The 71,850-nt window shown below is 45.6% G+C and overlaps 1 protein-coding gene and 1 long non-coding RNA gene across 4 annotated transcripts; one reads left to right on the top strand and one right to left on the bottom strand.

Moving 5' to 3' along the window:
* Positions 1 to 33,158: 33,158 nt before the first annotated feature.
* Positions 33,159 to 42,440, bottom strand: LOC118090308 (uncharacterized). The gene is made up of 3 exons (XR_004693235.2): positions 42,160 to 42,440; positions 38,286 to 38,447; positions 33,159 to 34,547 (listed from the first exon to the last, which is right to left on the bottom strand). It is a non-coding gene; the product is annotated as an uncharacterized LOC118090308 (long non-coding RNA).
* IRX4 (iroquois homeobox 4) lies at positions 42,233 to 61,211 on the top strand. Of its 3 annotated transcripts, none has more exons than XM_035125902.2 (6): positions 42,233 to 42,736; positions 51,686 to 51,851; positions 53,528 to 53,779; positions 55,446 to 55,552; positions 58,527 to 58,840; positions 59,790 to 61,211. In XM_035125902.2, the coding sequence occupies exons 2-6, from the start codon at positions 51,807 to 51,809 to the stop codon at positions 60,554 to 60,556; spliced, it is 1,485 nt and encodes a 494-aa protein (XP_034981793.1). In that variant the 5' UTR covers positions 42,233 to 42,736; positions 51,686 to 51,806; the 3' UTR covers positions 60,557 to 61,211. The 3 variants fall into 3 exon arrangements, with proteins under 3 accessions (XP_034981793.1, XP_034981796.1, XP_034981794.1); XM_035125905.2 differs by lacking the exon at positions 42,233 to 42,736 and adding an exon at positions 52,895 to 53,002 and having other exon boundaries at positions 51,692 to 51,851; XM_035125903.2 differs by lacking the exon at positions 42,233 to 42,736 and having other exon boundaries at positions 51,692 to 53,002.
* Positions 61,212 to 71,850: the final 10,639 nt, after the last annotated feature.

Raw genomic sequence — 71,850 nt, 5'->3', positions numbered from 1 at the left:
AGAAAGGGAAAGGAACAAAGAGAAAATTTTAAATAAAATAAAAGAGAGGGGAAAAACAGATGATTAGGAAACCTGAAGACCCAAAATTAAAACAATCGCTTAAATTGCTGCAAACACAATTTGCCACGATTATAAATCAAGAAGTGGAGTGGAAAATTAAATGATTAAGACAACAAAATTTTGAATCTGCAAATAAGACCAGGAAATGGCTGGGTTTGCAATTAAGGAAAAAACAAAGCCAGAATATTATAAATAAAATAAAAGACAATAATGAAACAATAGAAAGACCCAAAGAAATAAGGAAGGACTTCTACAAATTTTACAAAGAAGATAAGGATAAGATAATAAGCTATTTAGAGGAACATAAGTTAAAGGATATCTCACAAGAAGAACAGCACAATTAGAAAGAGGAAGGAAAAAATTATAGAAGCAATCATACAAGGGACAAATGGGAAGGCCACAGGGCCGGACGGCATACCAATAAAATACTACAAGAAACTAAGTCAACAAATAGTTCTTCCACTGAGGGATGTAATGAACAACATAATGAAGAAAGGACAGATCCCAAAGACATGGGAAGAAGCATATATCACGTTAATACCAAAACAAGGAACGGAGTTTACAAATGTAAAGAACTATAGACCGATATCCTTGTTGAATAACGACTATAAATTATTCGCAAATATACTGGCCCAGAGGCTAAAAAAGATTATGGCCTTGCAAATCCACTCAGACCAGGCAGTCTTTCTGCCAGGACGTCACTTAAAAGACAATATGTGCAACATACTGAATATAATTGAATATTTAGAAACCAAGCTGCATTCATTTTCAAAGACGCGGAGAAGGCGTTTGATAATGTGTCTTGGTTCTTTATGAAAAAGAATTTAGAAGCAATGGGTTTAGGTACAGTGGTACCTCGGGTTAAGAACTTAATTCGTTCTGGAGGTCCGTTCTTAATCTGAAACTGTTCTTAACTTCAGGTACTACTTTAGCTAATGGGGCCTCCCACTGCCACCACACCGCCGCTGTGCGATTTCTGTTCTCATCCTGAAGCAAAGTTCTTAACCCGAGGTCCTATTTCTGGGTTAGCGGAGTCTGTAACCTGAAGCGTCTGTAACATGAAGCATCTGTAACCTGAGGTGCGGCAAAAAGGTGTATAAATCAAAGGCTGGATGATGCGGAGCTATACCAAAATTTCTTAGCTGGTGGTGGAGTATGCTCGCCGTTAAATTTCGGCATAACCCCTATCTACCGTGCTCCGTCCTATTTAACATCGCTTACGGCCGCGTCTCACCGATATGCCTTCATTAAAGCTAGGTTTAATGTTTTTCCAACAAACGTGCTGAGACATAGATTTACTCAGGGCCAAGTCTCTTCAATGTGTGCTTGTGAAATTAAAACATCTGAATCTCTACATCATGTTATGTTTATCTGCCCTATGTACAGTTCGGCTCGTGCTAGTATACTAAATTCCATAATCCAGCCTATGGCTGACAAACCAGTTGACCTACAGCTTGCCTGGGTTCTTCAAGATGTGGATCCTTATATTACTCTACAGGTTGCTAAATTCCTAACAGCCGTCCTCTCGTACAAGAGACGGAATGGAATGTTAGCAGATTATTAATAGTTATAAGAATTTTCTATAATGACATCTGATATTGATTTTAGCGTAGTGCCTAAATTTTTAATCATTATCTTAAACTGTTCTTTTTAATTGTTAATATTTGCCCTTGTGAACTGTGAATTGTGTTTTATTATTTGTGGCTTGAACGAGTCCGCTGTTTTATTTGATTTATTTTGTTGTGTTGTGTTTTATGATGGGCGTAAAGCCGAATAAACTTCCTGATTGATTGATACCACTGTATAAACTTTATGAGGAGTATAGAAGCAATATATAAAGACCAAAATGTGAAACTTATAGTAAACAATGGATTAACAGAGAGTTTCCAAATCACAAAGGGCACAAGACAGGGGTGCCCATTGTCGCCTTAATTGTTTATATCAACACGTGAAGTATTGCTTCAAAAATAAGAGAGACAGAAAATATTATAGGATTAAAACGGGGAGTAAAAGAATACAAAGTGAAAGCTTTCGTTGATGATATACTCCTAACATTACAGGAGCCACAATTCTCAACAGTGGAAGCGTTAAAAGTTATTGAAGAGTTTGGATCAATGGCAGGACTTAAAATTAACAAAAATAAAACAAAAATGATGGTAAAAATTTTGAATGCAGAACAATCAGATCAGTTACAAAGGGAAACAGGAATAGCAGCGTTAAAGAAAATAAAATATTTGGGTGTCTGGCTGTCACCGAAAAACACCACTTTATTTAAGGACAATTATGCAACAACATGGAAGGAAGTAAAAACAAATTTGGAAGTATGGAATAGATTGAAGTTATCTTTCCAGGGGAGGATAGCTGCTATTAAGATGAGTGTCTTACCTAAGATGCTGTTTTTATTCCAAACCATCCTGATTATTACTGGACTGGGCCAATTCAGAGAATGGCAAAAAATAATTTCTAGGTTTGTGTGGCAGGGGAAGAAGCCCAGATTAAAATTTAAACTCTTGACGGACAAAAAGGAAAGGGGTGGCATCTCATTGCCGGACCTCAAAATATACTACAAAGCAACATGTGTAACATGGCTGAAAGAATAGTTCAGACTGGATAACACAGAAATATTAGATTTGGAGGGGTTCAGAAATAGATATGAGTGGCATGCATACTTTTGGTATGACAAGGTCAGAGTACATCAAGACTTTTTAAACCATACTATAAAAAGATCATTATATGAAGTATGGATTGGTTTGAAAGGAAAACTCCATGGTGGCTGTCACCCCAGGAAGCCTTTTCAGTGAAAAAATTAAATATGAAGGGACAATGGTTAAAGTTAGAGACATGCTGTTGGAAGAAAATAACGCAATCAAGATTATGCCATATGAAGAATTAAATGACAAATTATCAGGGTGGATGGGATACCACCAATTGAATTATATATTTTTAAAAGACAAAAAAAAAGATCAATATTAGAAACTGCAGTACTACAAAGTAATATAAAAACATTGTCTAAAATCTATGAATTTTTACTCAAATGGCACACAAAAGGTGCAGAAATTAAGAGTGTTATGACCAAATGGGCAATGGATGTTGGCCACAATATTAAATATGAAAAATGGTCAAAACTATGGAACACAGGGTTAAAATTTACAGCATGTACATTGTTAAAAGAAAATCTGCTAAAAATGATGTACAGGTGGTACCTTACTCCAACCAAACTAACAAGAATGTATAAAACAGGAAATAAAAATTGTTGGAAATGTGGGGTGAAAGAAGGTAGTTTCTTTCACATATGGTGGCTATGCAAAAAGGTGCAAACCTATTGGGAAAGTATATACAATGAATTAAAGAAGATCTTTAGATTCACGTTCCAGAAAAAAACGGAAACATTCTTGGTGGGAATGGTTGGAGATGACATTGCAAAAAACAATCAGAAATTGTTCCTATATACAACAACAGCAGCGAGATTATTGTTAGTGCAGGTTTGGAAACAACAGCAAATGCCAACAGTGGAAGATTGACAACAGAAAGTAATGGGGTATATGGAAACAGCCAAATTAACAGGGGAAATTCAACAACAAGGCATCGAGACATTTCAAAAAGAATGGAAAAAAATTATGGTGTACATAGGGAAGATCTGTTGAAATAGAAAAACCAGTAGAATCAAAACTAACCTCATAATGTATAATTTAAATATTTTTATTGGAATAAGAATAATATGAAGTATAATGTAATCAAATTAAACAATTGAAATTTGTATATAGATAGACAATAAGAATTGTTTACATAGAAAGGTTTGCTTATATATAGACAATTCAGAAATAAGTGTGTAAATAGAATAACAATATACAGAATGGATAAAGACAATGCGAAAAATTAAGAATTGACATAAAGACAGAAGAAAGAAGGGAAGTCAGCTCCTAGGAGCAAACGAAAATTCAAAATGTAATATAGTACCGGTATGTATATGAAGTATGAAGTTTGGACAACCAATAAAGATTATATTTAACACACACACACACACACACACACACACACACACACACATATCAACATCTACATGCCTGGATAGGCTTGCCTAAACAAAAGTTTTAAGCAGTTACAGAAAAGAATGCAATGAAGGTGACTGCCTGATGTCAATATGCAGGAAGTTCCAAAGATCAATTTCTTACAGCTGCAGAATAATGAGTATCATGTGGCACTTGAAAAAGTACCAGCTCCACAGATCAAAGCAGTAGAATTGGCAGATATGGAGTAAGCAATTGCAGAAGCAGACAGCTCCTAAGCTGATCAGGGCTTTATATCCTAATAGTAATAGCTTGAACCGGACATGCTAGCCAATGGACAAGCAGTGCAGATCTCTGAGGAGGGGTGTGATATGCAGACAGGGTCTCACTCCTGTCAGCAGCCAAGCTGCAGCACTCTTTACTAATTCCAGCTTTCGGATCAAGCAGTCAACAGTGGTCAACGGTATCAAAAGCCACAGAGAGGATCAAGAATCTCTGCCCTTAGTGGAAAGTACCCTAGTCTTAAATCTACCATATTTTTCGCTTCATAAGACGCACTTTTTTTCCTCCTAAAAAGTAAGGGGAAATGTCTGTGTGTCTTATGGAGCGAATGTGTGGTCCCTGGAGCTGACTTGCCCAGGGACTAAAGGCAGATCGTGCTTTTTTTTTTTAGAAAGAGCTAAAGGCTAACAAGAGGGAAAGAAGAAGCCGCTCAGCAGCTGATTGCAAGAGATCGGGGAGGGAGATAAGGGAAGCTAGCTCCCTTCCACCCCGTCCTCCATTGTTGAATGTTCTGCAGAGGGAGGCTGTTTGTTTCCTCAGCAACATGTGACTGGCTGATTGGATTATCTGGCTGATTAGTTTATCAGAAGCTGCAGAACTGTGAATTGAACAGGATTTTTTCCCTTTGCAAAGTAAACTCAACAACTTTGCACTGATCCTTTAAAAGGGGGGGGCTTTTCCTCTTTGCGAAAGAAGCTGCACAACTGTGAGCTGATCCCAAAAAAATGGGGCTTCCCCCTTTCCTCCTCTGAAAACTAAGTGCGTCTTATGGTCAGATGTGTCTTATGGAGCGAAAAAATGTGGTATTTCTGTTCCATGTTACTTTTTGCTTCATTTATTTCTTAAATTTATATCCCGCCAAAGGAGCACAAAGAGGCAAACAACAAGTGATAAAACAATAAAAAATATATTCAACAAGCACACGTTGATTCGTCAATGCATCCCTCCCATTTCTACATTCATCTGTGACTTTAAAAGAAAGGTCGTACAAAAATATGTATTTTTCTCTCCGATATGCATTTCAAAATATACATTTGTAAGTGCAGCTTTGTTTTGTTTGGAACAGAGAATTGCTCCACAAAATTCAGAGACATAAGAAATTTGAGGAGTATCTACATTCCAACCCACACATTAACCCCAGAGGTGCAGATCAGGTTAGGTCATGTCAGAATTCAGAAATAATGGCTTCCTCGAGCATCCGCTGCTCTAGGGCACATCCTGAAAGTATACCCTAGGGCAGGTATCTTCAACCTTTCCAGACCCAGGATCCACTTTTTAACCCAAACATGCTTTGGGGAATGTATTTCTTAACCTTTTACCATATATTTGCAGGGTGGTGTCAGGGTCCATGTTGAGTAGGGTAGCGCTGAGGAAGAATGGTGGGAGCCACCCCCTCCCCCTGATCCTGATCCTGAATCTTCCCAGGGCAGCATAGATTTGGAACATTGGTTTGCAGAGGGGCATAGTTCAGAAGGCAGAAGCTGGGAAATACTGGATGGGGAAGAGCTAGCAGAAGAAACACTAGAAAAGAGTTAACAGATTCACAGCCTCTGGATAGCACCCACCCACCCCTTCTCCAAAGTCACAGAGAGCTCAGAAAGTGTCAGAAAGCACAGGTGGTGCCAGCTAAGATAACAAGACATAGGAGTGGTGTAGATTAATAGGGATGGAGGGGGAAGTGTCCCTTAATTGGGAGCACCGTTGTGATTATAAAAGATTCTAACTGGTAAGGCATTCCTTTCATTTGATCTCTTATCTACTGCCACAAGGGGAGGAAGCCTTACAAGTGGTAGTGCTTCTGTTGCAACCCGCCTTGGATCTGGCTGCAGCCCACAAATGGGTCCCAACCAACCAGTTGAAAGACAGTGCCTTAGGGTAGCTGTGGATCTTCAGGGGTCCTTGGATTCCAATTCCCATCAGTCCCACCCAGCATGGCCAACTGATCACAGCTTATATAAATTGTAGCCCAACAATATCTGGAGAGCCACACATGCCTCTTACCGCTGCTGCCCTAAAAGAGGCCCACTCTCCTAGATCTGTTCATTACCAGAGGATACCATCTGCAGTGGGAAACCTTTCTTTCAGGGCTTGGTCTACTGCTGCTGATCTTCTCACTGAAGAACTCTCTCAAGCGTCCAATGAACCTTACACACACACACACACACACACACCTTCTTCACATTTCAAAGGCCACCGATCTATATACCTACACATGGTCCAGCAAACACTGATCTATATTAACACCGCAGCTTAGCTTTGAAAACAAAAGCAGCACAGATAACAAAAATGCAGCCTTTAAAATATATTTTTTTCTTCCCTAAATGTTGACATTTCAAGGAGGCTGAGCACCTTCTCTGCAAAACCGAAATTCTCAAAGTGAGAGAAATTCCCGAAGAGTGAAGAAGAAGGCTTTTCCATGACAGATGGGTCTGGCGAGTTCTTTGTGGAATAATAAAAATAAATATGTCAGCTTGTCATTAAAAGAAATGGGTTGTCATTCTTTTTTATTAGCGTTGCCGGTGACCCAGGGTTACCTATTCTGTATAAATAGGCTTGACAGATATCTTGATTTCTTCTTTCTTTGCCAGGGGGTGGGGGAGGCAGTATTGTCTCATTTATAACATTGTGAATGGATTAAGGTTTGCTTTCCCACTGTTAAATGGCTTTAGATTCCGTACAATGCAAATGGAACATAACTGACCAAGCCTGATATTTACTACAGAACTGTCGTTCCCAACTTGGTGCCCTCCCAATTCTCACCAGACCTGGCCAGGATGGCAAATGTAGTCCAAAACATCTGAAAGGAACAAGGTTAGGAAAAGCTGTTACAGAATATAACAATGTTTGTGGGGGGAAATAAAGTACAGTGGACGCTCGGGTTGTGAATGTGATCCATGCAGGAGGCATGTTCACAACCCACAGTGTTCGCAACCCACAGCGCCGCATCTACGCACGCGCAAACCGCAAATCAGTGATTCTGCGCATGCGCAAAGCACAATTTAGCACTTCTGCACATGTGTGAGCGCCAAAACCCAGAAGTAACCCATTCAGGTACTTCTGGGTTCAGCACAGGACGCAACCTAAAAAGACGCAACCAGAAGCGTCTGTAACCCAAGGTATGACTATATTTAGCTTCTAAAAACTAGTGAGCAATGCCATGCAAAATAGGGGGGGCTGGTATTCCATATCATTGAGTACCATCACAAAGTTCTGCTTAGAATCATAGAAACTTAGAGTTGGAAGGGACCCCCAAGAGTCATCTAGTCCAATCCCCTGCAATGCAGGAATCTCAACTAAAGCATCCATGACAGTTGGCCATCCAACCTCTGCTTTCAAACCTCAAATGAAGTAGAGTCCACAACCTCCCAAGGGAGACTGTTCCGCAGTCAGAAAGTTTTTTTTTCTTCTACCTAAAGCAGGCATGGCCAAACGTGTCCCTCCAGCTGTTTTGGGCAACAACTCCCATCATCTCTAGCTAACAGGACCAGTGGTGAGGGATGATGGGAATTGTAGTCCCAAAACAGCTGGAGGGACAAGTTTGGTCATTCCTGACCTAAAGAGAAAGAAGGACCTATCAGGTCATTCCAGATAAATACTGTCATACCTCGTGTTGTGTCCGGTGCGGGTTGCGTTTTACCGTGTTGTGAACGTGGCGGACCTGGAAGTCCCAAGTCCCGTTATGCTAGATTTGAGGGAACATGTGGAGGATACCAGCCTGGAAAGCGCAGTGGGTTAGAGCATGGCGCTGATAACACCAAGGTTTCAGGTTCAATCCCCATATGGAACAGCTGCCTATTCCTGCATTGTAGGGGGTTGGGCTACATGATCCTCAGGGTCCCTTCCAGATCTACAATTCTATGACTTTGTGGCCTGTGCTTTTCCTTCGAGCCTATTTCAGGAACACTGAATTCAAATTCTGTTTGCAGGGTATTTCTTTCCCAGCTCATCATCTGTACTTTTAATCTACACAAAACGAAAAAAAGGAGGTGTGCAAGGTTGTGAGTGCTTTCCTTCTCTTGTGTGCTGGGACTTCATAACCGCATTGCGTTCTTTCTGATTACCACATACAACTAATCCTAACAGAGACGCTGCGGCTGAAGAAAGAAGATACTGTGTTCAGTTTCCAGGACAGAAACAGGAGAGAGAGAGAGAGAGAGAGAGAGAGAGAGAGAGAGAGAGAGAGAGAGAGAGAGAGAGAGAGAGAGAGAGAGACCCTACCGTGAAAGTCCTGAAAGGTGTTTATTTTTGGACACCATTTCCCAACCCTGGTGCTCCTGTCCCCGGTGAGCGCACCGTGTGAAAAGGCACAGTGCAGCTTTCAGACTGCGCCAGTACCGTCTAGTGTGTGAGAAGAAGGTAGATTTTGATGCCTGATTGACCTGAACTCCTTCCAAGTAGTTTGCTAAATTCCCACCGGTTGAGAAACTGCAGAGCTAGGAGGGCAGAAGATGAAAACCACAGGCCACGATAATTGTACCGAAGCCTGCTGAGATTTTCTTAACCACTTCCAGTAAAAGGAAAACGTCCCCTAGTAACAGGGGCAAGTCCCACAAGAAGGACTGAAACACTATGTTCACTCATATATGAATAACACTTATTTTATCACATGAAGTTATGGATCCAGGTGCCCTAATGGAAATATGTTGGGGGTTTTTTAAAAAGGATTAAGCAAATGCTTTGCTGGGTAGAGAATTTCCACTTTCCTACTAAAAATCCTTCATGTGATGTTTGTGAGGGTGCCGGCTTCACATTAGAGACTGGTTTTGCTACGGCATTGATACTGCTAAATAAATTACAGGAGGGGGCAGTCCCCACCCTACCTGTGGCCAGCAACAATGTTGCTTTTATGAGCATTGAAAGCAAAGTATTTTTTGCCCAGGAGGAAATGCAGAGTTTTTTTTTCTGTATCCTGTGTATCAGCACAAGAAATGTTATAATTATTATAAAACACTCAAGCTGACGGTTGTGGCCTGGCACGTCCATGGCCCATAGCTGCCAAGTTTTCGCTTTTCTCGCGAGGAAGCCTATTCAGCATAAGGGAAAATCCCTGTAAAAAAGGGATAACTTGGCAGCTATGCCATGGCCGTTTGGGGGCGATAGCCATTAGATGATGTCAAACCCCCTGAAGAGGTGGGTTCCCACAAGGCAAGACACAGTGCTAACAGCAAGAACCTTTATTGAACTACATAACTGGACAACAGGGGCAAAACAATTGCTTATACAGTATACATTTCTGGAGGCCTGGGACACTCCCACTCCCAACGTGATTGGCTCTCTAAACTTCCAAGCTGCGAATCATATGTTAGAATTTAGGGGCGAATTTAGAGGCCCACATGGTCTGCGATTGGATATCATGTATCCACAGGGGCTCAGAATCCTTAGTCCAGCTCAGGCAAACACAGACCACTGAATACATAACACCCCTTAAGCAGCCATGTTGGCCCCTGGGAGCCTTGAATTGGCCAATCGCAGGCAGGCTGGGAGGTGCGACCTGGCTGGTGGACCTGGGTGACCTAGGCATCACTCAGGTCCGCCACCCACACATATAAAGCAGCCACGTCTGTGGCAATTTACAGCAGTTTCGAAGAAGGCCATGCTTGCTTGCGGGCTTAACCCCACTGATTATGCCACCCATTCCTTTCACAGTGGGGCAACCACCAAGCGGGTTGCAAAACTTACCCATTCCTTCTGAGTATCCTTTTCCAAGTTTTGCCCCCCATGGAAGTGTGGATCTGTGGCTGCAGCATCATGCACTGGTCCATTGCCATGGCAATGTCTTGGAGCCACCACCTCAGCCTAGATCAGGCATCCCCAAACTTCGGCCCTCCAGATGTTTTGGATTACAATTCCCATCTTCCCCGACCACTGGTCCTGTTAGCTAGGGATCATGGGAGTTGTAGGCCAAAACATCTGGAGGGCCGCAGTTTGGGGATGCCTGGCCTAGATGCACAAGCTCATCTCACCTGGTTCGGCTGCAGAAGAATGCCCTGAGATGGCCTGAAGCCTTTGCTCACAGCACAGATCATGTGGGACTGCCCTATGCACCGATTATTGAGATTGGAGAAAGCGATCTGGGCAGCAGGAAGGTCACTGGCCTCACCTTTACAGCAATTGTGGGTCTTAAGGCTTTGCATACTGCTCCCCCCCCCCGTGTTTCCTGGCTTTGGTCTGATATGTTGTAGTGCCCTGGAAGGGCACTGTGAAACCTGCTTGGGTCAACCGGGCTTGGAAAAAGATGAACCTGGCTGTGCTGCATGCAGTGTCACAGCTTGGAGGTTTGGGGATTCCACACCCTGGCATTGTATCTGACAGCGACAGTCTGCTCTGACCAGACGGGGTGCACTTTTTATCCACTGGGCATGAGGTGTGGTGGCGAGATATTGCCAACACCCTTTGGAGTTGGTTGCATATGTGAGTGGTTTGGCGGTGAGCCAGCAGGAAGGGGCCAGCTTAGGTGGCAGGTAAGGCATTGGGTTGGATCCCTACTTGAAGGTGGGGGTTGGGAGCCCATCCCCCAATGCAAGGAGTCCAGGGGGGGTACCTGTCCAGATACCCAGACAAAGGCTAATGGGCCATAGGCAACTCTCCAGAATGGTGGTCCTTGATGGTTGCCCGATTTGATGCATGTCATAGGGTGACCTTTAATCCAAAGTCGACCTGACCAAAATAATCAACCAGCACCTGGCATAGCTGCCAAGTCTCCCGTTTTCCCCGGGAAATTCCCGTTTTTTCCAGCTGTTCCTAGCTGAAAAAACGGATTTTTTTGTTTTTTCCCGGTTTATTCTGGCGCGGTGGCCATTTTGGAACTGGGCGGAGCATGCTCAGAAGCGACTTTTGATGCTGCTCTGCCCAGTTCCAAAATGGCTGCAGTGCGACTTCTGGTGTGGTGGCCATTTTGGAACTGGGCAAAGCAGCATCAAAAGTCACTTCTGAGCATGCTCCGCCCAGTTCCAAAATGGTGGCAGCGCTACTTCCGGTCTGCTATTTCCGCCCCGGTCCCCTATTTCTCTGACAGCAACTTTGCAGGTATGGCACCTGGGCTGCTTGATTCAGGATTCATACCCAGTGCCTACAACTTTCACTGGGATAGCTCAGTCAGTAGAGCTTGAGACTCCAAAATTCAGGGTCGTGGGTTTGAGCCCCATGTTGGGCAAAAGATTCCTGCATCGCAGCGGGTTAGACAAGATGTCCCTCGTGGTCACTTCCAACTCTACAATTCTGTGGTTCTGTGAAAATGACTTACATCTGTAATCAGTGAAAAGTTTTGATCTATTCAAACCCATGTTCATTGTCCTGTGCCTTTATTTACTTGTCTCACTGAGGGTGTCAACAGTCATGGACTCGCTGCACCTGGGCCTGCAACCAGGAACATTTTTTGGTTGTAGGATCTGAGTGAACCTCATAAACTTTCTTATGGAAAGAGAAAATGTCATTTTGGTTCCTGCAGCTATTTTAACAATCCTCTCCTCCTTCACTTTCATCTTTCATAATAGGAGGAATAATGTTGTCCCTTTTGTTTACTAGTTTCTAAGGTTTCCCCTTACATTCAGAATATTTCTGCTTCAAAAAATAATAATGCATTTTTTCCTGTTCCTGAAACATATCATTTAACTTGACATGCTCGTCCCTAAAATTTCAGTATTGAGTCTAAATGGCTCTTGCTATGCATCTCTTCAGATTCTTTTTTTTTATGTGCATAACTCCTTAAGCAATATTCTGATTTCCCTCAGCTAACGCCCAGTTTCAAATACTCCTATACTACAAAGAAAGCTTGTGGGTCAATGGCAGAGTCGAAGGTCTCAAATTGTAGGGATTTCTTGCCTGAAACCCTGGGAAGCTGCTGCCAATCAGTGTAAACAATACTGAGCATTACGGGCAACCAATGAATGAATTTGCAACAGACTCCGAACGCATCAAAATAAATGTTTTATTATCCAGTATATGATCTGTGGAATTCGCTACCACAGGATGAGATGATCGGCAATAGCATAGCCAGGCTTTCAAAAGAATGCCACCAGCAATGCACACTTCTTAGCAATATTCCTCTGTGAATAACGCAGTAACAGACAAAGCTTCAGTGGTTCCTATCCAATCAGCATTAACCTTGGAAGAACTTCACCTTTGACATTAAATTCCCCCATGCTGAGAGAGCAGCTCAGTCGTGGCTAGGAAGGGAGAAATGGGGAAAGCTTTAAACAAAAACACTGTGCTGCAACGCAGTACAGAAGCTAGCCAGGTTGAGTTCTTGGTTTGCAATGCACTCCAAGCACTGGGGAGGCAAAGTAAAGGGGAATGTTAAGTAGAATATCACCCTTTACAGAACTGGGAAATTAAAAGGCTGGTCAGCTCATGAAAGGCTCGGGGAAAGGGTAGGGAGAAATTTTTCTATTAAGGGCGGCATTCCATGACAAACTTGCAGCAGAATAGTAATAGTAATCTTGATATTGATATTGATAAGACACCCATCTGACTGGGTTGCCCCAGCCACTCTGGGCGGCTCCCAAAAAAAATTAAAAACACAATAAAACCACAAACTTTAAAAACTTCCCTGTACGAGGGCTACCTTCCAATGTCTTCTAAAAGTCATCTTGACAACTGGTGGGAGGACGTTCCACAGGGTGGGAGCCACTACCGAGAAGGCCATCTGCCTGGTTCCCTGTAGCTTCACTTCTCGCAGTGAAGGAACCACCAGAAGACCCTCGGTGCTGGCCCTCAGTGTCCGGGCTGAATGACGGGGGTGGAGATGCTCCTTCAGGTATACAGAGCTGAGGCCATTTATAATAGAATAATAGTCTCTAGGGCAGGCATCCCCAAACTGTGGCCCTCCAGATGTTTTGGCCTTCAACTCCCATAATCCCTAGCTAACAGGACCAGTGGTCAGGGATGATGGGAATTGTAGCACAAAACATCTGGACGGCCGAAGTTTGGGGATGCCTGCTCTAGGGCATTGCTTTCATTATAACTTCTACTATTGTTATGGCCTGTCCATGTCATGTCCTGCTGCTGTTCTGTTTGCATATCTAGGTCTGACTCTGAATCTGTGAGAGTCATTGCAAGAGGCTGTGGGTTTTACACAGCAGCATTAGCTAGTGTCAGGCAACAGAGGAACCAACCCCCACTGCAGGTTGCCAGGAATGGATACGACAAGGAAAAGTCCTTACCACCTGCTTTTCATTCAATATTTACAGAGAGAGGCTTGAGAATGCAACCTCTTGGAATAATTGCATTGTCCCGAGTAATTCTCCACCCCCTGCTTTTCTCCCACCTCCTCATTCATCAACAGCACACACACACACACACACACACACACACACACACACACACACACCTTATGGTTGCTGCTTAGGCCCATCTGTCTCCAAGCTCTTTGCTCTCCTACTGTTAAGGCTCTCTGGGTTCTGGGAGATGGTGGGTCTGGAATGCTTTCTAGTGATGACGTGTCTGCCAGCTCCTCCTCCTCTCCTATTATTTCCCAACTTTTCCCCTCATCTTCCTCTGAGCTGTGACCTCCCTCAAACCCCTGTTGTAATTCTGAACTGTCTTCTTCTTCTCTGGAAGGGTCAGGCTGAGGAGGTTGTCTCCACCATTTCTCCTCTGCCCAGTCCCTGACAGCTAGCATGGTGAAGTTGTTAGCAGATCTCTCTGTACATATATACCTTTACTTCAAAGACCAGAATAACTCTATGAAGTAGATAGCAGTTTTCAGCTTTCTCTTGTGTCTGGAGACCATGAACGCTTTGTTACTTTGGGGACCCCTGCTTTGAACTGTGTGGGAGATGAGTTTTCCCCTTAACTGGGGACTCCGTTCTGCTGGGAGAAGGAAATCTCTGAAGACTCTGCATCGCGCTGGTTGAGGTGTGGTGAACTACCTACCAGCTGACTTCCACAAGTCACCAACTCTAAAAAGCCAGGGTTATGAGTAGATCTTCAGAGTAAGGTGTTGGTAAGGTCAGAGGGATGTGGAGAAGCGTTGTCGAAGACCTCTGGATGGCACCACTTTGGCTACCCATGAACAAGATGGTCTTAGCTTGATTCAACACCCTACATTCCTGTTCTTTGGAGAGAGAGAAATATGACAAAATCCCTAAAGCTGAGAATGACTGGCCAGTAGATGACTTACAAAAAGAAAAGCTACAGTGAATACATGGGAAGCATAATAAACACTTACTGTACATGAAAATAGGGGGGAATTCAGGATGATGGGGAAATGCAACAATTTGTATATGTTCACATTTTTCCTCCTTTTGGTATTGACAGTTTCCATTTTTCTCATTCAGATGACTTTAAAATTCATGAAAAAAGTTTCTAGCCCCTGATTCTGATCTGTAATAAAGTTGCATAAAGTTCATTAGATATTCATGTGATGGTGAGAACGGTTTTGGTGGCAACGGAGCGCTGACAGCTCACAGACAGCAGCCACTGATCAGGCGAACCGTATTGGTGATGCACTTATAAAATTACTTATTCATAATGCAGGCATGGAATACAATGAAAAATAAGGTACATTATGTTAGAAAGCATTTTATTGTCTCCTTCTGTATCTCATTTTATGCCGAAGCTCGTAAATGGATTTCTTTCTAATGACATAGCCGTGTTATTATCAAAGTGCATATTGTACTGCCCAAGATGAAAGAAGCATGTTTGGAAATCCAATTACAAATTCTTTCAATCAAAAAAAAATACTGTGAAAGCATTTGAACATTCCTTTAACCCAAAAGGATCAAAATTACAGGTAAAATGTGAGTTTAATGTGGAGGGTTGTGTGTGCTTTTGGTTTCATATTTCTATTTCGTTTGTTAACTCCATTTAAAAAGCAGGTTAGGACCTCTGGCAGTTTGTTCCCGACATGGCATTATAAATCAACAATGGGAATATACATTAATTCCATGAATGGGCGTTGTAACGTTAGCTTTCTTCGGATTAAAAATATACTCGTCACCTTATATTGTGTGTTGGCAATGTAAAGAAAACAATGGCAGGTTATCCTCTCCCCTCCTGCCCACCCTTTCTGTTGCTACTTTGTAAAATCATGACTGAAAATAATAACTCCTTTACAACACATACATTTGCTATGACTCTAATGACCCCAACATTTACTCACTCATGTGAATATGCTAACTATACTCGGGCTACTATAGTGGGAACTGGAAAAAAATACAGAACAAAATGTATGTCTGCACTGGGTCAATAGAGACCTGGCCTGTGGTGCAAGCAAACATATACTCAGGAGTTCACAGATTCAAACCCCTCCATGGCCAAAATATTTAGGGGAGGGGCATAACTCAATGCCAGAATATGTACTTTGGACACAGAACACCCCAGAGTCAATCCCTGGGGCCTGGCAACTCCAAGTGCAGCTGGAAAAGACCTCAAGTCTGAGACCCTGGAGAGGTGATGCCCTTCAGCAGGCATCCTCAAACTGCGGCCCTCCAGATGTTTTGGCCTACAACTCCCATGATCCCTAGCTAACAGGACCAGTGGTTGGGGAAGATGGGAAATGTAGTCCAAAACATCTGGAGGGCCAAAGTTTAGGGATGCCTACCCTTCAGTGTAGGTGATGCTGAGGAATTTTGACTTTTTGCAATAAGGAAAGCAGGCCCGGTGCGTCCATTTAGGCAGACTAGGCCACTGCCTAGGGCGCGAAAATGGAGTGGGTGCTGCCGAGCCTGCCCTGCAAAACCCCCGCCGCGTCACCGCCACCCTCCCAAGGCGCGCGCTCGCGCTCCTCCCGCCTATGGAGGGAACGCCGAGAGCTCCCCAGCGGCGGCGGTCGCAGCGAGCGAGCAGCGGTAGTGGTGGCAAGCGCCCGCAGCCGAAGCCTTCAGCTATGGGTGCTGCCGCCACCCGCCCGCTCGCCGAGGAGCTCCCAGCGTCCCCTCCACGGGCGGGAGGAGCGCGAGCCAAAAGGAGAGCTCAGCACCCTCCCACCCACAGAGGGGACGCTGTGAGCTCCCCAGCGGCTGCAGCGAGCAAGCAGCAGCAGTGCCCGCAGCTGAAGCCTTCAGCTATGGGCGCTGCTGCCGCCACTGCTGAGGAGCTCAAAGCATCCCCTCCACAGGCAGGAGGGCGCCGAGCTCCCCTCTTGGCCCGTGCTCCTCCCGCCAATGGAGGGGACGCAGGGGCATCAGCGGTGTGCATGCGCGCGTGTGTCATGACGCATGCACGCCCGGGGGGGGGCGCCAGAAGTTGTTTTGCTTAGGGCGCAAAAAGCCCTAGCACCGCGCCTGAAGGAAAGTGAGGGGGAAACACACTGAAATGTATGGGGTAACCTTTGCTTTGACACACATCATCTAATCCAATCAGGATGAATGCTCAGTAAAAAAAGTCACCTGGATGGAAGCACCCCAAGTTATGTAATCCCCCCCAATCACGCTTCTTTCTTTCCTGTTCTTTGGGTGCCAGGAAGTTCTTTGGCTTTTAATGGCATTTGATTACTGGATCCAGCTTTTAATGGAGTGTCTGCTATGTTAGGATTAATAGTCACCAGCACATCCTTACCTTTCCTTCTGCTTCTTTATTCATTACTGTTTTTATTATTATCTTCTTTTCCTTATGCAAAAGGTAGGGTATATACATTGCAAAAATAAGTAGCTCATGAAATGCCCATGTAGAACACAGGAGGGTGGGTTTCTCAGAGAGCAGGTAAACCTTTGTCTTACCACACTCTTAAAGCAAACCATCTCAGGTGTTAAAAATAATAATAAAATATGTCTCCAGTTTTAATTCAAGGGGGAAATGAGCCTCGGCTATTGGGATTTTGGGAAACAGTGAAATAAGCGGTGTCTGTACAGAAGTACGAATTCCTGTCAACCTCACTATGAACAGTCACTGTATATCACTGAATTTTTCCTTCCTTTTACCCGCACAAATCTTTGTTCTTCCAGGATGATTGTCAACTCAAGAGGGGTGTTATTTTTAAACATTGCTTATTGCATGGATGGAACTGGTTGCCATTGCATCTTCAGTGAACTGTTAGGAGCCCTTGAAAAACTCTGTCACTGTAACTTCTTGGTGTGTGCTCAGAATCTCCTGTCACGCTAACATGATGTTCAGCAATCATTCTGTAATAGTTTCTCTAAGCTTTTCTGTCTCCCATCCAGGATTGGCCTAACCTCAGCATATTTCTATTTTATTCCTAGCATGACATCAGTTAGGTCATCATTTGTCGTCTTATTGAAATCACTGATACACTTGACTTTGTGTTTCAAACTTTCCATTCCTTCCATAAACCGTTTTTCTGCTTGCATCATCTTCAACCATTACAGGTTTGTTGGTTGGTTTTTTAGTACAGAGGGCTCCTTCAGATGAAATATTTGCCTACACAGAGGTTCACATGTCCAGACTGAGCATTCGTTCTGATTTGTTTGCATGACACTTATATTCATCCTGATTTTTCCGCATCTTCCCATTAGCCATTTATGCATTCCACACTTTTCAATGCATTTCCCCATCACCTTCCAAATTACAGAAAGCCTGGCTCTTTTATCAAGTTGATTTGTGGTGTTAAGGAGACAGAGCCCCTTCAATGTGCTTTAATTCCACAAACCTAAAGTTCCATGTTGCCCTTGAACACCTCTTGCAATATACTGGCAATCTGGAGGCACCAAAAGTGGCATCCTCTGGTGCTCTTCTTGGAAAATTCCCATCCCCTGGCATTATTTCATTCCTGGAAGACACTGTGTTAAGAAAGTCACAGGGGGGGAGAGTCTCCAAGACTAGGAGGCATTGTGTGAAATATTGCGCGCCCAGGCGGAGACCCCCTGACCCCAGGCGACACCCGAGTGGAATAATGACGCATGACAACATGTTATGGCAGTGGTGTCCAAACTTTTTTCAAAGAGGGCTGTGGGGGCCAACCAGAGGGCCAACCAAAGTTGTTGAGCTTTTTTAGGACTGAAGTTGTTGAACTTTTTTTAGAGTTGGAGTTGTTGAGCTTCTTTTAAGATTGAGGTTTTTTTAGGAAATAAACTGCCACAGGGGCCGGATTAAGCCGACCGGCAGGCCGGATTAGGCCTCCGAAATGGACTTTGAAAATGCCTGTGTTATGGGATTAAAATTGGCCACAACTTTATTAAACTTTCAGATGTAGGAAGACCTTGGCTTAGGCATTGGGCATTTATCCCTCCCAGTCCCCAGCCAGGCATCTGGGGTACATCAAGGTTATCCAGTCTGCTTGGGGATTGGGCTGGCTCTGGAAGACGTATGCTTAAGCAGAGAGCCCCCCCCCCATTTCACTGCAACACAGGGGAGTGCACTGACAACCTATCAGTGTATGGCCAGTGACTCCCCTCAACACAACCCTTGCAGGGGGGGGGCATGTGTCACTGCTTCACACTCCCCACCCCCTATTTAGGGAAGATAGACTAAAGGATTCCGTCCAAGGCCTATAACCGCCACTCAAGACTGCAAAGTCTTGCCGCCAAGACTACCTACACCTGAAAAAACCTAGCAATTTGACAATCAGTGTTCATTTCCTGTGGTGGTAAGATGCACTCTGTCAGGCCTGAAAATATCCCTTCTGTAGGTTTTAATGTCCAGATGCTTCATGGCTCGGCCCCCAAGATGCAAGACTGCTGAGTGGATAGCCCTGTTAATTTTTTTTCCAATGTGTAATTCAGCCTGGATGGTTTGTGAGTGCCCCAACATGGCAAAGGTGGAATAAGTTCTGAACAAAGGATAGTAATGCTAGGGTGCATGGCATGGAGTTCCTCCAAGTCCGCAATCGCTGTTTTTGCCAGCACGATGCCCTTGCGCACAGCCAGGGTAGGCTTCACCCCCTTTTATGCTTAAAGAGCGGACCCGACCCTTACTTGGTCCACTCCCCTGGCCCCGCCTCCCCAATCGCGGCTGATTCTATCAACTGAGGTTTGGCAGGAACCTCAAGGTTTGCGACCTGGGGAGGCAGTCCAGGAGTGCTCTGACAGGAGTCACGTAGGATCGGTGGTGCTGTGCGTGGGCACGCAAAGGGCGCCCTCCATTTGATGTGGAGAGCGGCCACTTTCTTTCATTATGAGCCACTGGTAAGCATTCAAAAAAATAGTGTGGTATACTTGTGGAATGTGTTGTTTTAGGCTACAGAGGAGAAGTCATATTTTTAATGCTTTCCCACCAGTGTGGAGCCCCTAAGATTCTTGGAAGGTGTCTTGTAGACCTTCTTCTGGCAACTCCTGCAGTCAAGCTGCTGCCAAACATATTCCTTGGCTTTCCTTTGGACCACATTAGTGAGGCAGAGAGAGGGGTCTTGTCATCTAGGCAGCCCTGGACCTCCAGACACACTGCCCAGGCTTGCACCCCGGAAAGTCACTTCAGTGATGGTTCACCCAGAGGTGAACTCCATTTTCTCTGGAGGCAGACAGATGCCGACAAACACCATATATGAAACTCCATGTGTGAAAGGAGTGGGGAACCTATGGCCCTCCAGATGTTGCTCAACCATATTGTCTCTCACAGTGGAAGACACTGGAAAGAGTTGGAAAGAGGCACAATGTATTTGAAATGAATGGAACCAGTGCATTTTGCAGATAGCATGTGCCTAATTAATCAACAAACTAAGTTGAATCAACAGTCCACCGGCACAGAAAAAAATTGAAAGTGACATGGGTCACCACCACACTGAAGTAAGGAAAAAGGTCCTACCCTAACTCTCTAACTGCTGTGGTTACTGGGGGAAATATCCAGTTTGGGCCATTCATTATCTAAATATAGAAACTGTCTGCCATTAACAAGAGGCTGTGTGATCACTGAGTACCAACTATCTCAGCTCATCGCCAATTCTGAAAGCCTCTGATTGTTTCAGAGGAAAGGAAAAGACCTAGCTGCTTCCAGGCAGAGACCTTCAAGATCTGCAAAAGATTTATGAAGTATTCATTGACATTAAAAACTCAGGACATTACTTCTTGTAAAGGATGCGGAAGATAGCTGGTGGTTTCAATGGCAGAACATTATTTGGAGAAAAGGACTATCTTTGTATATGTTTAAACAGGTAGCATCCTATTACAAATGAATTTCTTGATATTATAGTATACACCATATACTATAGTAAAGAAAAATGTTTGAGCAAATGTGTGATGGAGGGAACACAGACATATATATAAAATGTGGTTGTCCAAAAACGAAGAATATTAAAGGTAGTTACGTCAATGGGAAATAGGCTATCTGGAAATCCAGAAACATTTTCATTAGAGAATATCCAGTGGGCTGGATCCAGATTGAGGGAATTTAGTTGCAACTGAAATGAATGGGGCTTCACTTCAATTGGAACACATTTTTCAGATTAATTTCAATGGGACCTACATAGAACTATTGTAATGTGGATTCAACTCATTATCTCTCGAGAGGTTCAGAGGGTGGCAACACGAGAATGGGCCTTCTCTGCAGTGGCTCCCCATCTATGGAATGCTCTCCCCGGGGCAGCTTGCCTGGTGCCTGGTGCCTTCAATATACACCTTTAGGTGCCAGGCAAAAACGTTCCTTTTTAAGCAGGCCTTTTGTTGATCCAATTTACATCCTATGCCCTTTTAAAATGTGTTTTTTTGGGGGGGGCGCTATTGGGTTGTTGTTTTTATTTTTATTAGGTATTTTGTGGTTTTATATCTTGATTTTATTCTGTGAACTGCCCTGAGACCCCCGGGTATAGGGCGGTATAATAATAACAACAACAACAACAACAACAACAACAACAACAACAACAACAACAACAACAACAACAACAACAACAACAACAACACTGTAGTCATAATAAAGGATAATCCCAACAGGGCTCTTCCAGTTGAGTATGAGCACAGCATCCACATGGGTAATTGTCCAACAGGGGTCATAGAGCCTTCACGGTTGGGATAGTTGTTCAATTTGCCACTGGGCAATTTATGGGTACACACAGGCGACACAATGGGCCACAGTGGGGAGGGATGGGGATTTTTGCATGCCTCCCAAGTCCCCATACAACCCTCCCTCCATGTGCCATGCAAGTAACTTCAGAGCACAAATAATTTGCATGGTGCATGGATGGATAGAGAGCATAGTATGGATTGAAAGAGGACATCAGAGGCACACACAGATCCCCATTCCCTGCGATGGCTCCTTGTGTTAACTGCCTGCATACCCATATGCTCTCATTGGCAAGAGGAAGAGGGAAACTGAAACAGGGCTCTCCTGAGCTTGCCGCAGCAAGCACAGAACAATCCCTTATGCAAAAACACAAGCTGGACTTCTCTGAGGCCAGTTACGCTGCATCTCTAGCCCTCTTCAGAAGAGACACCCATACATTCAGTGGGCAAATGGAGGACAGAATGGGCCTCAGAAGACTATCTGAAGAAAGACCAGAAAAGAACTGTAGATACTGTGGGCAGCCTTTCCTGAAAGTGGGAACATGAGTCCCACGGGAGCGAGTCATTTCTGGCACACGCTTTGGGAATAACAGCAATATTATATTCAAAGTAAAATGCCAACAGGCTCCCCGAATGCCATTTAACTACACTGAAGAAACACGTTGAATGGGGAGGTTTATTCTGGGCCCCAGTGGGATTTGGGTTTTAGTTATAATCATTCACCTGTTTTTAATACTACAGAATCCTTGAATGTTGAAGAGCAGAAGGCAAAAAGCGATTGAACCATGAAAAAATATGTACAGGGACAAATATTGATTGAGAGGCCTAGATTCCCTTTCCATTTTGTTTTCCCTTCTTCTATAGTTGTATATAATTTCATGCTATTGACCATTAATGTTCAGAACAGTGTAAATTTTGTTTGTGAAGGCCTCCTTTTCTCTGAGTGCTCTGAGAAAAAACAAAATCAGTTACCTCTTCATCTAAGATAGTGTTTCTTAGACTTCTGATACCTGATGCATACTTTTTTCTTTAGTGATGGGTAAGACCACCACCCCTATCTGAATTCAGAAAGAGCTCTGCAGATGATAGGTAGGTAGGTAGGTAGGTAGGTAGGTAGGTAGGTAGGTAGGTAGGTAGATGATAGATTCCTCACATTCCTGTTACCATCTTTGAGAATGTGATGATGCCCAAGCACTTTCCCAAACCCCAACAGCCTGTTTCCTTTTCCACAAAGTTAACTGGTGGTGGGAGCAGTAATAATAATAATAATAATAATAATAATACTTTATTATTTATACCCCGCTCACTGGAAGGACAGATCGTGAAGCTGAGGCTCCAATACTTTGGCCACCTCATGAGAAGAGAAGAATCCTTGGAAAAGACCCTGATGTTGGGAAAGATTGAGGGCGCTAGGAGAAGGGGACGACAGAGGACAATGTGGTTGGACAGTGTTCTCAAAGCTACGAACATGAGTTTGACCAAACTGCGGGAGGAAGTGCAAGACAGGAGTGCCTGGCGTGCTCTGGTCCATGGGGTCACAAAGAGACACGACTAAACGACTAAACAACAACATTTATACCCCGCCCATCTGGCTGGGTTCCCCCAGCCACTCTGGGCGGCTTCCAAGAGAAAAATAAAATCAAATAATCTATTAAACATTAAAAGCCTCCCTAAACACAAAGAAGTAACACAAAGAAGGCTGGTATTGGGGTATGCATGATAAAATCATAGAATCATAGAATTTTAGAGTTGGAAGACACCCCAAGTATAATCTAGTCCAACACCCTGCAAGGCAGGAATCTTTTGCCCAACATGGAGCTTGACTGAGCTATCCCAGGCTTATGCCCAAGAACTTTGCTGCGCAATTGCTTCACCCATGGAGCTTTCTGGGAGCCAATTCAGGGCTGCTCTGGGGTGTAGATGCCACCCCATGAGCAGAGATGCTCACCACTGATGGAGCACTCATATCCCTGAGGTCCCTCATTCAGACTTCGGCTAATTATAGGACTGCAAAAAAATCATCTAAATAAATTGCTAAAACTAAAGAATGCTTGTACATACAGTTGTACTCTCCAGATGTTTGGGACTACAAGTCTCATCAGCTCCAGACAGCATGGCTGTGCTAGCTGGGACTGATGGGAATTGTAGTCGCAAACACCTGGCAAACACAGGGTTTGAACCAAAGTTATATAACACAACCCTCACTAAGTCTACTTTCTACTGAATTCAATGGGGCTTACTCCCAGGTAAGTGGCGTTAGGACTGCAGCCTAATCTATTGATTAAACTTTGCCGTCCTTTTTTGGTCTGAATTATGATTTTTTTCAAAGCTACTGGAAGGGCCCACAGAACCATTTCTATATTTAAATGTCTGTCAAATGTTCAAAAAGAAATCTGCATTTCATTTGAGTGTGAACACCGTGAGCTGTGTGCTCAGCGCATCGCCTCTAATGGAAAAGTCAGGTCATTTGCTCAGGTATGATGCACTCCCTCTTGAAAAAAACATGATGATTTGTCTCTTTTTATTACGTATTATTCTGATATACTGCTAAATAATTAAGGTATTTAGAATTCAGAAATCTGTGGCGCTGCCGCACAGTAAACAGAGATGATAATAGGAAAGGATTAGGAATACTTTTACTTAGATTTTATACAGTCCCTAAAGATTTCACGGGAGATGTTAAAGTTATAAAAGCACCAGAAAATCATTTTTAAAGCTCTGAAAGATTCATTTGATTAAAGGTGGAAACACTTGGAATTCTTTTAAAGTAGGCTACAAAAGTAGAAGAAGGAGGGAAGACATGGCAGTGTCATACAGAAATAACAAACGTTTATTACTTTGTGTCTAAGAGTTAAGAGTTTATTTCACTGCACGAATCAGAACAGTCGGCATTTCGCAGAAACTTGGGCGCCCTTGAATTATACGACTGAGTCAATGATTAAATTAATTGTGTTTGCTTTATTTTGTAATCTACCACCCTGCCTTGCTATCTTGCTGAATTATGGCTGGAAGAACACAATGTTCTGGGAGAGTAACCTTGTTACAGCAGAACTAGCTGTTACTGAAGATGTAGGACTGCCACTAAAAATGGCATCCTTGTACACACTGCCCCTCTGCTCCTCTGTAATGCCCAGTGAAAATCAGTGGGTGATATGGGATTAATCACACTGTTAATTGCCCCTGTCCCGCTCAACACCATTGACCTCTGCTCAATTGAGGGTAGAGAAACTCAAAGTTGTTGCATCATATGGTGAGCTTCAATCAGGAATGTGTGTACCAGGGCCAAGGGGATGCAAAATAATTGTAATGGGAACTACAAGAATAGCAGTAGCAGCAGCAGCAGCCTATATTTATACAGGTTAACTGTACCAAAAGGAATTATTGTGAAAATAATAAATATCGGGGGGTGGGGCAAATTTTGTCCTACCTTAGGGGTGCCATATTACCAAAGTTCACCCCTGGGTCCATTCCGGTTTCTACATTTCCATATCAGTTTGATTGTATTTTTCAAACCAACGTCCTCTTGAAAATCCTGGTTGCTCCTGATACACACCTATTTGTACACAATTTCCCTAACAAAACACATTTTTTGCACAGCACCTTTCCCTAAGGCAATTCACTTTTGCATGTTGTTTTCACAAATATATGTATTTACATACGCTACTAAGACGGGCCCGTTATAAAAGCAACTGTACCCAAAGGAATTCTTGTGAAAATAAGAAATATTTGGGAGGAAGTGCTATATTCTCTCCATGCTCAGGGTGCTCTGTTACCAAAGTCCAGCCCTGTTTGCATCTCTAAGTGAAGAAGCTTGTATGTAGCTGGGTTTAGAGACCCACACTGCCTGTCAGATTAGACAAGATTGGTATAGATGGAGTTGTGGTCAGCAATGGCCTGAAATGGGCAACTGTATATGCTCATCTGTAACACTGCTAGCACAAAATGTCCCCTACCACACACACCCATTCCCATTCTGATCCTTTTGGTTCATAGGGACTAGCTGCTGGTTGCTAGCAGCAAGGGGAATTGCCTCCCTTCCCCTCATAGGAGACCCCTATGAGTCTGCAATTCACATAATGGTTTAACAGTCAATCCCTCTTCTCAGGGAACGCTGGGAACTGTAGCTCTGTGAGGGTACTAAAGATCCTAACAGCTCTCCAACACCTTAAACAGGGGCCAGCCACCTTTTTCAGCTGTCCCTCAGACCCATACCTGCCAAGTCCCGGACTGCAGAATACGGGACCGGCAGCCTCGTGACACCGGAAGTTGCATAGACACAACTTCCGGTGTCGCTTTGCCCATCTATGGGCACCAAAAATGGCTGGTGCCGGCTTCAAAAGCTGCATCTACGCATGTCCGGAAGTGCGTAGACGCAACTTCCGGTGTTGCTCTGCCCATCTATGGGCACCAAAAATGGCCGCTGTCGACACCGAAAGTCGTGTGTACGCACTTCCGGACATGCATAGATGCGACTTTCGAAGCCAGCACCGGCCATTTTTGGTGCCCATAGATGGGCAAATCAGGGGGGGGGAATGGCCACCAGCAGGAAAATATAAGGGAGAATAACGGGAGACGAAGAGATACGGGGGACCGCCGGGAAACGGTATGAAAAAATGGGGGGTTTCCCGGGGGAAACGGGGTACTTGGCAGCTATGTTCAGACCATGTGGGGGGGCGGACAATATGGGGGGGAAATCTCTGGGTTGAGATGCATTTTAAATAAAAACACACATTCTACTCATGTAAAAACACGCTGATTTCCGGACCATCCACGGGCCGGATTTAGAAGGCGATTGGGCCACATCCTACCCCTGGGCCTTAGGTTGCCTACTCCTTCCTTTAACAAACTACAGTCCCCAGGATGCTTTGTGAGGCAGCAGGACTGTTTAAAGTGGTATGATGATGCTTTGAATAGATAGTGCGGACGGAACCTTAATGTGTGGTTTATGGATGACTGACCTTTTGATTTTAGTGTTGATCACCCCCCACAGATGTGAAAGGTGTGAAAACACCTTTGCCGCTATTATTATAGTGGCATTAGCTTTTTTTATAATAAAAAAGGTTGTTGGTTTTTTTTATTACTATTATATTATCCATACCCCACCAAACATGACTTCAGAAAGTCCTTAGGGCACCTAGCAGCAGAATACATATAACAAAGAAAATGTAGAAACAGTATAAATTTAAAACACATAAACTACAACGATAAGCTACATCAGAGCAAAATAACTTAAAAACCTGGCCGGCATTTTTTTTATTTAAAAACAAATGCCAGCTTTTGCATCAAGGTCATTTAAGAGATTAAATAAAAATATGCAGAAATCTGCATTACTGGTCATGGGAGAAGGATGGCAAAGAGGTGGCAAAATTCAAGATGAGAAAATAACTCGGGTTAGTCGAGGCCCCAGGAAGCTGTGTTGAATGCCAGAGAAGTCAACAGGGAGACGTGACAAGAGAAGCTGGTGACAGGTAGCGTTTCAATATTAACGCATGCAAAGCAGAGCACAGCAGAGGGAATAAATATATTTAACTTCTCAGATGCTCTAAGCTGCCGTCCAAAGAATTTTCAGAAGTTGTATGGAACCCAGAATGGAACTCCAAATTGTAGGACTTGGGAACACAAAATAAACTCTCTTCACAGGTAGATACAAATCTGTTTGGCCTGGGTGGACTTTCCAGAAATTACCAGAGTAAAGTGATTAAACGGAATCAGAAAGGGTACAAGACAAAGAAATAAAGGCATCATCAGTTGTATAATGAAGATATCCATCATGCTGCCTCGATGGGAACCTTACATTTGGACCATTTTGATCCCTTCCAGTCGGGATTCAGGCCTCATCATGGGACTGAAACTGCCTTGGTCGCACTGGTTGATGATCTCCGGCGGGCTAGGGACAAAGGTGAGAGCTGTTTCCTAGTTCTGCTGGATCTCTCAGCGGCCTTTGACACCATCGACCATAAGATCCTTCTGGACCGTCTAGAGGGGTTGGGAGCTTCCTCCTGGGCCACGTTCAGAAAGTGGTGGTGGGTTCATGCTTTTCAACATCTACATGCAGCCGCTGGGATCAGGGGGTTTGGGCTGGGTGCTCATCAGTATGCGGATGATACCCAGCTCTACCTCTCTTTCAAATCAGAACAAGTGAAGGCAGTGAAGGTCCTGTGTGAGTGTCTGGAGGTGGTTGGAGGATGGATGGCGGCTAACAGATTGAGGCTGAATCCTGACAAGACAGAAGTACTGTTTTGGGGGGACAGGAGGCGGGTGGGTGTGGAGGACTTCCTGGTCCTGAATGGGGTAACTGTGCCCCTGAAGGACCAGGTGCACAACCTGGGAGTCATTTTGGACTCACAGCTGTCCATGGAGGCACAGGGCAGCTGTTTATCAGCTCCATCTGGTATGCAGGCTGAGACCGTACCTGCCCGCAGACTGTCTCTCCAGAGTGGTGTATGCTCTAGTTATCTCTCACTTGGACTACTGCAATGTGCTCTATGTGGGGCTACCTTTGAAGGTGACCCGGAAACTACAACTAATCCAGAATGCGGCAGCTAGACTGGTGACTGGGAGCAGCCGCCAAGACCACATAACTTGAAAGACCTACATTGGCTCCCAGTATGTTTCCAAGCACAATTCAAAGTGTTGGTGCTGACCTTTAAAGCCCTAAATGGCCTCAGAGTGTCTCCACCCCCATCATTCTGCCCGGACACTGAGGTCCCTCGCTGCGAGAAGCCAATTTACAGGGAACCAGGCAGAGGGCCTTCTCGGTAGTGACACCCGCCCTGTGGAATGCCCTCCCACCAGATGTCAAAGAGAAAAACAACTCCCAGACTTTTAGAAGACATCTGAAGGTAGCCCTGTTTAGGGTAGCTTTTAATGTTTAATAAACTATTGTATTTTAATATTCTGTTGGAAGCCACCCAGAGTGGCTGGGGAAACTCAGCCAGATGGGCGGGGTATAAATAATAAGTTGTTGTTGTTGTTGTTGTTGTTGTTGTTGTTGTTACAATGAAAGTTAGCTGGAATTGAGGATATGACTTTACCTGCAGGTGTAAGTCTTTTCCAGAAGGGAAACTGCATTCTGGTAATTCATTCTTTCATCCTTTTCTCCTCCCACCTGATTATTAGTACAGTATATCCCTTACTCTTTGGAGATGAGAATCACTACCATTCCCCCAAATTTATCTCCAGTGAAGCCCTATCTATCCACCTCGAACAACAGGAAGAGCTGGATAAAGGGAACTACGTAATAAAAGCAAATCCTCTATCAGATGTGTTAAAATTTGAGTTGCTTACACAATGCTGGACCCCTCCAGAAAGTTATGACTTTGGGCCAAGAGAATTTCACCGTGCATGGTTTTCTAACTAGTTTTGTTGGTTGATATCTGCTGGTGTTTTGAAAGGACTTGTATGTCCTCCTCTCATTCATATTGTCAAAGTATGACTTTTCAACTTTCCAAAGGGCATGAACTGTTGATATTTTTGTTTGGCATCCATTTCTTTTCCCCACCAGAACCTCTTGGGTAGGGCATCAGCTGAAATGGAGAACCAGATTAGCTTCCCACTGAGGAGATGGCTAACTTCTAGACTGGAAGTGCTATTGAAGGAGGTAATAATGATCATGATAAGGCAGCTCAGTCTCTTAGACACTATACCGGACTAGCTCTTTGCAGCATTGTCAACAACTTGCATTACAGTCAGCCTAAAAGCATATTTTAAGTTGTATAGCATTATAAACTGAAACGATTGCAGGGCTTGCATTATATTTTGATTGAGAGTACATTCTTATCTTGTATACACGTTGCATTACAATTCCATACAGGAAGTTGTTTTGCAAGATGGTGATCCATATATTTTATAGGTCACTGTCACGATCTTTTGTTGCTTTGTTCAACTGTCTGTTGGGAATCAACTTTCTTTCTTATTGTTATTCTGGTTTCTGGAGAATAAACCATCATAAGACACCTTAGCACAGTTGACTTTGTGATTGTAATCCACTGTGAATTTTCTCATTGCTCAGTGACCCACAGCGCTCCCCTTTGCCAGCACAGTAGGTGGGGGGTAGTCCACAGAGTTATCAAAAATGTGTCATAATAACTCTTAGCTCAAAGGAGTTCTCGGGGATGCATGCACTTCTGAGCAGGTGTTCATAACTTATCCTCCTGACAACAAGTTGCAATTCTTTCCATCCCACTCTACTTTTACACCAAGTTCATGCACACAGCAGGTGACAGCAAACTTGTTTCTGGACCACAGAACTTCTGGTTGCAAATGAGGACTCAGCAATTTATATGGAGTATTCAATCTTGGAGAAAAGAATTAGACCTTGTTCTCTGTTACTGGCTGTTGGAATATGATGCCACGAAGCAACCAATTCATTTTCATAATTTATTGTAGTGTTAATAGTTGAATTGGTGAAATTTTGCCACTTCAAGCTGCACAAGAGGGTTTTTTTAAAAAAAATGCTATTTCACATAAAGACCTACACATCGGGGACACTGCTATGAGACTGCACGCAGAGGTCACAAAATGCTCTCTCATGCTTCTGGTGCCAACAAAGGTTCTGAACTCCCACCACCAACACCATTCATATTGCCCATTTGGGCACAGGGTGCTTACCTTTTTCTCCCTTGAAAGCTACAAGGAGGAAGTTGGAAGAGTGGTGCTCCTTGCCACTTCCTGTTTCAGCATAGCTGCCAAGTTATCCCTTTTTTTTAAGGGAAATTCCCTTATGCTGAATAGGCTTCCTCGCGAGAAAAGGGAAAACTTGGCAGCTATGTGTTTCAGCTCTATGTGCCTTTCAAGGCTCAGATTAATTCCACTGGATCCAACTTTTACCCAGATCCCTTGAAAAGTGAAACACCTGCATGTGTGCAATTTCTCTTTCTGTCCTGGTGGGATGAGGGTCCAGAGGAGCAAACAGAGATGTTACAAGAAGGGTGGCACCCACAGAACTCACTCAAAAGTCCATTTGTGCCCATGAGCATTAAAAGGTTGGCATACACATATACCCATACCATGTGGTCTTATGATACAGTACCTGTCCTGGCTTTCACAGCAGGGCAAAGATAGTAGGAACTCTTGACATTGTTTCCACCAAAGGCTTTAATGCACGGGTGTCAAACACAAGGCCCGGGGGCCAAATCCGGCCCGCCAGACCTCGTCATGTGGCCCGCCGAGCGCCCCAGCCAGCGGGACCCAGCAGTGGGACCTTGCTGCTGAAGCGCCGCGCAAACAAAGCGCCGACAAACAGCTGGGGCTGGGGAAATGCTTTTTGCCCCTGGGTCCCTTCGCGCTCTTTTCTGGCGCTGAATCAAGGTGGCGACCCCCCCTTCCCTTTCTTTCTTCCTCTCTCTCATTCTTATTCTTTCTTTCCCTCTCCTTCCTTCCTTCTTTCTCCCTTTCCGTCTTCTCTCCCTCTTTCTTTTTCTTTCCTTCTTTATTCCTTCTTTCCTACTCTTCTTTCTCTCACCTCTTTCCTTCCTCTCTCCCTCCTGCTCCCTCTTTTCTTTCTTTCTTCCTTACTTCCTTCCTTTCTTCCTTCTGTCCTTCCCAACTTTCTTCCTCTCCCTCATTATTATTCTTTCTTTCCCTCTACTTCCTTCCTTCTCCCTTTCCGTCTTCTCTCCCTCTTTCTTTTTCTTTCCTTCTTTATTCCCTTCCTTATTTCCTACTCTTCTTTCTCTCCCCTCTTTCCTTCCTTCCTCTCTCCCTCCCACTCCCTCTTTTCTTCCTCCCCCCTCCCTCCCCTCCCTCTCCCTCTCCTCAGAAACATAGGATGCTGCTTTATACTTCTGGCCCTTAAACCCTGGAACCAGGAGAGCAGCTCCAGTGAGTCAACCTCAGCCAGTCCCTTTGGTGAAGGGTGGTGGCTCACTGGCAGAACATCTGTCCTGCATGCAGAAGGACCCCAGCATCTCCAGGTACTAGTAGCTCTGCAAAGGTCCTGCATGAAACCCTAGCGAGCCTCCACCACCCAGTGCAGTTACCAAAAATCATTTTTCAATAAATTGTACAATAATTGTACATTTGAATATCTACTTGCCATTATTCTGACTATGTTTCTGCTTTCAGAGCTAGTTATTACTTACATTATTACAAAAAACAGTAATAATTGAATGCAGTGACAATAATTTATGATAATAAAGAGTGGACACATAGTCCTACAGATACAACCGGCCCTTTGAGGGTGACCAAACTGCTGATGCGGCCCCCAATAAATTTGAGTTTGACACCCCTGCTTTAATGCATAAATCAGAGTGTCAGGTTACATCATAAACTGAGATGTGTGGCTAAGCCCAAACCAGGGCATTCATCCAACAAGCATCACACATCCTGTATCTTATATTTGAAGAGCAGGATGGACACAGCTATTTGTGAAGCGAGCAGCCCAAGTTCTGGGACTGGGCAAGCAAATGAGCACTTTTTCATTTAGACTGACTTGGAGACAGGGGCATAGCCAGCCCGTGTCCCTAAATACCTCTCCTTGTTCCAGGATAATAGCATCCCCAGGACTGGCCTACCATTATGCAGAATAGAGCAGCTGCCTCAGGTGGCAGCAACCAGGCAGGCAGGGAGGGAGCTGTTCCAAGGAGCTGGAGGTCAGAGCTGTAGGATTTGTAGCCAAAACGCAAATGCATGTTTTGCTAGACAAGAACAGGGTTAGTACACAGAGAGTTCTTAAACTTCCTAGAGAAGACCCTCTGTATGCTTACTTCCCCTGCCTACTCTGGGTGGGAATTCTGTAACAAACCTTTTTATACTTCTGCCTGCCTCTGAGGAGTCCCTCTCTGTACCATGCTTCCAAACTAATCAGACATGTGTCTGGGGGTTCCAGACACACACAGCCTTTTTTGGGGGGGGGGTGACCCACAGCCTATACTGAAGCCAACTTTTTAATTTTGTACCTAAGAAGTTTTTCTTACCTGTCTTGTATTTGCTGCCTGCATTGAAATGTAAGTAAACATTTTTGTTTATCTTACTAAAAAGTGTAGTTCATTCTCTGCAATTGAGGTGAAGACAGAAAGGTCAATAGACCACAAATAAAAGGGATGGAAAACTGCCCAATTCCTAAGTTTTTGTAAGCTGCAAAACCTATAAGGGCGTCACAGTCTGATTACTTGTTTGTATTTCTCCCACACACATGGAATAGGAGGTTTAAATCAGGCATCCCCAAACTGTGGCCCTCCAGGTGTTTTGGCCTACAACTCCCATGATCCCTAGCTAGCAGGACCAGTGGTCAGGGAAGATGGGAATTGTAGTCCAAAACATCTGGAGGGCCGAAGTTTGGGGATGCCTGGTTTAAATTTTAATATACATATTGAATCCTCAATCCATCTCCCACATAAGAGTTGTGTGTGCCATGTAACTTGTTCCGTCTTCTTCTGCTGCCCTTAAGTACAGTAGAGGACACTTCCCCATCCCTGGTACTGAAGACAGAGTCTACTTCTGGGGAGGAACACCATCTTGTCCTTCACAGCAGACAGAAAAATGTCTTAGGCCAGCCCTGTGCCTCCCCAAAGCAGCCCATCAACCTTCATAAGTCAAGAACTCTGCTCTAGCAGCTTGCCTCCAAAAGCAGCCAACCAGAAGCTTCTGGGAAGCTCACCAGCATGAAAGCAACAGCTCTTTCCCCGCTGTATGTAGCATCTAGTAGTCATAGCATGCTGCCTCTAAACATGAAGGTGCCGTTTTGTGAAATTATACATCATGACGGTGGGTCGGGGGAATGGTACAATATGGTTGTCGGTGGGTGGAAGCTCTCATGTCAGTGGAGAAGCCAGCAATGGGTGCACCTCAAAGGGTTCAGGAAAGAAGCATTTACACAACCCTGTGAAATGTGAGTATAATGCCTGCAAATGTAGGTCTCATCAAGCCACTTTTATGTTTCCCTGGCCTCTTTATCATGTGTCAACTGGAAATCCATAATATCAATTTTTGACTGAAGGCTGGCTTTAATTACAATTTCTTTTACAGGTTTCAACAGACTTTTTCTTTTTTTTGTATCGCAGGAAATGAGAGCACTTCTGTCTCTCCAGCTCAAAAAGAGAAAATGAAAAGGCTCTTAAATGTATAAGTAATTTTAACTGATTCATTGATCTGAATACTTTTTAAAGTAATACTGTAAGTATTTCTGTCACACTTTGAAGTTGAGCTGAGAGCTCGCTTCCATCCCTTAGGGTTCCTTTACAACCATTAAGAACTTGTACCTTTTATCTGGTGCCTTCAATTAATTGAATTTCAGAAATATTCCAAGATGTTGGGCTTTTTTCTTTTTTTAAGAAAATTATTTCACTCCTGGAGGACATTCCTCTGTGATTTATTGTTACAGTAATTAAAAATACTCAGTATTACGGTGGTCACTGCTAAAACTCCTGTCTGCCCCTGGCTATATTTTGGTTTAACTTAAAACATACAGTATATGGGTAATGTGAAAGACTTGTCAAGCCAAGCAAAATTGTCTCGTTCTCTTTATGTATCTTTTTTTTCCAGAATGCTAGCACCATTTTAGGCTGAGGTTCAGTGATATTATTTACATGACAGTGATATGCAAACACAATTAGACTCCATGTCAGAAACATTTGAATAACAAATGTTTGTTACAGTAAATTTTGCTTCCCTCATTTCTCTCTCTCTCTCTCTCCCTCTCCCCATGTCTCTCTCTCTGTATTTATAATCAGTGATATACATATATATATATGTTATTCTGCAGCAATGATAGTTGTGAGTGTTCAATAGAAGTCTTTTTTAAATGCTAATTTAAATCATTAGCAGACAGTTTTGTTCAAGCAGTTCCTAACAGGAAAATGTAAATGTTGCATTAATTATTGTATAATAGCATACCGTAATTGTCACTACCTTGTTAACTCTCACATCCTATCAACCCCATTTAAAGATAATGAACTCGGGTCAAGCCAATGGTGAGCCCTTATGGAGAATGGACTGGTTTATGTCACCTAAGATGTGTTAAGTGAATGCCTAAAAATGTACAGTGTAAATGCAGCAACGTATTTGGAAACTTGCATGATATCCCAGCACACCCAGCCATCTGGGAGCTCTTCATTGGCTGCATCCACCAAACCTGGGTTTGCCTCTGTGTAATGGCTGAATGCAGATGGTGCTGTGGTCTAAACCACTGAGCCTCTTGGGCTTGTCGATCAGAAGGGCAGCAGTTCGAATCCCCACGATGAGGTGAGCTCCCATTGCTCTGTCCCAGCTTCTGCCAACCTAGCAGTTCAAAAGCATGCCAGTGTGGGAAGGTAAACAGTGTTTCCATGCGCTCTGGCTGCCGTCACAGTGTCCCGTTGTGCCAGAAGTGGTTTAGTCATGCTGGTCACATGACCCAGAAAGCAGTCTGTGGACAAACACCAGCTCCCTTGGCCTGAAAGCAAGATAATTATTATTATTATTATTATTATTATTATTATTATTATTATTATTATTATTTATTTATTTATACCCCACCCATCTGGCTGGGTTTCCCCAGCCACTCTGGGCGGCTTCCAACAGAAATATTAAAATACACTAATTTCTTAAAGATTAAAAGCTTCCCTAAACAGGGCCGCCTTCAGATGTCCTCTGAAAGTCTGGTAGTTATTTTTCTTTTTGACATCTGGTGGGAGGGTGTTCCACAGAGCGGGTGCCACTACCGAGAAGGCCCTCTGCCCGGTTCCCTGTAACTTGGCTTCTCGCAATGAGGGAACTGCCAGAAGGCCCTCGGCACTGGACCTCAGTATCCGGGCAGAGCGATGGAGGTGGAGACGCTCCTTCAGGTATACTGGACCAAGGCCATTTAGGGCTTTAAATGAGGGCTTTAGATGAGCCCTGCAACCCCTTAGTCGCCTTTGATGGGACTTAATTGTCCAGGGGTCCTTTACCTTTACCTTAGGGACACTTGCGGACTTGTCATGCCCATGTTATCCCTGCAACAAGGATCACTTTCTGAGTATACACAACTGTTCTACTCTGTTGACTAGACGCCATCTTAATTCACCCTACAATGGCCTGCCTCACACTGGATTCAGAAGCAAGAGGGTGTTGGCAATGGTCCTGCTTAAAATTTAAAATGCTTGATCTAATTATTATTATTATTATTATTATTATTATCATCATCATCATCATCATCATTTATACCCCATCCATCTGGCTGGGTTTCCCCAGCCACTCTGGGTGACTTCCAACAAAAGACTAAAAATACATTAAAACATTAGTTTTAATGAATGAATGCTTGCAGCCTAACTGTATGTATATTCAGGAATGAGTATGCAGATGGTTGTGAGCTTCTGGCTAAGGCGGAGGTGGTGGTGTGCATTTCTTTCATCAGGCTCTGTAACTAGGGTGGATCCATACTTAGCCATACTGAGAGGAGATCCATGGGTGGGGTCCCATTGACTCCATGGAATGTTTTCTCAAGTTCTCGTTGCAGCGGATGAGCTACAGCCTGGCAATTCCATATGTAGGCTACCCCATCACTCAGTTTAAGAGCACATGGCTTGTGTGCCTAATGTCCCAGGTTCAGTTCCCACCATCTTATGGCTAGGTAAGGATCTACACTTGGATAACTGAGTTTCATTCATTTATATGACAGGTTACATTCCAAAGTAATTCACCCAGAATGACTAAGCCTGTGTACACACTAAACCTTTAAAGCACATTCTTTCCCTTCAATGAATTATAGCCACTGCAGTTTGTTAAGGGCTGCTGGGTATTGTAACTTGGTGGGGGGGGGTGAACTACAGTGTCCAGAATTCTTTGAGGTAAATAATGTCTTAGAATTTTGAAGTGTCAGGCATAGCTCTAGTGGCTTTAGCCCAAACGTAGCAGAGTTTTCCTGCACAGCGCAGAAGCTAGTTGAGGTGGACATGACTAGTCGGCTAGACGCAGAATAACTATTTACAGGGTTTATTAAAAGAAAATAAAACCAGCAGAGTTTCTGCATACAAAGCAAAGCAAAATAAATCCTTACTCTCTCTCTCCAACCATACGCAGCACTCCTACTCCTAACACCCACAAGAAACAACTGTGCTAGCATTCCTAGATAACAGAGTTCAGTGCGAGTCATTAACCAATGAGAGAGTTGTTGCCAGGCCAGGCAGACCTTGGCTTTCTGCCAAGAGTAAATTGACACTGCCTTGAGTTGTGTGAAGCAAGAATCTGTAAGTTCCCCATGAGAACCAATTATCAGAAACCGAACAGAATGTGCTTTGAACGTCCTGTAAAGGTACAATGTATATACAGCCTTAGAGTAGACCCATTGAAATCAATTGGGATTTTCAGTCTTGAGGACTATATTAATTCCTACAGACTTTAGTGAGTTTACTCTTACTCTATGTATGACTAAGTCCAGATTCAACCCATTCTACACAGAGCTTTCTTTAGAAAACAATCGGGAGACTGGTTGCCATTCAGGTAAGTTTGAGAAATCCTTACAAACTGCTGGTACATGTGATTGCCCAGATTGCCCACCAATTATTTTGGAGAAACATTTAACCCACTCAGAGGCAAGAATTGAGTCTTCCTGTGATGATCTCACTGAATTAATACCCCAGGCCACCAGTTCCCAGAATTTGTCTTCCCTCTGTTCCATTACTGCTAGTCCCAATTCTTGCCACTGGGGTTTCATATATTCAACTTTCCTGTTTTTCTGCAGTGTCAACCTACATTTAATCAAGTTTTCCACAAATTCATCTTACAAGAAGCCCTAATTGTCTTAGCCAGAACTTTCTTGGCCTCTTTGCGCCGACTGTCAAACCAGCTTAGGTGTATTGATTGTGTGTAGTGTATAGTTGTAGAAGCTATGGAACAGGGTCTGAGTTCTGTGACAATTCTCTGGAAGACATCCACAAAATTTGGATATCTGCTCATAAAAAGTTGGCACAAGATCATCAGATGATTACTATATAGTGTTTCTTGAATATCACTGCTCAATCTGTGAGACCATTTCATGCTTTCCAGGCCCTGTATTTCTGCACTCACATTCTGCATTATATTAGAGGACCTGTGGTGACTGATACTGGAAAGTGGTCTCTTTCTGTTCTTTCTAACACTTCACAGGTGTTCCCTGTGGGATGGAACACTGGGGCAGACAAGTCACAACAGTTCCTAGAGTGTCCACTAACAGGAACTCACCTGGAGGGACACCTGACTAAGTTCCTGTTCCTCCAGATATGCAGATGAGATGGATTAGCTGGCAGATAGAAGCTCCCAGCCAGCAGCCATTCTCTCTCTTAGACTTCTCTCCTTCAATGGGAACACATCTCCACAGAATCTCCAGTTAGGATGGTTCTCCCTCTTGGCCTGCAGCCAAGAGAGAGACCAGATGGAGCCTTACTTTACTTAGTAGCCTCCACATGTATATATCTGTAACTTTTCCTCGTAAGACTGCCTTTCTGAGATTATGCTGTTAACTCAGGATGAAACTGTAAGTAAACTCTATCTTATTTTATAAACACTGTGTTGTGTATTTCTTTTAAGAGGGACAAAGGGGACTTTGCCAGGAAGTATAATATTGTACAGGTTTTAGCAAACCTGAACGCACAGGCTTTGCTGCGCACAAAAGGGGAATGTCACTCTGCTGATATTGGAAGCTTGCTAACACAAGCTTGGATAGGATCTATCTAATAATATATCCTAATCCACATCCCTAACATTCCCACATTCACAAAGGTGGATAATGACACTATAATGTGGCTGACAGCACTTCTACCATGTTTGTTCAAATAAGTACACCAACCCTTCCAAACATCTGCAGGACTCCCATGAACGATATATACATTATTCTGGAATACAATTTCCAACCATTTCAGGCCCTGAGCATCATATATTCTTGTCCAAAGAACAATGAGAGATTAGGGGAAAGGGTTAGGTGCCCTTTTCTCACTGGGAGAGAAAGGCGGGATATAAAATAAATGCAATAAATAAATAACTAATAGACCTTGGCAGCCAGTTCTTTGAGAAAAATGTAGCATCAAGACGGGGCAATTTAAAACAAAGAGCAGTGATTCAGGTTCTAATCGCGCCCTGCCTTTCTGTGTTGCCACTTTCCAAGCTACTCCTCCCCGCTTGAGGTTTCACGCATTAAATACCCCTTTCCCCTGTCATTTATCTGCTCCAAACTTACCCCTCGCCATGTTGCTTTGCAGTGAGATAAGAAGCCATGAATGGGATGCGGGTGGCACTGTGGGTTAAACCACAGAGCCTAGGGCTTGCCGATCAGAAGGTCTGCGGTTCGAATCCCCGTGACGGGGTGAGCTCCTGTTGCTTGGTCCCTGCTCCTGCCAACCTAGCAGTTTGAAAGCACAAAGTACAAGTAGATAAATAGGTACCGCTTCAGTGAGAAGGTAAACGGGTGTTTCCATGCGCTGCTCTGGTTCACGGCTTAGTCATGCTGGCCACATGACCTGGAAGCTGTACGCCGGCTCCCTCAGCCAGTAAAGCGAGTTGAGAGCTGAAACCCCAGAGTCGTCTGCGACTTTACCTAACGGTCAGGGGTCCCTTTACCTTTAAGAAGCCATGAGCTTTTTCTCACATGTGCTTGCTTCTAATCTAAGATATAATCCATGTGTGTAAATTGGCATTTTCTGTTCAAAAACCACAGCCCAGAACTTTCCTAAGCTTAAGGATCTATATGCTTAATTTCCATCTCAAAATCTTTCTAATGGCTGCATTAAAGAAAGGGAGCCCTCCTGGTCTCACTGGGAAAGTAGCCAGAGAGAACAGGCAATCCTCCATGTTTCCCCTAACCCTCTTCCCATTTTTTAAAAGCTCTGCCACAGTTCTATACAACTGCAGGTTTGGATAAATGCAGGTCAGTGCCAGGTAAATAGTTAATATTTAAATATATGCACTGCCATAATTCAAATTAATAACTTTCCTTTCACTCTGAAAGCCCCGAAGGGCTTTCTAATGTATTTCAGTCCTTGCAACATCACGTCATGAATTCAGTGTGAGGAAAAAAGAAATGTCCCCCATTGCAGGTCCTTGTACATTAGGCTCAATGTTGCTATTTGGAGATGAGCAGGAAGCAGTGTACCAAAACCGCAAGGGAACTCAAACAGATGCGGTGGAAATTTGATGACTTATTTCCACCTTCGCCAACCTGAATGCACTCCAGATGTGCAGCTGCTGGGAGTTGTAGTCTAAAACATCTAGAGGGTGCAAGGGTGGTGAAGGTTGGTTGGCTTACTCACTTACTTCTCATGCCCTGAACAAGCTTGACTTCACTCCTGCTGTTTAAGCAATTGCACTGCTTGAGGGCTAGATTTTTTTTTCTTGAACTGTCCTCCTTCTTCCCCTCCCCATCACACACATTTTGTATAAGTTACAAGGCTTCTGTGTTTAAAATACCTTCCTTTACCCCCCTGGACAGTAAAAATAGAAAGATTGATGAGCTAGCAGAGCTCTTTGTCATGATACAACTTTGTAAACTGTGTGAATTTTTCATTTGGGATTCTTGTTTAAGTTTCTAATTCTGAATTTCTAACATTTTCTCTTCAGATTTCACAATGAAACTCCTGGATTTGATTCAGCACAAAACTTGGAAGTTTGCCTTACTTGCAGGCAGATGGCGATTTAAACTCCAATGTCACTGCTAGAATACAGGCTGCAGAATGTCAAGTCTGAGTTCAGGAACAGGAATTAAAGTTTCAAAATATGAGGTGTCTGCTCCTTCATTCTTCAAGCAGAAAAGGGAGTGAAGTCTCACCCATGTTGCAATATGGAAATAATTCTACTGGCCTACATTAAAGGATTCTCTGTAAGGATTACAGATATTTTGTCTGTGAAGCACTTTGGAAATCTTAAAGAGCTATATAAATATAAAGTAGTAGCATTCTTATTTTTCCATATGTCATATACCATAATGTGCAATGATACAAACTGTAACTATTTTTTTCTTTTGAAAAGTTCCAGCCCACATTTCAGACTGTAACAGGCCTTTGAGTGAGCTTACAACTCTGAATATCACCAGTCCAAATAACTGATATCCCTTACTTTCTCTCTTGCTCCTCCACCTTTAAATGTAACAGGCAACAAGAAAGGCAAAGCAACTTGATCTTTGGAAATAAGGTTTGTAGAAGGCCAGAGAGCTTATTTCCAAGTAAATGTTTTTTAGGATCAGCCTGTAAAAAGTTGTTTGCCCTTCTACCCAGAAGTATACACCAGCGACAGCTTTAAAGACTTTAGCAGGTTGCAGGGATTACAGCGATACGAAGGCTCAATTCCACAATAAAGGCGGCAGTTCTAAGCCGATTTATTCAAAAGTAAATTCATTATGGCATAAGCTTTTGTGGAGTGGAGTCCACTTCGTCGTATGCACAAAGTGTTATCCTGAGTTGCAGGTGCAGATATCCAGCAGGGTGGATTCCATGAAAGCTTATCCCATAATCAATGTGTTGGTCTTGAAAGGGCCACAAGACTCTCTGTGGTTTTTGCTTCAAGAGACTCGCACAGCCTCTTGCAAAAGACCAGTCTTTGGAAATTCTCAAAAGTGAGTGTGATTGAAATAAGTAGAAGTAAAGGTAAGTGAGGCCATTAATTCAGAGGTAGCCATTCACAAGGTCATTTGGCCTGTAGCTTGCCTTGCTCTCTGTTGAATTCACACCTGTTAGGTGGCTTTAGCCATCATGGCCTTGATTATGGCAAACCCCTTAAAATCAGGGAACTGCTATTAGACGGCCAGCACATACTTCGCTCCTGTTTATAGTTGCAGCAGGCAGAATCATGTGGGCAAAGCTTTCATTCCCTTTGGATTGAACTACTTTGTTAAGCATTGCAATTTGTGAAGGCTGTGGTGGGGAGTGTGCTTGAGGAAGACTCCCGGCTGCATTCTTCTCCCTCATCTGCTTGTTTTGAATCTGGAAGGAGCTTCTTTCTTTCTAAGATGGAGTTTCCTTTGCAGCCTGAAGTGATACAGGCCAGGAAGAGCTTTACCATTTAATTCTACAGAATGCACCAACTGGGCCGCAGTGCGTTTCGGGTTGGAGACCTATATTTCATCCACACGAACCACCCAAGCACAAATAAAGAACAGCATTCAGATGCCAGGGGTAATTTCTTATCTTCCTTCCAAGTTGTAAAGGCATTAGATATAAGGTCTTTATTTCCAGGCCTCAGTATCTGGTCTTAGTGTTACCTCTTTCAGCTTCTCAGCATAGGCTTTTCTGGGTCTAATCAACTTTCTGCCTGTTCCCTCCAAAGCTGAGGAACTTCCCATGTAAGTGGGATCTGGACCCTGAATGAAAGATTCCTTCTGGTGTGCTAGGAGAAGGGACTTTGGCAACTTCAGACTGCGGGACGTGGGTTGTATGGCCCAACCTAATTGCCCATTAGGAGGAAAGGAAATAATTCAAATCTGGACAGTGCTCAGAGGGTTGGAATAAGATTAAGGGTGCAGTCCTGTGCTAATTTACCTGGAAGTAAATCCCATGAACTCTGTGGGACTTACTTCTGAGTAGACAACATAGAGAATCACACTATAAATCTGCAATCCTAGGCACACATATCTAGGAGTAAGTACCACTGAACACAGTGAGTCTTACCTCTGAGTAAAGGTACCTAGGCCTATGTTGCAAGGTTGCAATTCAATGGGCATTTACTTGAGAGCAAATCCCATTGAACTCAGTGGAACTGACCTAATAGATTTACATGGGATTGCATTATAAGGCTAAATAGTTTTCACAAATTTTGATATTGTTGTCAGCTTCTTGGTTGCTAGGGGCACAGGGTGTGAGCCAGTCGTGGCTTACTGTCGAAATGGGTCCCAAATAATGCTAAGCTGGAAATGGGTCAGAAATAGCTTTGGACAATGAAAGTGCTGCAGAAATGAGCCAATGAGCAGTTGTCGCATAGTTGCTAAAAGAGCGGCCAGTGAGCTACGAAGCCCAGGGTTTAGATCTCATCTCAACCCCCAACTAGTGTTTGATGACAAGCCTTGGTGCTTTCTCTTCTCTCCCCACCCCACCTCCCCTACCTCCATCCGCAGGTAATCGACCTACCTTCCAGGGTTGTTGTAGGGGGATAGCTACGACGACGATGGTTCTGAAGAACTTGGAAGATTCTAAAGAGCTATAGAAATGTGGCGCCTGGTTTTTAAAGAGCGCGTTTGCTGGACTTAGGAATGCAAGAGGACTGCGTCTGCCCTCCCTCTGGACTCGAACCTGCGGAGCTGTGCGCGTCGACCTGCGCAGGCAGCGGCCAGCAGCGCAAGTTGTGAGCGTGGAGGGGGAGGTGGTTAGCAGCAGTAGCAGCAGCGAGCGAGCGAGGGCAGCGTTGGAAAGTGTTAATCAGGAGGAGGAAAAGGCGCGCGGTAAGCGCAGCTCTTCACTCGAACGTCACTCCGGTGCAGGGGGTTAGTGAAGTGACTGTGGCGCCTGGGGACTGGAGGCACTCACTCGTCGGACTGACTCCAGTCAGGTATTTCCATACACTGAGCAATGTCTCCATTAGCGCGCTGCTGTGGCTGCTGCTCTCTCCAAAGCGAGCCGCTGCGAGCGAGGCGAAAAGACGCGGCCACCCTTTGCCATGGACAAGCTCTCGCCAGGAGATCGTAGGCGCAGCCCGGCGTGATTGCAGGTAACAAGAAAGAGAGACACTTCCTTGCTGGCGGTGCACTTGCACCCCGGCTTCCTTTCCGCCCATCTATGCATCCCTCCATCCACGCGCACCCCAACAATAGCCTGCCTTTTGCAGCCAGCCGGCTGGGAAACCTCGGGCTGCCTAAGGAAGAGAAATTACCGGCGATCCATCATGCGGCTTGGGCACTGTTTACCTAGGGCTGAGAGGAAAGCCACCTTACACGCATGCTTTTTCTGTTCTCGGCAAGGGGATGGGGAAAGGGTGTTCGCGGTCATGCATAGAGTGCAACTTTGGTCGGTTGCTCTAGGAGACTTTGGGCAGGGAGGCTGCGTTGGCCAAGAAAGTTTGGTGGACATGGAAAAGGAGCCCAAGCTTGAAGGACCGTGAAGGCGCGGGGAGGACACCCCTATGAAGGAAGTGCGGGTGTAAAGTTCCTCTGTTTGGCGGGGCGGGTGTGTGCTTTAAATCGCTTCTGTAAACTCGGCGCTGGTCGGTGCAATCCTGTATTTGTTTACTGCGTAGGAAGTCCCACGGAGTACAACGCGGCGGACTCGCAGCCAAGTGGGTATAGGATTTCAGACACAGTTTCTAGCCTGAAAAGTGGGGCTGCTTAGAAACTCTGTCACCTCCCCCCTCCCATCCCAATCCTGTTGTTGTGCATGCTTCGGGAGTGACTGCAAGGCACTCTGCACATGTTCGAAGACACACTTTTAATACCTCCGGTTTCACAGCTTTCGACGCTGACAAGAACTGGGTGGGTCCTCCTCCTTCTAACCTGGTCCTCTGGGGAGGTGGTTTTTGGAGGAGCGCCACAGATTCCTTACTGTAAGTCGAAGGGGGAGATTTAATGGGGGGGGAGAGCCAAACACATTGGCAAATGAATCCCATTGATTTGTTGTTGCTGGTAACAGGAGAAAATTCGCCTTGGTTATTAGCCAGGCTGGGAGAATAAAACGACAAAAAACGTCTGTGCAGATACATGCGTGAAAATAAAGGGGGGGTTCTGAGTTAGGTCTGACCAGGCGCCTGTCTAAAACCAGTTTGTTCACACGCACTGGTTGATCCTAGACCCTCTGCAGGTCTCTGACTAGCTCAAGTCCAGTGTCAGATTTGGTGAGGTCGCCTGCAAGGAGATAACCCTCAATTTTCTAGTTTACGCTTTTTCATCCATTTTACAGACAGGAAACCTGGAGAAACGCCGCTAGCACCGAAGTCCAAAGCGTTGGGAAAGGTTTTTCCAAGGTCGCGGGCTCCAGATCCTTTAACTTCTGGCCCGATCCAAACCGTGTTTACGGTGTGGGAGGAAGTACCTCTCCTTTTATTTGGGATTCGCCCCCAAGTTAATATGCGCAGGAGTGCAACTTAGATTATTCACCTTTTGGGTGCTGGGGGGGGGGGTGTTTGTAGGGGTTGGGGACGAAGATGCGGCGGATTCTTTCCTTATCAGGGGTGGCTTGAGAATTCTAATCCGAATTTAATTGCAAATTCGGAACCCGAGGAAGTTGTTAGTCCCGGGCCATTAAAGCAGACAAATTTAGGACAAAAATACTGTAACCCGATGGTTTCTCTAACTGCTCAAAACGTGTCCGGATCAATTTCCTGCCGACCTCAATCAGAGCAGCTGCCTAACCTGCTAGGGCCTGCACTTCTCTTTCTTTCAAGTTTTCTTGGGGAGGATTAAAAAAAAAACCAGACATTGGCTTTTGTTTCTTGAAGAACGATTAAAAAAAATATCTGCAGAGATTTAGACCCTGAAGACGCTGCACACTTCGCTCTGCTACGCGGCGTATTTGTTGCTGTTGCTGATGATGATGTTTTTCAAGAAATAGCACCCACTCGTTCTGATTTTGGGAGAGGTGTTATGATAATTACGCTTTGGCAAAAGAAGGGCTTCGCTCTGGCTGCTCACTGTTACGTGTAGAAGTCAGCTTGTTGCCTTATGCGCAAAAGTTGTTGTTTCCCACAGGATAGCGCTCAGACTCCTGTCCCTGGATCGCCTCGTGAGCGAGGTACACTGCTAAATGCAGGGACTGCCTTTAGGACACAGTTACTTTCTAGCTTTGCTGCTGAATGGGGAGATAATGAAATTCATCAGCGTGTCTTCCTCGTAAAGTGGGGCGTTTGCGAGAAAACTCACCTTCCTCACACAGATTTATGGTGAGCCTGGAAACGGGGCATCGCTTGGCATGGTGTTTGCTAGAGGAGAGAGAAACTTAGGCTGTATGGGAGAGTACTACCGTATTTAAGGGACTCGAGGGAATTCGAATCCCACTTCGTTCTTTGGGGGCTGACTTCCGATTGAGTGTGTGGCGCTGGAGCCATGCACCCTGCTATTAGGCGCGTTGAAGGAAGTCCTGCCGATCTTGCGCGTGTTTATTCGGGCACGAGACTCGTTCATCCCAACGCCTAAACTTCCAAGGAAGCGTGCTTCGGAGGATACAAACCTAAAGTTGCAATCCTATGGATACTTACCGGGGGCGGGGAGGGGGGCGCCACTGAACCTAATTAGACACATTCCCAAGTCAATCAGCACTGATCGTGCTGTTACTCCGAAGTCGGGGGGGGGGCCAGTAGTTAGCCACCCACCACCACGACTTTGTAGTTGAACGCAACGCTATGGAAGTCCCTAGCCAAAAAGGGGGGAAATCGCATTCATTTCTGCTGAGCACCTAACCAACAGCGCGATGCTAGACTTGCTGCGTTTTTCGTGGATAAAGGTTGCAGTTCAAACGGTCCCAGGGAGGAAATTTTGTATAGAAGCGGGATAGGATGGCATTGATCATGGTGGAGAGAGGCTATGCTATGGATCCAGAAACGGGCGAGAAACTTCTTTGCTCTGTCTGCAAGTGCAGGGGGTTGTTGGTGATCCCGGTGGAATTGTTTGAGTATTTGAAAAATGCGTGTGTGTGTGTGTATAGAGAGAGAGAGATTGATTTGCAACGTTGCGGTTTCGCGGAAAGGGGGGGGACGGACATTGCACCATCCTCTGTAAAAGTTGTCTGCCTCAGTCAGCTAATTGCAACGTTTAACGCTGAACTCCTTTGGAGATCTGGAAGGCTGCTCCCCGCCCCCGCCCCCTGGAGGCCGACGCGCCTGCGTGTTGCAGTAAACATCCCCACCCCCACCTCCTGATATTGTATACCTGCAATGTATAGGTTGGGTGGCTCTCGGGTCTCCCTTTATCTTCAGAGATGGTCCTCGTTCAATGGGGCTTACTCTCCCTCAGAGTGCAATCATTTATTTTTTAATAAGCGGGTCCCCTCGAAAGTAACTCCTATTGAGTTTCGGTGAGTCTTATTCCCAGGTAAAGGAGCACAGGATTGCATCCTGTTTAGGGCCACGATCTCTAAAGCTAATTTCCTTAGAAGTGACTACCGTCGACTGGGGTTGTGCCTTCTGAGTAAGCCTGGCTAGACCTGCAGCTGCTCTGATTGCTGCCACCATCCCCAGTCTCCATGAAGTACTTGCAAACTTTGGCTTTCGTTTCTGAAAGAGGTTCCTCCCGTTGGCTGGCTCCTTCGTCAACGACAGGCGGGCTCCGAGGAAGAGAAACAGTTTTAGCAATGCAGCCGGTGGGGGGAAGGAAATTAATGTCACAGCCTGCCCATGAAGCAGCCCCCGCCCCGCCCAACGCATTTATTTGTTAAGCGTCTGCGATCCCTAAACTACTTGAGCGGCCGCCATGAATAGCTCAGCCGCTTTAAGTGATCTGCGTGCCGGAGATTCCTGGGGTCTGAGACGCTTAAACCCTAGGCCGTGCTGACTTTGCTGGTTTGTTGTGGAGCGAGTTACCCTGCAAAGTCGTTCAAGAGTTGCTTTCTACACGCGTTTTTACTCACTTGCATACATGCTGGAACAATCTAGGGGGCGGATCTGTTTTATACGCCCTGCAAATATTAATTTCTTAGATTTCAATACAACCGCTACAATCTTATGCCTCCTTCCGCTAAAGTTCTACCGATGTGTGTCGCGACCTCCAGATCTACCCAAATAAACTTTACAGTGCGACTCTGGGCATAGCTTCCCAGAAGTGGGCTTGACTCCGTGACAAGCATGCACAGGATCACAACCTTGTTTGCGGACTAGAAGGTGGGACACCCCACATATTGCGCGCGATAGATCTGTGTTTGGACATGTGCTAGACGTATTTCTTTTCACTTAAAAGCCGCAGGCGGAGCGGAGAGAGATAGCAGAAGCCTGGGGGGGGGTGAGAGGGTGTTAACTCTTTCATCCCCGGTTTGGTCTCAGTTCCTGACGAACAATAGTGGGATTTGCTTTAAAATTTAAAAAAACCACACACGTGGAATTGGGCTCTTCCTTGGAATTAGGGCATGTTCATTTGAGTAAACATACAATGCGAGTGGAAAGGGGGGGGGGGTCGTCCGCACTGTCGTTTAATGTGACTGGTTAAGTTTCCAAAACCTCCATTCATTCTCCACTGTCCATATGACGCTCTCCTCAAAATCACTGCCTTCCCAGACTTTCCCTTCCCTCATACTATCCACATTAAAGGACAGTATGGATGAGCCCAGTGTCTCACCAAAGTTCCAGGGAATTAGCACCGGTAATCTGAAGACATCTACTTCGGAGTAAGCCTCGCTTGTGTCTCTTACTCCCAGATAAACACGCTTAAACTAGGTTCAGGGTAGCCCTCTCTTTTGAAGCTGAGCTCCTTTGCTGCCTTTTAACGCGCTCCTCCTAGAGCCAAGGCTTTGCCTCGGTAAATTATAGCAATTACGCAGCAGATATGATTATATTAGGTTTACTGCGGTCTCCAGATAGTCATCCATCACCCTCAATCGAGCTGTCAGAGCGGGCAGATTCGTCCCTGGGAGGCACCAAGTCTTCCAGCTGGGGAGAAGAAGGGAACATCATCATTAATTAGAGTGTGACCCTGGGGCTATTCACATGTCTGAACCCAGGCAGCTCTCCGAGCAAGTCTGCACTCCTTTCATCCCTCCCTCCCCCGACACAGCTGCCCTCCCCTCTCCACGCGCGCAAATACGCACAGAAACTCCCCGCCCTGGGTCTGGCTAACTTCCCCACTGCAAGTTCCTCTAGGCAGAGTATCCCGATTTTCAGATATTGATGTTTTTCTATATCCCCTACCCTCCCAGAGGCCTGGATAAAGGTGACAAGGTGAAGGGGACTGATAGGGGTGGTGAAACCAGTAGTAATGGTATGCCAACTTCTTAATAATAACTTCTCTCTTTTAACCCAAAGTAAATGCTCCTTTGAATTTAGAGGGAGTTACTAAGGAGGGTAAGAGCCCACTCTCACCTTGAACAAAAATGATTAAAAATAATATTTTTGCCCACCCCCCCTGAAATCACTTACTTTCAAAAAATAGATTTCCTGGGTATATCCAATGGCAGTCATATCATAGTTCCATTGAAGTCAGTGGACTTAAGGCTCTACCCTGAGTATGACTGCTGCTGGATATCTCCTGCTGTTTTATGGTCAAAAGTAGAATTTGAGTAGAGTAATACCGGTACTATAAGTAAATTAATCCTTTAGGATTAATAAACATGCCGGAAGTCAATCACACTGGAACTGTCTTCAAAGTGAACATTTTTGCTGAATTTATATCCTGGCCTACCCTCTAAATGGGACAGATGATAAGTATCCTGGGGAGAGAAAGAGACCTTCAGCCTAGCCCACGAGTTTGCGTAGGGTCCTATACTTTTAATAGGTTTTGCCTAGGGCTTCCGTGACCCTCCATGCAACCAACTTCCATAAATGGGAATGGAGTTCAAACAAAACTTCATTTGCAGTGTATTTGCCTTTTGAATGCAATTTTCATCTTTATGGTGAACCTTCTAAAGTACCAGATTCTTTCTGATTTTACCTTGTTCCTTCATCCAGAATACTGTATTCTGTTAATCCCACTTTACTGATGGCAGTGGCCTTCCTATCTGAAACCATCCTATTGAGCATTTAGCTCATTTGGCTCTTTCCAGCTAAGGCCAGCATGTTCGCTGAGAAGGAAGACTACAGAAAAGTCTTTAAGGATCCAAATGTTTAGGATCACACACTGAGAATGAGAGATCCCCGACTTGCCTAAAGAATCAAGGGTGGGCCTTGGAGCCCTAGACAGCACTCAGCATTGCAGAAATTCCAACTCGATTAAAATTAATTGGTGTTTTGCTACTAACATCAATGAAATGTGCATTGCTCCTTCCAGCGATGGTGCTGGTGACTTGGGCTAACAACGAGAGAAAGAAATCAAGAAATACCAAATATCATTCTCATTAAACATTTAAAGCCCCACTCCCATCAAACACTTAAACTTCCCTAGTAGAATAAAAAGGTCTAACAAGAGGCTTTGGCAGAAATGTGAGATCTACGGTTTAATAAGTCTCCAAGAAAATGACTTTCTGGTGTAGTCTTATATTTGTAGTCATAAAATGAAATAAGAATGTATACACAGATCACATAGTAAATTAGCCACCTCTTAAAACACTTTACGCACACTTTCAGGAAAGGTAGATTTTTCTCACTTCCCTCTCTTCCAGTTCAAAGGTGGGAGTGATAACTATTCTTGACCAACTCATGTGAAATTTAAAGGGCTTGTTGTGAATGTATCTTAGATTAGAGGCCAGAGATAATCCAAAGGTGCAAAAGGGGAGGGGCTAAGGAAAGGTCTAGCTCTGCCTTCTGCTCTCATTCAAACAGAGTCTCTGGTCAAATATCAGAGGTTTTTTTTAAAGAGAGGGTAGTGCTGTCCTATGATCTCATGTTATAATATAAACTAGCGACTCTTGGACATTGGGATTCTGGGGAGCTAATGGATACCAAGTGGGCATTGAGAGAAAGGGGCACAGTTTGATAAAACTGTATGAAAGTTTGACTGTCACAGGTAGTGAATCTGTATGATACAGAGAGGGAACCACAATTATTTCATATATTTCTGTGCTGCCGCTCAGAAAAATGTGGCTTAAGTTAAGGACTGAAAGCCAGGTGTGACAAAGCTGATTTATTGTTTCTCTGCCATGTGGACATGTGAGAGAGGACACACCAGAGGAAGGATGAGGTGCTTGACAATACGGGGAGCTGCTACCATATTTATTCCAGGAAATCACAACTGCAATGGTCTCCTGATTAAAAAATATGAATGAGTTTTCATAGTCTACCTGGCCAGAAAACCTGCCCACAACAAAAAATCAAAACCATTAAGAGAGAGTTTGAGAGCTACCTTAGCACAGGTAGTGGGGAAAACAGACTATGAACCAGAAAATCCCCTCCCCTATGAACTTGCTAAGAGGTTTTAGGCCAACCACCCTCTCAGCATCTGTCCTACACTGCAAGACCAGGATGATAATACTGACCAGGCTGTAGCTAACAGTAGTGGTGAGCCTGAGTATCTCAGATCCCAGATCTTTTTCTCTGTGCCCCGAGTGTTTCTAGTGGATAATGAATCCATGGGGAAATGAAAGGGATGGTCTTAATTGACATTAATTTGAGGTATAAGGGTGTAAATTTGACGAACTACATCAGTTGAAGATGACTTTCTCTTGAGTTGGAGGTAATGAAATGGGATAATTGAAGGGGTGCTTAATTGATTTGAAGCAGGATCTGTTGGGAAATTCACTTTACTACTGGTTAAATGAATTAAAGAAGAACACATCTGAAGTGGGTACCAGTTAACTGGATTTTTTAACTAGAGTGGCTTGGATGAGGAATTAGTTGGCTTTGCTGTCTATATCTGCACATAGACATTTAAGTTAGCATATGCAATTTTTAATGTAAATTTGGACCCGTGCCCCAATTTTATTTTAAGTACTGGAAATACTCAGTTTTGCATTGCTCTTGTAAGGATTCCTGAGAGAATGCATGCGAAGTAGTTTGAAGATTGCACGATGCTGTATGAATGCCAGCTGTTGTTTTGAGTATGGATAGATGCTCTCGCTTTGCAAATCAAATCTGGCCTGAGTTTGAAGATCACTCTCCCCTTGCCACTCAATGGCCTGAAGTTTATTCAAAGTTGTGGTCCCTCCTCACTTTGGTTTTCCATATCTCCCCACCCCAAAAAAGTTTTTAAAGCCTAAAAACGTCTAACATAATGTCCGCCCAGCGCAAATGCCCATTCCTTATCCTTTCCTAACGTGCACTTTTGTGGCGGGGCTTTGGGGTCCTCCCAAGGGTCGCCTTCTCCACGTGCTTTGGCTGTCAGCTTCGGAGCTCGTTTCAACTGTTGATTTAAAACCTGGCTTGCGCGCTTGCCCTTCCAGCGGCCTCGTTTGTAAGTGGGACTGATTACTGCAGGGCAGGGAGGAGTGGGAGGAGGCAGCAGGCAGCTGCTCATTAATTTCTAATTAAAAGTGCTGACCACCCTTCAGTGATTGGGGGGGGGAGAAAGAGAGAGAGACGACACTGATTTCTCCTCTCCAAACTATTGATATCTGAGATGCAGTTATGAACCATTCAGGATCTTTCCATTTTGTACGTTTGGGGTTCGCTTTCCTTATCAGCGCAGGAGAACTCCCTGAAAATGCGATCAGCCAGCGTGCTCTGAGGCGTTTGAAAACATACTTTCATCCTGGGTATTTGGTTTAAATTCCAGGCCGTGGCCTACCCCAAAGGTGCACACAAATAGGCGAGCGAGAGGCAGTTTCTGCAGGGTTTTTTCTTCTTCTCGACGTCAGATGCTAGGGGTGGTTCTCTTCCCCCCCCCCTCCGCCGCTGCCTGTGTGTGGGCAAAATATGTATTTTCCCACCCCACCCCCCATGAAACCTCAGAGCAACTGTGCCTTTTATGTTATTCGTGTTGAAGAAGCGCCATGCTGCCTAGGCATATCTTTTTAAGATCGTGAGTTTTTTGTGTGTGGTGTGTGTGTGTTGTGCGGGGGAGGGAAGACAACCCCACCCAACACACACACACACACAAAAATAGTTTCAGGTTCAAGGCAGATGAATTCAATATGGTTTTATGTTTGGTCCTCTAAGCCCCTAGGAAGCTCGGATAATCCATCACTCGGGGCCATACGGCACAGCTAGGCTGCCTCCGGAGCTCGCGGATCCAGCGCCTCTCCTGGTTGTTCGTGGAGCCTGGGAGCCCCCCGTGGCCATGTCCTACCCCCAGTTCGGATACCCCTACTCGTCTGCACCCCAGGTAAGTCCTGCCTGACTCCCATCGCATCTACGCCCTTTCCCATCGCATCTCTGCCCCCCTCTGTAAAGGCGCGCAGGAGAATTCCCATCTCATGGGAGGCGCTTTTGTAGGGACCTGATATGCTTCAGATCAACTGGGGGCTGGGGGAAGGGATGGAACCACCACCACCCCCCCACTTCCCCAAGAGCAGTGACTGCCATTATTACGCGGAAGTAAGGCCCCACTGAAACCACAGGCACTTACTTCCAGGTAAAAGGGAGACTGTGTCGCCTTGGTATCCTAATGCTGCGGTGCTCTAACCACGAATGGTTTAGAAAGTCCACCTGCCCTGGATTCATCGAGGCTTACTTCGGAGGGACCTTGACCTAGAGTGAGAATGTTAACAGTGAGGGGTGGGGAGCTAAATTGGAGTCAAGGGCGGGTATCGTTTAGGATTGGGTTGGAGAGCCGTGTCCTGAAGATCTGGAAGATCTCTAGTCTCACAGGGGTGCTAGCTAGCCTGCAACAAATTACTCCTGCAGCCCGCTGAAGACGGAAAGATCTCAGGTGTTCATTGATCTCAGAGGGTTTTACTTACTGCCAAGAGGTGAACTGGGGCAAAAGATAAGAAGGAAGAAGCTCGTTCCCAAGGGTCCGCGGACCTACTCTGAAGTAAGCGGGTGGATGGTTCAAGCCAGATTCACGAGCCACTTCGTTTAGCAGGAACTTGGGTGGGGACGTGGGGTGCGAGGTCGCTGCAGTCAGGGGCTCTGTATCAGCTGTATCAGCTCAGCTCCTTTCTGGATCGTACCCTTAAAAGGACCCACCCCCACTGTGGGACAGAAGTGTGTGTTGGAATCTGCAATTAAAACAAATGTTCAATTAGCTCTCCTGAAGCCGGATCTTGGATTAAACTTCATTAACATTCTCAGTACTTTTACTTGGAAATAAATGTGTTCTAGAACCGAGACGGATGTATGTATTAATGTTAATGTGAACGGTCTAGCTTGCCGGAAGAATGCATTAAGAACTGAAAAGTATTTTCTCTCTCTCTTTCTCTTTAGTTGACAAGTATGAACTGGAGCTAGGTTTCCCCCCCTCCCCAACCGATCTTTAAATTTCTCCCCGATCCACAAACCAGTTAAGCCACTGGGTTTAACATAATATATAAGGTACTTATTTAAGATCACTAACGGTGCAAGCCCATGCAGGTCTATTCACAAGTCAGCCCCATTGAGCACAATGGGACTTGCTCCCAGGTAAACGTGCATAGGATTACAGCCACTTCCTTCCACTGCCTTTCCCTTCCGCTATTCGGCCTGGGTCTCCCCCCCCCCTCCCGCTCCATCTTGGGAGCTGAGGATTCTGCAAGTACCATAACTGGGCGGTTGCAGACGACCGTTTAATCGCGCGTTTCACCACCCTTCTGTGTGATAACACTGATGGACCGTGCTGACCCGAGTTTGTGCCCTTTGTGAGGTCGGATAGAGGGGGTGGCGGTTGTTCCGGACTAATTAACGTGAAGAAGAGATGCTCATTAAAACCAATGGACACGGAAGTCAGTGGGTTGTGTGAAACCTCACTGATTTGGGACCAAAAACAGCCTTCGCTAGAACTGGTTGGTAGATCGGCCTGTTGGTTGCCATGGCTGTGAGTTGCCCCTTCCCCGATCACTGCCCTGTCTTCTCTCTTCCTAGTTCCTGATGACCACCAACTCCTTGACCACTTGCTGTGAGACCACCGGCAGGACCCTCACGGACTCTGGGGCGGCAGCCTCGGCTCAGACCCCCGTCTATTGCCCCGTGTATGAGAGCAGACTGCTAGCCACGGCCAGGCACGAGCTCAACTCGGCAGCTGCCCTGGGAGTCTATGGGAGTCCCTACACGAACACGCAAGGCTATGGCAACTACGTGACCTACGGGACGGAGGCGTCGGCTTTCTACTCCTTGGTAAGTCTTCTGCGCAGCGCAGCGAGCGGCTATAAGCACGACTTCCACCTCAACGCATTGACTGGGCAAGAAGGAAACCCCACTTATCCCTTACCAAGTGACTTTGGTTCTTCCAAGTCAACAAACTGAGAGAGTCGCAGCTTAGCTAGAAGTTTCACCGCTCAACCCAGTCCCTAAGGACATTAAGGAAGGTTGAGATCCTAAGCACACTCATTAGGGAGTAAACCTCATCAAGTTAAGCGGGACCTAATTTGTAGTTATGCACTTTTTAATAGCAACGTGTGTGTTGTGCATCCCCACGTGTGTGTAAGTGTGGACAGAGTTAGAGTTGTATCACTAGTACAGGCAAACCTGGAGGGATTACAAAATGTTTCCTATTTATTTTCTTTATTAAATTTCTATGCCGCCTTTCATCCGAAGAGCACAGAGCGGTTTACAATATAAAAACACAAAACGTAGTAGCAAACCATAACAATAATCCACAGAGAGAGAGAGTTTAAAAAGCCACGGATTGTTTAATTAGCCAACGGCTATGTAACCTGTCTATGTGCCATGGGGTAATCCGAAGTGAATATGAATAGGGGTTGTGAGAAACTTCAGTCAATCATAGGCGTTGCTAATGCAGGTGTCTAACAACACGGAGATCAGCCTACAACTATGGAATTAGAGATAGACGGTAATAAACTCTGAGAAACTATTGTCTGCTGATCTCTGCGATCCAACTACTTAATTAGAGATAAATGATAAGAGCCAAGACATCGTGGCATTGCTGGTCTCTATCTGTGTACTGAAACTGACCCAAGAAAGCGAGTCCGGAGTTGTTACTGGAACAGGAACTCGAGTTCGCTCACCAAATGCTTAAATGTGAAATTATGCATAAAATGTATGCGTTAAGAAATTGCTCTTCGTATACTTCCCTGTGTGGCAAACAGGTCACGTCCCATTTACTGCAATTGCCCCCCCCCCTTTTAGGAAAGTATGTTTGTTGAGGATTGCAGCCTGTTTTAAGAGGGCACTTCAACTTTCGCACTTGTGTTTCAGGGATCAGCGAAAGTGTGTTAGGGATTTGACTTTCTCTCTAGGTGATATTTGACCCTTGCTTATCCCTAGTCACTTGCTCTTGGAGCCCAGTGTGTATAAAATACCATTCTTAGTCGGATGATGGAAAGCACTGGACTCCAGAGGCTTGATCACCTTCCCTGTGAGTAAATTCCATTGCAGGAAGATAAGGTTTCCTTTGAGTAAATGTGCATCAAATCGGGCCAAGAGATGCTAACATTGAGTTAGTGGACAGAGTACAAGGAACTTCAGGAATTGAAGAAATGTAAGCACTTGCTGAAATACTCTAGGCCAGCCTACTCGGAAGTAAGCGGTACTGAGTTCAGTGAGACTTGTGCCCAAGTTTGCAGCCTAAACAGTTCAACCTCCTGATAGAATCACAGAAGTGTAGATCAAGCCGGATCCTGTTTAGCTTTGAAAATGTGCTAGAGGTTTTTTTGGGGTTTTTTTGCTCCTCGGTGTGTTTCTCCATTGCAAAAAATAAATAAAAACGTCCTCATTTGTGCATGTCTCCATTCCTGCCCCAGCAGCAGCAGCAGCACTAGCACTACTGCCCGTGGGGGAGGGGAGCGCTGATAAGTAGACTCCTTTGCTTTTCATGTTCCAGAACAGCTTTGATTCGAAGGATGGGAGCGGATCTGCGCATGCGGGAATCACCCAGGCGGCTGCATACTATCCATACGACCACACGCTCAGTCAGTATCAATATGACAGGTAAGAAACAAACCATCAGCCATTCATTGCGGGGCAGGAAAAGGCGGTGGGGGCCAAGGGGAGGAGAGGAGGTTAATTGCGCTTCTTAATCAGGAAACGTCTTCAGCAGCTTGTGCTTTTCTCAAAGGACCAGTAGGAAACGAGTCTGGCCAGAATAAGCCACCCCCCCCCCGTGTCATAGTCAGATGATCTCTGATCTCACCAATGGAGCGCTTGCAAACCGGGATCCTGAAATGCATCTGAAGCAAGCATTGAAGCGCGCTTCCTTGAGAACGGCCGTGCTTGGCTGCTGGTGATATGGCTGCTCACCAGATCAGGCACGAGGAATCGGTGCAGTGTGAACCTGCCCTGAATCGGCTCAAACCCCATTGACTCCAGCGAGAAACCAAGGAGCCTAAAAGCCAGCGAATTCCCGAAAGAAAGAAATGGCAAGCTCCCACTGGTTTAAATGGAGCTTTAATTGCGTCCGCTCTTTATCTCTATAAATGCCAATAAGTTATGTTTCCGTGTTGTCTGCACGAAATGAACCTGTTCTTCGTTCTTCTGCACTGATCCGGAGCTAGTTTTACGCCTCTAATCTCCGATTCGTTTTGGAGGAGCCCGCAGCAAATGCAAAAACTTTCCTTTTGACCTCTTTCATTCGTCTGCCAGCCCGATCTTAATCTCGGTGACATCCCTCCTCTCCTGGCTATACTGTATTTCTTTGGAAGCAAGTCCGCATTGATTAAATGGAGATCGATACTGCGACCCGATCCGTTTTACGAAGGAGTAAGCGGATTTGCCCGCGGCCCTCCGCTCTGTTGAACTCCAATTCCCATCAGCGTCAGCCAGCCCGGCCAACTCGATAATGAGAGTTGTAGTTCAACAACATACGGTATATAGGTCATCCAGTTGGGGAAAGCTTTGTCTCCATCCTTTATCTTAATTAGGTGGGGGGAACTTTTGGTCCTCCAGATCAGGCTTTCCCAAAGTTGGGTCTCCAGCTGTTTTTGGACTACAGCTCCCATCATCCCTAGCTAGCAGGAACAATGGTCAGGAATGATGGGAATTGTAGTCCAAGAACAGCTGGGGACCGAACTTCGGGAAACTCTGCTCCAGATGTTGCTAAACTCCCATCATCGCTGGTCAGTGGCTATGCTTGCTGGAGCTGATGGGACTTGTAGTCTGGCGCGCGGGGTGGGGGAGGTTTCCCCACACCTGATAAGAGTTTTACGGAGTCGATCTCAATTAGCTCCCGTATGCCATTTTATTCGCATGCCTTCGCTTTCCACAGGCTACAGCCTAGTTTTCTGCACATGCGGAAATCCAATGGTGGGCTTTGATACCCAAGGTACGAAGTCAGAAAGGAAGACACGCCTTCATTGGCGGAACACAATACATCTGAAGGCAAGGCGAAGTCACACCAGCGTCCTACTATATCATTGGCGTTTTATCCTCTAGCGTTTTCAAGTATAGCATCCCTATATGCTGATTGATATTGTCCAGGGATAGTAGGAAAGCACTGTGGTTGCCTTAGCGCTCGATCTATGCGATAGGACCTGCGCTATCACAGCGATAGATCCGTATTGATTTAATCACAAATACCTCTTCCCGACTGGCTTCCACGGGCTGCTTCACACGTGCTCGCGCGACCTTTCTCTCCGCTTGAGTTGGGCACACTTCCTTAACTGGGATCTGAATGCATGAAACCGACTCTGCTGAAAAACACCGTGAAATGAAAGGGAAGTTCTTTCCTGAGGCTTCTATTTCTGACTACTCTTTAGCCCCTGCAAATCATTACTTGAGGTCGCCAACCTCAAATGGTCCAATCGGTCCCGTTGAACACCACGGCGATTAAGGTGCCAGGAAGTCCTGCCTGTGTTGGGCTGGCTTTGGTTCGTTCACACGAGCTAGACGTCACGTTGGCCTTTCACTCATCATTTGACATGTGTGAACCAAAATGTTCGCTCATCCCCTACTGGCTTCTCTTTTTACTTTTACATGGGCAAGTTGGAGGCCGCTTTTTGTCACTCCCCCACCACGTTTACAAATGTGCCGAACAATTTTGTAGTTCATTTATTAAAATCTTTGGTGCGGTTATTGCTTTAAAACACAAACACCAAGAATCCTCCTTACGCTGCTCCAACCTTTTAAGCCCACTGGGTGCTGATGACCTTTCCTTCGATGGTGTGCATTAAATATTCAGGTATAGCCGAGTGTCTTGTGCAGCATATATATATGGAATGGGTAGGAGAGAAGAAATTTACTAATAATAAAGTAATTTTTAATTAATAACTGCGCCCCGAGGTTCCTTCGGTGGACTCTCTCAGAGCTCTGGAACAAGAGTAGATTGATTAATTGATTATTTTAGGATATCCATTTTGCAGGAGTTGAATTTTGGACACCTCCCAAGGGCGCCTGTTTGCCTTCTGAAGTAGACATGCAAATCCGGTGCAAACTCAGAAGTCACCGGGACTCAGTTCAGAGTAAGCGTGTATACACTGTACAAGATCCGCAGCACGCTTTTCAGGAGCCCGAGTGCCGTTGTTTCGAGGCTGTCTATACTCCCGATTTAGATCAGGTGTACATTGGTCTTGCCCCTAGTAAGTTATTTGCGAGGCAAGTCCTAAAGACTCCATCCATGTTCGAGGTGAGCCTAAATCACAAGATTAACTGTGCGACCCCATTTTCAAGGGGGATTTACTCCCAAGTAAGGATAGGCAGGGTAGCAACCTGGTTAAGGTCCTATTGATCACCAATTGTGTATCCCAACGCTCCGTCTTTCTAGCTGCTAGGCTTAACCAAGTTGAACCGTTTTCCTGGTAAGACCAGCGCGTTCTGGGTTTTGTAGAAAGAGGTGAACCTTTGATACCAGGATCCCTTTCTCACGGGAAATGGAATTGCGTCGGTGAATCACACCATGTGGGTGGTGCTTTCTTCCGGCTAGTTGGCGCTGCATTATCACTAACACTCTCCCCCCCCCACCCCGTCCTAGATATGGTACCATGGATGGAGGGACGCGGAGGAAAAACGCCACTCGGGAGACCACTAGCACGCTGAAGGCCTGGCTGCAGGAGCACCGCAAGAACCCCTACCCGACCAAAGGCGAGAAGATCATGCTGGCCATCATCACCAAGATGACCCTCACGCAGGTCTCCACCTGGTTCGCCAACGCCAGGAGGAGGCTCAAGAAGGAGAACAAGATGACTTGGCCCCCCAGGAACAAGTGTGCGGACGAAAAGAGACCCTACGAGGACGAGGACGAGGGAGAGGGTCAAGGGGAGAGCTTGAAGAATGAGAAACTCGAGGGTATCTTCCAAGTCTCTTAGCAGTATACGGGAAGGAGGAGCTATCTTAGCCCTGTCGCCCTCCTCTGGGACGAGGATACTGGACACGTGGGGAAACAGAAGGGTGATGGGTGTTGGGAGTCCAGGAGACAAAAAGTATGGGTGTGTTGCCCTTAATGCAATAAAGAGGCTTCTGGATTGGCAGTTGAGCTGCGCTGCCAGTGTCCCCATTATGTCCCGGGGATTTCGAGAGAATGTCCTTAGGCAGCCAGTGTACGTTCTGAGTCTGTCCAGCTCTGCTTTGACAGGGGAAGGGGGCTGTCAAATGAGGGGTGCGCCTGCTGGGCTTTGCAACTGTTTCCATCCCATCCGACCAAAAAAAGATTTGCTTCCTCGCGTAGAGAAGTGCGTCGCTTATTTTGCTAGGCCTGAGCGCAACACCGGCATTTCATTTGGGTTTCAAAACCTTTGGAAGTCATGCAGTGGTTGGGTGGCCTTGGGTAAGTTGTGGGAGGTTTACAACGCAGTCAAACCAACAATACGTGCTTGCTAGAAAGGCACACACAGGGGACGTTGGATCTCACAGGGTCTACACTAGGAAATCCTCCCTGTGAGAGCCACTCCCACTGTGTCCAGCCAGCCAGGTAAAGGGGCGCAGCCTATATTAGCTGGTCGTGTTCCCCTATACACTTCCCATCCAACACTTCTGGTTCCGATTAGTAAAATGGGATTGCTGTTAACCGCACATCCTCCTACAGAGCTGTTGTGAAGAGTGAGGGGAAGCAAAACAGACAGAGAATGGGTGAAGGAGTCCTAGCCTTAAAGCCATTGCATAGAATCGTAGAGCTGAAAGGGACCCCGTGGGTTATCTAGACCAACCCCCTGCAATGCAGGAACCTCAACTGTAAATGTATCTGCCGCGCCCTGCCCGTCCCGTTGGTAACATGCCCTCCTTTATTTCCTTTGCTCAGAGCCGGCCAGCAAGGAGGACAAAGAGCTGGGCCTCAGCGACCTGGACGACTACGACCCGCTGGAGTCGGAGAGCTCCGAGGGCGAGCTGAAGGCTGCCGCTTTCGGCCACGCGGAGGGGGAAGCGTGCGCCACCGAGGCCTGCAAGGATCCCTCCTCCTTGGGCGCCGGCGCCGCCCCGCTGGAAAGCCCTCTCGAGCGGGCAAAGAGCTGCCTCAAGGACCCGACGGCGGGCGCGGAGGGTTGCGAGGCGGCGGAGCTGCTGAGCGCGCGGCAGAGGAGCTGCGAGGCCAAGCCGTGTTACCAGCAGCAGCAGCTCCTGGAGGCGTCCAGCAAGCCGAGGATTTGGTCCCTGGCGCACACGGCCACCTCGCTCAACCAGGCCGAGTACCCGTCGTGTATGCTGAAGCGCCAGCAGGGGGCGTCCTGTGTTTCTAGCGCCGCACCGGCCCCGCCCCCGACGCCTGGGGGCGTCTTGGAGAGGCACCCGAAGGATTCCCCCGTCACCAACCTCAGGAACTGGGTTGACGGCGTGTTCCACGACCCGCTCTTCCGGCACAGTACTTTGAACCAGGCCTTGAGCAGTACCGCAGTGTCTTGGGCTACCACCAAAGGCTCCCTCTTGGAGACGGGGGCTCTGGGGCGCTCGCTGGGCGGCGGCGCCACCGCCGTGCTCAAGGGGCAGCTGGCAGGCCTGGCTGCGCCCCAGGACTCCGGCAAAGACTTTCTGGCTTTCCCCAAAGCAGGCAGCAAAATGTTCTGCTCCTAACGACCGACCCGTCCGCCTCCCTGGGACAGGCCGGGGGAGGGAGGCAAGACGGTGGGATGGGGGGGGGCAGACAGGCTTGGCCCCGAGGGACTGAGCGGCGGGAGGTGGAGAGACACACGCAGAGAGAGAAAGACTTGGAGAGAGTTTCCGCTCCAAACCAGAGGCGTTTTTTCCGTCGCAAAAACCGAGCAAGGATTTTAAAAGCTGCCGGTATAAATGGAGAGAGAACGAAAAGACTGTCACTTGGCTGCAGCCTTAAGGGATCAATGTCTTCACGGTTATTTAAGTCCATAGCACGTTCCACTAGTTTATAGAGGCGTCCTTCTGCGTTTACCTTGCAAAGTTTACCAGGCGCGAGATTCGAATTCAGCTTCTTGGGGAGGGAGTTGTTTGTCTGTTCTGTTCCCTCCTCCCTTTTTTTCCTTTTTCTAAAAAACAAAAAAAATGATTTGTGGCATGCCAATTTTCGTTTCTTCTTCGAACTTCCCTACCACCCCCCACCCTCCCCTTCTCATCATTAGCATCTCACCCACAAAAAACAGCACTTCTTCCACCGAGTTGACACCATTGCCCGCACACGCACACACACCGAATTTGAACTTGACAAATAAGCTATGTCGAAAAGGTATGTTCACTCCAAATAAATTGTCTGTCTCTCAGAGGTACCCTATGATTTGTGGTTTGTTTGCGTTGCCTGAGTAGGAAATGGAGCTTCGATGCCTGGATCCCAAATGCTTTGGAAGATGCGGTGTCTATTTCACGTCCCGTGGAGATGTATGGAATTCCCCAGTCAATAAATGTAGGGCGGAGTGCACTCTTGGAAACAAAAGTCTTGCGCATCTGGGTGGCATTCTTTTCCAAGCGCAAGTGCGTTTGCAGCTCGTGCCTTTCGACACCCTGGACATACTCCCGAGTGGTAAAGATCTCGGTAGGAACCCCCGAGAGGAAAACGGCCACCTCTAAAATCTAGGGTGCATTTGGCGTTAATGTGGTTCTGGTCCTTAAACGAGCTTAAGACCCGGCCACCTTGACTTTACCTGGTTCAGCTGCATCACTAGCAGCCGAAACCGAGAATCTCTAAGAGGCTGGCGACTTCTCATTATGCCTTAAAATGTATATGTTCATTTTCACCTGTCTGACTGTAATCTTAGTTTGTAATGGGGGACTCAAAAAGAATCCTCTCCTGGCTTTTATATCAAACGATCATCCTCCCTCGCACCTACCCAGTGAATGCGGGCCAGCGCCTCCTGCCCTCTCTGTGCTCGCCTTTGGACAGCTGCAGGCGTTGGTGCAGTTTGGCAAGACGTCTGTTCCAGGTTCAGTAAATCGCAAGGCCACATCCGCAACAAGGGCCCAAAGCTCGCTCTGGGACATAAGGGCAGGCAGGAAATGGGTGGAGAAAAGAATTCCACTATTCTGTTCCTTTTGAATTGCCTCACTGTGCTATCAAAGCAGAGATGGCACAGTCTTTTAAGCAAAAAAGACACAAGCCAGTCTAATTGTTTCTATTGCAACAGTTATTCCGTGCGTAGAAGAATCACGTGTGGTCTGAAATTGGGGGAGGGGCGAGGCACCCTGAGAGGTTCTTTTACTCAGATTGATATACAGTACTGTATGTGTGTATGCAAACCCGGTAGACCTTAATTTTCAAAGCAGAGCTACGATCCTCAGTCCAGTTTAAGCGGGGACTGCTGTGATTTAAACTGGGGTTCGTTCGTTTCTTTTTCTTTCCGATTAAGGATGAGAACCTTTGCAGGGTTGCTTTTCACTGAAGCCAGGGAGACTAGTAAACATGCACAGGATTGAGTTGCACGAGAATTTAAGGGAATTCGGTTTCTCCAGGAAACTGCAAAGCTATATACAAGTGCTGTGTGGATTAAGTGGTTAGGGGATGAAGTTGCCTATTTATTTTTGGAAGGGGTGTGTGTTAATATGCTAAATCTTTATGAAAAGTTAGAATGGATCTCGATAAATGGTTTTGTATAAAAACTGGGCTATAGGGATGCGAAGTCACCGGTGGAGTAGCGATCCCTTTTACTAAGGCTGGTCCTTTTCTTTTTTAATGTGCGCGAAGCAATTTTCACATGGAACATTTGATGATTTAAACTACTGTTTTAACTTGAAGCTTCTTCGCTGGTGCGGGGAGAGAGAATCGTTGGATTCTCTATGAATATTTCAGCACTTCAGGACGGATGGTTTACCGTTTTGACATTAAATAGAAGCTCAGCCAAGAGAAAGAGCGAGCGCTTCTCTCCCTCCACCCGCCCGCCCCCGCGCGCGATTCAGGAGAAGACTCGGGCGATTTACCATTTAGCTAGAAGAAGGCAGACAGGGCTTTGAAGATCTCGCCTCTCTTCGCAAGTCTGGGGGTGTAAACTTCTCTGCAGGATGCGGGGAGAGAGCCACCAACAGAACTCGCCTGAGATCTGTACCCACAATCCAGAGAAGTTTAAGGGGTTGAGGGAGTTGGGGGTGGGAGGAGAGAAAGTGTTTTCAAACCAGTCTTTCATCGCCTCTCTCTGTCCCCAAAAGCCAAGGTGAAAAGGCAATGATTTGTGCCCCCCAAACAGGCTCCAGTGGACACCTATTTAAAATAGAAATAATTAAAAATTAAGCGCAAACGCCACCCTATCCACAAGTTGCCCAGTTAGGTCTAAATGATGGGATTAGAAACAAGGGTGCCATTTAAGGCTTCTCTAGAGGACACCCTCCTCCTCTTCCTCCTACAGACCACATGTGATTCTTTCTCCAGATATAACCCCCGTCTCTGGTCAGCTCACTTCTGCGCCTGGTGCTTTTACGCACCGAGCCACCTTGTTCTGAGCAATTAAATAGGCCTCTGCATGCCAAGGGCGCAAATCCCTTTGCTTCTCTCCGTCCCGCACGGCAACTGACTGTTTGACCTTGCGACGGTTTTGTACGGTGGGGGTGTCCAAGAATAAATGGGAACGCGCGCGCTGCCAGTGCATTTTTGTTGCTCTTATAGCCCAGCTGCCTAATGCAGTCCGCCACAACACAGATCTCCAAAACGCCCCGTTAGGGGTGGAGGATGGCGCAAATACTCTGCTAGGGTAGAGGTCCGTGCTGCTGCAACCCGGCGCGCATTTACTGTACTGGGAGCAGGTCCCACGCGACACAACAACAGGACATATTCCTGAGTACAAACGGTGGGGATGGTTCTATTTTCTCACTATCCAAAACAAAGAAACGAACGGACAAAACAAAACCATCCAACACCACCACCTCCGACCCTGCAGTGCAGGATAAATCCGAAAGGGCGCCCTAGATCTCTCCAACGGATCGCGCCGGGAAGGGATTAGAAGCCGCCACATCCTCTGTTATTGATAGGAGTCAAATGGAGAAGAAAAACACAAGTGCTTAAGCAGGTGGCGGATCTAGGCTGAGTTTGGTGCGCCAAAGGGCGCCCAGGTGGAAGGAGGTGCGCTGGGGCTGGAACTGAACCGAGAGGCGCTCGGACCGAGGCAGCGGAAAGGCGGTGGCTGTGCTGCTGGTGTGGCCGCCGTCCCTTCCCTTTTCTCTCTCTCTTTTTCCTTGCAAGCGGCTGTAATTGGACTGCAACTCCCCCCCCCCGCACTCTACCCGCCCCCCCTTTTCCTCCTCCTTAAATTCCCCCTGTCATTATATTGACTTTCGCTCCCTCGGATGATATTATCGAAATGAGTGAACCTCTCTGCTGATGGGGGCTGTCAAAAGGCTGAGACAGGAGGCCCCCGGCCTGGGGAAAGGAAAGAGGGGAAAGCGGGGGTGTGAGAAGAAGGGGAAGGAAGGAAGGAAGGAAGGAAGGGGGGCGAGGAAACCCGTTGCATCAGCCAAGATAATTTGAAGTGAAATTTTCATTTTGACAGTAAAAGGGGGAGAGGAGGGAACGCAGGAAAAAACCACCAGCCTCTTCAATTTCGAGAAGGCTTTGCACCGGGGGGGGGAGAGGATGGAGTGGGGAGAAACGAGGGGAGGGGGCATCTTACGGAAAGGCACGTCTTGGAGCTGAAAAGGCCAGAAGAACTCGAATTAGTTGTAATAGATAAAAAGGGCACAAAATAAAGAGTCAAGGGTACTTGACAGTAATAGCGAAAAGTGGAGCCTCTGGGGAGATGGCTTTGCAGCCAGAGGCTGGGCCAAGAGGAATTTTAATGCCGTCTGGGCGGGCGGCTGCAGGGAAACGGACCCCGCGGACAGACAAAGCACATCATCTTTGCAGTCCGACGCAGTGGGGAGCTGGGAGGCAGCGGCCCTGGGTTCGGGGGGGAAAGCAAAGCGGGCAAGGGACCTCAAATGATGAAGGGACGGTGGGTGCGCAGGGGAGACGGAGGGAAAGCAGCTTCCTCCGCTCGCTAAACTGTGGCTCTAGATGTGCCCGTGCAGAGTAAGCCCACGTGAGACTTTGAAACACATCCCGCGAGAATTATTTCCTGTTATTAAGAAATCGCGTTTTGTGTTTTGTCAGGAGATATTTAGTTCCTCTCCCCCCACCAACCCCAGCCATTTAATTTTCCAGCACTCCTCGAGCCAGGCAATACTGTAATAGATAAGGACATTAAAAAGAGTTTCGAAACGTCAAAGGTGGAGAGAATCAGCTAACTTCAAACATCTCAGGATTTTTTGTTTTCTTTCTTCAAAAAAATGATTTGATGCCAACGTTTCTCAGCCACTTTTATAGCTTCCCTACTCCCAGTTCCTTTATTTTTACGCGCGGAATTTTGGAATGGCCGATTAAATAGAGACTTGCTGTTACTTCTTTGTGGGTTTGATTGTTTTATCCTTAAAAACAATGCGCGCAAATAGGTGAAGAAAGGATGGAGCCCTCTCAAGTCCCGTGAATTTCAAGAGAGTGAAAGCTGCTCTGAAACAAACAGGACAACTTTTCTTCCCCGGTCACCAACAATATGAAAAAGCTCGAGGTTTCCGGATGGATACTTTCTCAGCAGAGGATAGGAATCCCCACCCCATCCCCCACCCGCCAGTGTACAGAATAAGTCCTATGGAACATTACATAATTTTGAATTTTGTCCTCCCTGTGAATAAAACAACCTATAATAAACTGGGCCAGAGTAGGCGGGGAGGTTCTCTTGTGCAAACCACGTCGAAATGAGCAGGATCAGCGACCCAACAACGAAACTGACTGCGGGGGGGGGCTTTCTCCCAAGCTGCAATCCTCTGCGGGACAAGCCCCGCGCGCAATCCCCCGCTTCGCTTGCCCGTTCTCTCATGGAGGTGCCCGCGCAGGAGAACTTCCTCGCGGATTGCATTCAGATCACCCAGCGCCGTGCGCTCTCCGCCCCCCCCCCCGCAGCCCCCAGCAAATCCGCATCAAGCTGGGCATCAGGTTCTGCGAGAAATTAATCTCGAGCGAGCCTGGATCAATACATCTCGTACATACCGACAGCGTTACATACAAATGAAACCCCAACACCCAGCATCTACCTGGAGGCGATAGCGGGAAAAGCCACCGGAAATTGGGGGCTCTCTGTCTCTAAACACACACACACACACACACACACGACACTAGGGAGAAGAATCGGAGAAGGGCGGGGGGGGGTGGCATTTCTGGGCTTGCAAGGCAGCGCCTCTGTCGCGCACTGGGCCGTGGCAAATTCCCAGCCTCCGCGGAGAGGAGGGGAAATTAACATGGCCTTTTTACATAGGGCCCAAATAAAACTGTAATCAGCGGCGCGTTACATTTCATTAAGAGACTTTGACAGCAGCGGCAGCGGCGGCGGCAGGAGCTTCAGTCTCGACAAGGGAGCAGGAGAGAGGGAAAAGGCGAGGGGGAGGGATGGAGAGAGAGACTGGGAGAGAGAGACTGGGGGCTCTCCGGGTCGGAGTCATAAGATAATTCCTTAAGCTCCATTAACAACTCTTAGCCGCAGGAAATGGGCTCCCTGAAAACATCTTCAAATCTAAAAGCTTTATCGACCTCGCAAACCTCGGCTGATGATGGGTCTATTTCTTTCTCTCTTGTCTTTGCTCCTTTTTTTTTTAGGGGGGGGGGAGAGACTTAAGAGGCGAGAGAGCCGTCCAGGAAAGCAAATAGGCTTTGACACAACGCCTTCTTAACTGGCGAGAGAGAAAGGGAAGCGGGCCAAACGAGACCTTAAATGATATTTAAAAGGCAGCCAATTAAGATTTCAAATGATTGTCTCCTGAGATCATGCATGCGATTAATGTCACCTGCTCCTTTCTTCTCGGCCTCTTCTTTTCCCCACGCATGCATGCAGAATCGCGAGTCGGGGCAGAGCGCTGCCTCTTTCGCCTCGCCACGTCCAGGCAGGGGCTGCGCCCGCGTTGCAGTGGCGAAGAAAACAGAGATATTAAAGGCTTAAAGCAAAACGCTTCGGCTTCTGTTCTGCTTTAAGTCACCAATGCCTCTGTTTTCTTAGTCACTTTAATAAATGTGTTATTTAAGTGGTTGAGTGGATCCGTCCAGGATTCAGAGCAAATTTGTCTGAAGTCCCTCTTACACACACACAGGCTTGCAAATACAGTACAGGCAGACCTTTAAATATAAATATGTGTGCACAGGGGCAGGGAAGCAGCATGTGCTCCTATGAGACTCTGAGTCCACTTCCCAGTATTAACCAGAGAGGAAAGGGGTTGTAGCTGTTATAACTAGCTACAGGTATCTGTTATCAGCAATGAGCTACAGTATATTCCGGCGTATAAGACGACCCCCAACTTTTCCAGTTAAAAGATAGAGTTTGGGATATACTCGCCGTATAAGAAATACAACCCGGCGTATAAGACGACCCCTGACTTTTGAAAAGATTTCCCTGGGTTAAAAAGTAGTCTTATACGCAGGAATATACAGCAAGTACAAAAATCGTAAATAATAATAATAATTTGTACCCTGCCCATCTGACTGAGTTGCCTCAGCCACTCTGGGCTGCTTCCAACATATATAAAACATGAAACATTAAAAAGCTGTGAATTATCATGGAGATTAAACTCTTGTGGCAGACAGTCAAGTGTTTATGTTGCTACTGAAAATACAGCTTAAAGAAAGCATCAAGGTGGTTGGGGGGAGCACCCCCCATTTCTCTCTGAAAAGAAGTGCTTGGTGTCTGTCTATCATTCACCTTCCTTTTTTTTTAACCGATTCATCAGCTCCTCTCCCTGTAGGCCAACCGGGAAAGACAAGAAACTGGACTATCCAAAACTTTGTGCAGAAAAGCTTAAAATGCTTGGGAGCCCCAGATAAGAGTGAGAGCTTCCTTTCAAGTTAATGGCCACAGTCCAAGACAGAGTCATGTGCTTAAGCCCCACTGATTTCAATGGGATATGGGTACCCAACTGTGCCCGAATGTACATGTCTATCTATCAATAATCCAGGTGTCAGACATATGGATAGTTTTTGGCTGGTTTTGGACGGGTCCTTCTTGCATGCTCCCCATAGGCATCTGGTTGGGTTGGCCACTGTGAGAACAAGACGTTGGACATGTTGAGTCTTCAGCCTGATCTAGAAGGGCTTTTCTTATGTTCTTAGATGCACTATCCAGAGATTTTTCCTAATCCTTTAAAAGAAGAAAAAAATTAAATATCCACTGGTCAGTCCTGAACCAGCTGCCAATGACCTTCATAGAGCGGCATCTCTCCCACCCCCCAAAAGGTTCTAAGGCTGTGAGAGATGGAGAGCGAAAAATGACCAGCTGCTGAGTCCCAAATAATCTTCTTTAACAATCCGAATTCACCTAAACCTCACAGATATTTTAATAACCAGATACACGGGTGCACAGAACGGCCAGCATCCCATTTCTGCTGGAAGTAAATTGCATTGATTGCTACGGAAAATGCATTCGAGCAGGTGAGTTGTTGTTTTGTACAGTGGAACCTCGGTTTATGAACACCTCGGTTTATGAATTTTCGGTTTATGAACGCTGTGGACCCATCTGGAACGGATTAATTCATTTTCCATTACTTTCAATGGGAAAGTTTGCTTCAGTTTATGAACGCTTCAGTTTATGAACAGACTTCCGGAACCAATTACACCCATGCTTCAGTTTATGAACGCTTCAGTTTAAGTACTCCGTGGACCCGTCTGGAACGGATTAATCCACTTTCCATTACTTTCAATGGGAAAGTTTGCTTCAGTTTATGAACGCTTACTCCGCGGACCGTCTGGAACGGATTAATTCACTTTCCATTACTTTCAATGGGAAAGTTCGCTTCAGTTTATGAACGCTTCAGTTTATGAACAGACTTCCGGAACCAATTGTGTTCATAAACCGAGGTACCACTGTAAATGCTTTTATTGAAATTCTTTGCGAGATAAGGAAACAAGTAGAGCAGTGTAAAACAAACCACCGCCCCACTGCAGTATCTATAACATATGCTCATTAAGAAACAATTACATCAGTGAGTAGGTCAAGAGATCATTATCAGGACTTTCAACTAAAATAAATACAGCATACTTAGTGTTTCCCCTTTTTTGCCTTATTAATTTCGTTCACCATGCCAAAGACCAACAGTGCTTTGAAATTGACTCAAACCAGATACTGTAGATCTGTAGGAAACAGGTGAAAGGATTAGACCAGGCATCCCCAAACTCAGCCCTCCAGCTGTTTTGGGACTACAACTCCCATCATCCCCGGCCACTGGTCCTGTTATCTAGGGATGATGGGAGTTGCAGTCCCAAAACAGCTGGAGGGCCGAGTTTGGGGATGCCTGGATTAGACTGTTTTGTTGGGCCACATAGCTTATAAATGGGGACCAGTAAATGAACTCTTTGATTTCATTCCCCTCAGCACTGAGGTCCCAGTGAATAGTTGGGGTGATGCCCCCAATATTGGCACTCCCAAAACTGCCCATCTAAAAGTTTTGATTCCGATGCTGTAGTCCTGATTCATGTTTCTCTTCATTCATGGGTGTAGCCAGGACAGGATTTTTGTTGGGGGGGGGGGCAGAACTGACATGATTGGTCACTTAGTTAAGTATTTCTATTGTTTTACTTTATGGGGAGGAGCTACCTCCTGCCCCCCCCCCCGGGCATTGAGGAAACTGCCAAGGCATCTGAGGCAGTTTGCAATTTAAAATATTTTAGTAAAGAAATGGTACAAAATATTTTCAGGCCGACTTTGGCAGCTGATTTTACTCCCCCCCCCTTTGGCCTGGTCTTGCTCTCTTCTTGAAAACACATGTTTTGAAGGCCTTTATTTTTAAAATAGGAAGAGAAGAAAGATGCCTGGCTGATCTGAGCTAGGCAATGTCATTCAAGAAGCCTGAAACAGTCCCAGCCTTGGCATAAGATCCCCACCCCCACCCCATAAATATATAGATAGTTGTATATAGAAGTGAAGCAGGCTGTAAAAGGTGTGCATGTCCATGTGTTTGCAGTAGAATACAGTATATATTAGCTGCTTTTCAGCACAGCAGCATATGAAAACCATGGAAAGTCAGTGGTAGCAGAATGTTCTTGACATAAAAAGTAAAGGGGCCCCTGACCATCAGGTCCAGTCGTGTCCGACTCTGGGGTTGCGGCGCTCATCTCGCTCTATAGACCAAGGGAGCCGGCGTTTGTCCGCAGACAGCTTCCGGGTCATGTGGCCGGCACCTTAAATTTAATGGCATGGGTGGAGCAGAAGGTTGGAAAAGAGCTGGTTTGGGGCTTGGTGGATCAACAGTGGGATTCAGCATAAGTCAGCTCGGCCCATTCAAAATCATATGTCAGTGGTGGGAAAGTCAACCCACTGAGATAGGAAAGACCATAGATGTGTTAAGTAGATGTGGGAAGCAACCCCTAGTTCCAAGAGATATTTTTAGAACCAGGGGATTAACATTTCAAGAGCACACGGGCACATACCGAAATAGTTCTGAAAACAATTTCTCAAAAGCAGTATCACAGGCTTCAACACATTTTTACTACTGGATCCTAAATACAGTCATTTGGAATCCCACTGATCTCAGCAGAACTTCTGCACACACATTTTAGCTTGTAAGCCACCCTGTGATCTTCGGATGAAGGTCAGTAGGCTATAAACATAAATGAATGAATAGACTGACATAATTTTGTTCCTTCACCAGTTTGCAGCCTGCCTTTCTTCAAAGGAGCTCACAACAATGTACCAGTGGGGGGGGACTGTTTGGGGGCTTATATTCCTCTTCACAGCAGCCCTGAGAGGCAGATGAAGCTGTGAGGTAACAGTCCTAAGGTCACTCAGTTAACTTCACAACAAGGCAGCGATCTGAGCAAGTCTTCCACTATCCACTACACAGCACCATAGCAATTAAGTCTCCACATTTACTAACTGCCCCCCCCCCACAAAAAACCCAGTCCACCTAAAGTTTGAGAGCTTCCAAAGCAAGGATTTGTTGGAACCCTTCCCCTGAGCTGCCTCAAATCAGAGAAAAAGTGCCCAACTTGACCTAATATTTAGGGTTGCGTTTTAGTATTAAGGCACTCCATATTGTAGCTTGAAATGTCAGGGATTCTAAACTCATAAACAGCAGCAGAAATACCAGATCTAGTAGCTTGCTTCAGTTGTTCTCAGCACTGGCTGTTGGATCCAAAGTCTGCACAAGTGATTTTATTTTTGGTTTATTATTTTTGGGGGGTTATGACCAGGCAATATCGTTCTTCTTTGCCACTGTTATTGCATTTCAGATTTTCACATTTTAATGATCACCTTCTTTCTTCTGCTTTTCTGTATCCTGATGTGTTCAAAATGCTCAATTATTATTATTTTAACTTGTCGTTGGTTTGGGGATTTTTTTTTTACTGTAAGCTGCTTAGAAGGGGATATTTCTAAAGGCAGGGCGGAATTTATTAAAATAAAATTTATTCACAATCACATTACCATCTAAACCCACTTGTCAAAAATGGCATATCCAAAGCAGGGTGCGCACTTCAAACTAGAACAAAAAATTTCAAACGTTTGGCCGGAAGGTAAAGTTTGTTTCAATCAGAATGATGATTTTTTCACAAATTATACAAATATTATTGGAATGGGTGGTGTACAACGTAGAATTATGGAACACAACAAAAACATATAACTATAAAACAGTAATACCTAGGCTCATAAACATAACACATTCACAATCTAATCTGATGGTGTACTGTACATGTAACATTACTGATCAGGATTTTTACAAATTTCATCTATGGGGAAATACACTACTCCATATTTCTAGGTTCCTTTTTATCTCATACCATACTTTTTCATAATTGTCTTTATACACATTTATATTTCTTGTTGTTAACCCTATCCCTAAATATTTTACTTTTTATGAATTTCTATCTCAATACTTTGCACCAAATCTGTTTTCCCTTCTTCTTTTAAATT

This window comes from Zootoca vivipara, chromosome 8 (genome assembly GCF_963506605.1).
Source record: "Zootoca vivipara chromosome 8, rZooViv1.1, whole genome shotgun sequence".
NCBI classification, from domain to species: domain Eukaryota; kingdom Metazoa; phylum Chordata; class Lepidosauria; order Squamata; family Lacertidae; genus Zootoca; species Zootoca vivipara.
Note: the sequence above shows the minus strand (reverse complement) of the source record. Positions and strands in the feature narration are given on the sequence as shown.

Coding starts and splice junctions, on each gene's coding strand:
- IRX4 (XM_035125902.2), top strand. CDS start 51,807: ATGTCCTACCCCCAGTTCGGATACCCCTACTCGTCTGCACCCCAG. Junction 53,780..55,445: donor CGTCGGCTTTCTACTCCTTG/GTAAGTCTTCTG, acceptor TTCATGTTCCAG/AACAGCTTTGATTCGAAGGA. Junction 58,841..59,789: donor GAAGAATGAGAAACTCGAGG/GTATCTTCCAAG, acceptor TCCTTTGCTCAG/AGCCGGCCAGCAAGGAGGAC.